Here is a 72089-nt window from a genome sequence, read left to right on the forward strand (position 1 = left end):
GCTATACGGTTGAGTTGGTGCTGGTCAGATGTCCGATGAGCAGCAGGCAGAGCTGGACCCCTTCTCGGTCGGGAAGGAATGATGTAGGCCATAACCTCACTCTCCCTGCATGGAGAGATCCCTCACGCACAATAAGGGACAACCCTGGCGGGTACTATTGTGGATTGGGAAAGCAGGGGTAAGGGATCCATTAACTCTAATCTAATAGCTGATGGAGTCCAATACATGGACATGATTTGAGAGTTCATGCGGGGGTGACAGGAAAGGTAATTTTTAATAACATTCAGTTACATTATGACCTGAGTCACAATTGTATATGCTAAATTATGTTATTTTTTTTATTTGATATTTTTTTCCCACAAAAGTGGAGTTACAATTTAAAGTTGTACATATAAAAAGTGAAAAAGATAAGGATAAAACATACAAATAAATTTTCCTAAACATCAATGTCAATGTATATTTTATAATGTATTTTTCCCCATCTGGTTTCCCTGGTAAGTTGTCTTCTCATCTGCCATTTCCCAGTGTTTGAAATGTAACCTTTTGTTCCAATGACAGAAGTTTCTTAGGCAAACAAAGCTTATACTGAGAAGGTAATGGCAGAAATAACGACATTCTATGCATTTCTTCACTCATTTCAGGTTCTACTGACAAATGATTAAAGACTAGAGGAACTTAAGTCATTTTTCATCTTTCTATCTAATAAATCCTCTGCCCTTGTTGTTTTAACTTTGGATAGCAAAACATTTTTCTCTGCCAGTAAATACCTTATACAGCCCACTTCCTGTTTTATGTCTGGAAAAAATCCTAGGCATATGACATCATACACAGCTCTCTCTCTCACTCTTGTGAAAGTTTACCAGGAAGGGGGGGGGTGAGACATAAGAGGGCCAATGAGAGCTGCAGAGCTGGAGGTGTGCCTCTGTGGGTCTGTGTAAATCCAGGAAGTGAGCAGGCAGCAGCTTTAGCTGCCCACAGTTAAAATGATTGCAGCCAGACTCAGTGGAGGGAGATTTTTGCAGCATATTTGGCAAGTACAGAATGACAGTATATATAAAATAATATGCAATGTGGTTGGAGGGAAGCTTCAGAATGGCAAAGATGTTTTTATTTCAAATTATGTGAGCAGACTGCAGTTCATCTTTAAGTATTTTAGCCTTAAAGCTCAGTCCAGTGTTATACAACTTCTGCTGATATTAGTGACTTGATACTTTGCTAGCTGACAGAAAGTGCAACAAGCTAGGGAACCTTAAAGTGAACCTATGCTTTGCCTATGTAGGCAAAAGCAACAGATTATATATCTTTTCTGTTGCATACTGTATTTATTTTTAAATTGGGTGAAATGCAACAGGAGAGGTAGACATTGCAACATAATGCAGTTTACAATAAAGCATATCTTCAACATAAAAAATATGTGAGAAATGGGATTTTAAAGGTACCCCTGATATAGGAAAAAACACTATCAACTAAAAATATACCAAATATTTATTAATGCAGTTTTACAAAAAAATGCGGTAAAATGTGAGAACAGTTTTACATTCACAGTCAAAGGTATACATCCTCAACCTAATATTGACAATGAAGGAACTGTGGTCACAAAGGGTTCAGGACATAACCACGTCCACAAAATTTCAACATGTTTCACCCGGAAGGCTTCATCAGGAAAATGGACGAGGCTTTTCAATTATTCAATAACAATATTCACAATAAAAACAACCTCTGTATAGTGTTCTGGGGAAGTCGCAGGATACGAGGCGTCAACTGAGAGAAGAGGGGAGGAGGGGTACCCCCAGAGTTGACTCCCCCCTGTAGTCCAGATGGATGCCTGATCACCCGTAGGGAGGGATGTATATTCTTATGGATGAAGACCATCACAGGCAAAAAAGATGATTACAGTATCAACCCCCCCGAAGAGTAGAAGAGTATTTATATTGGGAGCTCATGAGGACTGAATGGCACAATATCAATTGTGAAAGAGCACCTGTGCAAGAGAAGACAGAGCTGCTCCACAGTTTCTTGAAAAAGTATCACGTCGTTATGTAAAAAGCTACGTCACGTTTCTATTGGTGCTGCTGAAGGGGCACCCTAAGGTGATGGGCCACAAAAGGTAATCACTTCCTGGTGCCGGCGTCCATGTTTAGCATGAGCTCCCAGACTGGAATCACCAGGAAGTGATTACCTTTTGTGGCCCATCACCTTAGGGTGCCCCTTCAGCAGCATCAATAGAAACGTGACATAACTTTTTACAGTGAGTGAGAGGTCTGTAGTCCTGAGATTAATTGTTTGTATTAACTGGTGAAAGTAAAATCCAGCTGATAGAAGAAAGTGCTTCTAAATTTGGTGTTTAGGCCTTTGATCAAACTGATCAAGTCTTCCATCAACCTGATATCCTCAACACGATGCAACTACTGTGCTATTGTTGGAGGAGTGCAAGACTTTCAGAGCACAGGGATACAAGAATGAGCTTCATTGACTAAGCAGATTATTGTTGATTTTTTATAGATTTGCAAATTAAGAACGATCTGTAAACTTTACAAGCAAAGAGAACATTGTCAGGGGATTCTACAACTGTACGTGTACCACTTTGTGGAGCTCCCATTGCCCTGAAAATTCCTGACACCCTCATGTCCTTTCCAACCATTTGTTTTGACTTCAATTTGTCACTAGGACTCCTCAAACCTTAGCATTCTGATGATGAAAAAGAATGACGACCTTATCATATCTGGGCATTGGAAAAGCTCTATTGACTTACCTAGACATTTCTCCCAAAATGGCATAGAGACCATACCAGGAAAAACACAGACCACTGAAATCAAAGCCTGAAAGACCCCTTCAATAACTCCAAAAGCCATGCTTATGGCTTACATTCCCACTATCTTCTACCAGCGTGAAAACCTATTTCAAAATTAGAGCTACCACTGGAGCTCTAGTTAACAACATATAAGCCATCCCTCTCAATTTTGTGGCTGTGCAGATATGTCAGGCTTCCCTTACCAGGCTGACAAAGTTTAGATACTCATACAATTTAAAAGAGAATGAGAGTAACTGTTCTATAGCAGTTGAGAAACACATAGGTATTTTAGAAGATATGGTTCAACTACATCTCTCATCAACCATGCTTTTTTAAATAATAAATTAAATTAAATATTATCCATCAATGTCAATATAATGTAGTAAAAAAAGAATTACTCTTTCCTGTAGACTGTAAAATTTTACTGTAGTCATCAAGAAATATTTAAAAATGAAAATCTTAGAGGATCAGTAAGATTTCTATGATTATGTGTTAAACTACTATATACAGTATATGGTTAGTTGAAAAATACTGTAAATTTAATGAGACTGAAAGCCAAACATAAAGACTATTATTAAAAAATATTGAGAATTTTTTTTCACTTTCAAATGTACTTTGAGACTCCTAAGCCAGGCCTTGTCAATCTGTTTTTCTCATATATTTGTCAATCTATATCATGATCTATATCAGTTTACTAGGGATGAGCTCGATGTTCGAGTCGAACGTAAGTTTGACTCGAACATTGGGTGTTCGCCTGTTCAGGACATGAACATGAAAAACCAAAAGTGCTCATTCCAAAGGCTTATTCGCAATTTATTGCCATAAAAAGTGTTTGGGGACCTGGGTCTTGCCCCAGGGAACATGTATCAATGCAAAAAAAGTTTTAAAAATGGACACTTTTTCAGGGGCAGTGATTTTAGTAATGCTTAAAGTGAAACAATAAAAATGAAATATTCCTTTAAATATCATGCCTGGGGGGTGTCTATAGTATGGTTGTAAAGTAGCACATTTTTCCCATGTTTAGAACAGTACCACAACAAAATTACATTTCTAAAGGAAAAAAAGTAATTTAAACTGATTTCGGCTGTAATGAATTTCAATATAGATAAAACTCATTGAAAAATACAGCATGGGTCCCCCCCGACCATTACCAGGCCCTTTGGGTCTGGTATGAATATTAAGGGGAAACCCAAACCAAAAATGTAAAAAAAAAATTGCGTGGGGGTTCCCCCCAAAATCCATACCAGGTCCTTCAGGTCTGGTATGAATTTTAAGGGGAATCCTGCATCAAAATTAAAAAAAAGTCTTAGGGGTCCCCCAAAATCCATACCAGACCCTTATCCGAGCATGCAACCTGGCAGGCCACAGGAAAAGAGGGGGGCAAGAGAGCACACCTCCTCCTGAACCATACCAGGCCACATGCCCTCAACATGGGGAGGGTGCTTTGGGGTCTGATTCCTCATCCCCACAACCCTTGCCTGGTGGTTGTGGGGGTCTGCGGGCGGGAAACTTATTGGAATCTGGAAATCCCCTTTAACAAGGGGCCCCCCAGATCCCGGCCTCCCCCCATGTGAATTGGTAACGGGTACATTGTACCCCTACCATTTCACAAAAAAAATGTCAAAAATAATAAAAAAGACAGGAGACACTTTGGGACAAGACCTTTATTAAAAAATAAAAAAATAAAAATGTCCCACGATGTAAATCCATCTCACGCCGCAGACGAGCAGAAGAAAGAAAAAAAAAGCAGCAACAGCTCCTCCTCCATGGGAGGCTCCCACCGAATGAAGCTTCTTCTCAGTGACAGCTGTTATATAGCTGAGGGCAGGGTCACCCGTTTATGTCACCGAGTGGGCCCGCTCTCAGCTATATAACAGCTGTCATCGAGAAGAGGCGTCACTCGGTGGGTGCCCATACACATAAAAGTCATTGAAAAAAACGGCATGGGATTCCCCCACAGTCCATTACCAGGCCCTTTGGGTCTGGTATGAATATTAAGGGGAACCCCCGAACCCAAATTAAAAAAAAAAAAAATGCGGGGGGAATTCAATGCCATTTTATTCAATGACTATTGTTTCACTTTAAGCATTATTAAAATCACTGCTCCCGAAAAAACAGCCGTTTTAAAACTTTTTTTTGCATTGATACATGTCCCCTGGGGCAGGACCCAGGTCCCCAAACACTTTTTATGACATTAACCTGCATATTAACCCTTTCATGACTAAACCTATTTTTGAAATTTGGTGTTTACAAGTTAAAATCCGTATTTTTTGCTAGAAAATTACTTAGAACCCCCAAACATTATATATATTTTTTTAGCAGAGAATCTAGAGAATAAAATGGCGATTGTTGCAATATTTTTTATCACACGGTATTTGTGCAGCGGTGTTTTAAATGCAAATTTTTGGAAAAGTGACAATTTCATGAATTTTAAAAAATCCAAACAGTAAAGTTACCCCAATTTTTTTGTATAATGTGAAAGATGATGTTATGCCGAGTAAATAGATACCAAACATGTCACCCTTTATAATTGCACGCACTCGTGGAATGGCGACGAACTACGGTACCTATGAATTTCCATAGGCGACGCTTTAAAAATTTTTTACGGTTACCAGGTTTGAGCTACAGAGGAGGTCTAGGGCTAGAATTATTGCTCTCGCTCTGACGATCGCGGCGATACCTCACATGTGTGGTTTGAACACCGTTTTCATATGCGGGTGCGACTTCCGTATGCGTTTTCTTCGCTGTGCGAGACAGGGGCACTTTAAAAAATTTTTTTTTTTTTATTTATTTTATTTATTTTTTTACTTTATAAATTGTGTTTAAAATTTTTTTTTTTTTTACTTTTATTGCTGTCACAAGCAATGTAAGCATCCCTTGTGACAGTAATAGGTGGTGACAGGTACTCTTTATGAAGGGATCGGGGGTCTAAAAAAGCTCCTTTACACTTCAAAGTATTCAGATTGCCAAAAACGGCGATTCTGAATACTGTGTACTTTTTTAAATTCGGCGCCATTGGCAGCCGAGTAAACGGGAAGTGACGTCATGACGTCGCTTCCGCGTTTACAACGAGAAGGCTGGAACAAAGCCGCTCGCAGCTTCGTTCCAGCCCGCCCCCAGCCGCCGAAGGCAGCCGAATGGACACCGGGCCTCCCGATCGCACGGGAGGCCCGGTAACAGCGGCGGGAGGCGGCGGGAGGGGGGATGTCCCCTCCCGCTCCTCCGGTATAACAGCCGAGCGGCTTTTAGCCGCATCGGTTGTTATACACGGGTAGCTGATCGCCCGCTGTAAACAACGGTACCGGGATGATGCCTGCAGCTGTGGGCATCATCCCGGTATAACCCCGGAAATCCGAGTACGCATATCTGCGTACGGTCGGCGGGAAGGGGTTAACCTTTAAAATGAGCACTTTTGATTTCTCCCATAGACTTTTTTGAAGGGTGTTCCGCGGCTTTCGAATTTGTCGTGAACACCCCAAATTGTTCGCTATTCGGCGAATGGGCGAACAGGCAATGTTCGAGTCGAACTCATGTTCGACCCGAACAAAAAGCCCATCCCTAGCCCTCAGTAGCATATACTGACGTATGACCACTACTGTTGGAAATACCACAGACTTCGACATCTGTATTTGGACATGACCTAATATTTTTTGTCCTTTTTTAGGAACCCTTTTTTTTTTTTGAATAGATCCTAGTATTCTTTTAATTCACCTGTAAACCTAAGCTTACTTTTTACAAATTGCAGTGACTTACTACGATTTCATGCGTGACCACTAAAAACAGAGTCTTTCCATGATCATTTTCAGGTCACATACAGGTGTACAATTTTACCACTGAACATATGACTGTTTTGATACATACTTGTTATACATCTAACCTTGATAGCTTTATTTATATATTACTCCTGAATGTTTAGGATAATTCTTCTGTTTATCACCCCACTATTTAATCAATTTTTTGTTTTAACAGGTATTTAACAAGCCTTTTTCCCGTTCAGGTTTTGCTATGTTGAACTAGATTCGTTCTGTTGGCATTTAAGTTATATTTTCATACAATTTAATTGCAGTATTCTGTGGTTCTCCGGTGTTGTTCCTCCCTTAGGAACGTCTTGCTACCCCCTTTACCACCCTCAGACTCCTGTTATTGATATGCGGGTTTCTGATGGTGGCACTGGAACCTCTCGGGGTCCTTTGAATGTTCCCTTGAGACGTTCCTACACCCTATTGTCATGTTATTACCTGTTGACATTTTTGACACATACTAGGGTTGTTCAATTAAATGTTGTTTTCTTTTTTCTCGTTTCCTCCCCTTCTCCTCTTTCTCCCCTGGTGGTGGCTGTGTCTCTTGTTACAGGTTATGCTTTTCTATTCATGGTGTCTATCCCAGACATGTTATGGCCCCCATAAACATTTTATCCTTAAATGTACAAGGCTACAACATTCCTCATAAACGGACCAAAAAAACAATGCGTTTTTTTTTTCATCTAAAAAGGCCCACATAATCTGTTTACAGGAAACTCACTTTAATGACAAAACCTCTCCTAAATTCCTTTCTCCCTCCTACCCTCAATTTTACACAGCTTCAGCCACTGTCAAACAACAAAGCACTCTAATAGGCTTTTATCGATCCGTGCCATTTACCCTCACCTCACAACTGAGTGATCCCGAAGGTAGATATCTCATGGGCCATAACTCAGACATTGCAATCACTATTTTAACTTATTATGCCCCTAATAAACGCCCGGCGGCTTTTCTATCACATCTACTCCAGGTGGTAGAAACACACAAATTCGGAACAGTTATCTTGTGCGGAGATTTCAACGCGACTATTTTTCCTTTTCTAGACAAATCCCCATCAGTCCCAATTACCAGTCCTAACCAGACAACGATAAACTAGTAGACACATGGTGTGAACTTAATCCCACTAGTAGAGGCTTCACATACTACTCATACCCACATAACTCCTTTTCACGCATTGATCACATATTTGTCTCTTCTGGCATGATCCCGGAGATTCTTTCCTCTAAAATCATTCCTTCCCTGTGGGCAGACCATTGCGCAGTATATACCTCACTAGCCTCCGCTATACCCAGGTCACAAGATAGGACTTGGTATATAAACGACTCTACACTAACCCACCCCTCTTATAGTCTTGAGATTGAAATAGCACTCACATAATACTTTTCAACCAATAACACAGAAGATATTTCTGCCCTTACACTATGGGAAGCTCATAAAACTGTTCTCCATGGTAAACTTATACAACAAGCTGTAACCCTTAAAAGAATACGCAAAGCCCTATTCGCTAAGTTGGAGACTGACTTCAACGCATGTCACATAGCCTTTCAATCCTCCCCAAATGCCATCACTAATGCAAAATTAGATAAAGCCCGTCTAGATCTAGACATGTTCTTAACAGACTCAGCGGATAAACTCATACATAAGCGCCAGCATATCCAATATCCCAAAGCTAATAAACCTGATACCTCTATGGCACATAGTTTAAAGGCAATTAATCACACACAGACACCTATAAGATTGAAAACATCCCGTGACTTATGTACTAGTAATCCCATTAAAATATTAAAAGTATTCCATTCTAATCTAGCTAAATTATATTGCTCTACTCAAGATATTGATAAGACCAAAGCAGATGTATTGCTTGCTAATATCACTTTTCCTACCCTAGAAAGTGAACAGTATACTGACCTTTAGAGCCCCATAACAGCAATTGTAGTCCAGAATTCCATGAAAGCTTTAAAACCTCATAAAAGACCAGGCCTGGATGGGTTTCCAGCTTCTTATTATAAACACTTTGTGCACAATTTTGACACCTGTATTACTAGAGCTTTCAATTGTATACTTAATGGACATTTGTTCAGAACTGAAACACTAACCTCCATCATAACCATGCTTCCTAAATCTAAATCAGAGTCTATTTCCTGGACAAATTACCGCCCCATATCCTTACTGAATCTGAACATTAAATTATTAGCCAAAATGATAGCAAACTGACTTAATACTATCATAGGCTGACTAATACATTGTGACCAAATGGGATTCATGCCCACACGCCAAGCGGATGATATTGTCAGATGTGCCCTCTTACTCACACATGCAGCTAAAGTTCGACACATTCCGACCTGTCTCTTATCTTTGGATATTAGAAAGGCATTTGACTCAGTCACTTGGCCTTACATGCGGTACATACTCCAAAAATGGGGCTTTGGGAAACATTTAATGACATGGGTCTCTTCTCTATACGATAATCCATGGGCATATGTTCAGTACGCTGACTACAAATCAGCGATGATAGACATCAAGAGGGGAATGAGACAAGGCTGCCCCCTCTCCCCATTAATTTTTGCCCTACTTATAGAACCTTTGGCAATATTAATTAGATCTAATCATGACATCAAAGGCATAGAATTGGGAGGGCACTAACATAAAATCTATCTTTTCGCAGATGACATTCTTGTTTTCTTAACCCATCCTCATGTGTGCGCCCCAAATCTAATAGCTCTTTTGGAAAAATATGCACATATTGCCGGACTATATGTCAACCCCACAAAATCGAACGTGCTAAATGTTTCGTTGACACAAACCGAAGTTCCTCAGGCCCAATCCTGCCTACCATTTCATTGGGTTTCTCACCAAATTTCATATTTAGGAGTACAAATCATGACCTCTTTATCTGACATCTTCGCAGCCAATTATCTTCCATTATTAAAACAAGTCACTAACTTAATGATACAGTGGTCTTCCCTTCCCTTGTCCTGGCTAGGCCGAAATAATGCCATAAAGATGACGATATTACCAAAATGTTTGTACCCATTTAGAGTGCTTCCTATTTCATTACCGTCTTATTTCTTACAGCTTTTACAACGCAGGGTTCTGTCGTTTATATGGGGAAATATCAAACCTCGCATACCTGTACAAACACTCTATCTACCTAAACTTAAAGGGGGATTGGGCTTGCCGAACTTTTCTTTCTACTACTACGCAGCTCAATTATCACTGCTCCCTAAGTATCATGCCACCGTGGAAATCCCTCTATGGGTTGTTATCGAATCTGTTGACATTGACCCCATATCAGCGGCCAACTTATTATGGCTCCAACCCAAAGACAGAGCCAACCTCTCTAATCCCATTACTAAACACTCCCTGTCTGTTTGGGACAAATTTAGGACTTTCCATAGCCTCCAATCCCCACATAATCCCCTTCTTTCATTCCTTAGAAACCCTGCTTTTTATCCTGCCTGGAAATTTCCATCAACTTTTTCAAATTGTTCTTCTACTGGTTTAACCCAACTACATAAACTAGTCTCCTCTAATTCTATCCATACATCCCCATCACTTTGTGAAACCTGTGGAACTCCTAAAACTGAACTTTTCCAATACTTACAAATTAAGAATTTTTATACACCCTTTATTAGCACGGTTCATTACTTCACCAAATGTCACAATTTGAATGTATATGCAAGAGTGACCCACACATCAGAGGACCGATTTCATCCCTATACCAACATCTCACTTTTTTTTTATAAATATATTTATTCAGTTTTCATATGAAAGTACAAGATTTTTTGATGCAGGAATAGCCTGCCAGAAAAGGTAATAAAGTAATAAACAAAATATGACATAGTGAGCAGGATAAAGGAGGTTTTTTCCAAAGCAGTGGAAGCATGTGAACATTCACCTTGAAAATGGGTAGAGAGATCAATACCATTATGAAGAAATATCAGATATTTCACGTCAAATAAAGTACAACCTAAACAGATAGATTAGGTGGAATGCCTGGGGGGGAGGGGGGATATGTGGAGTTAAGGCATTAGAGGTGACCTGGAGCCTAAGTTTGCCCAGTGTATTAGCAAGATCTGCCCGCGGGTACCAGTCCATGTAGCGGAAGGGAGTCATATGGGAAGAGATTTCTTCCAGAGAGAAAGAGTGTTCCATGAAGTGACACCATCTTGCAATGAAGCGTTTCAGTGATGTAGAATGTTGGGTGATAGTGTCCAATTTCTCAATGTGAAATAGTGTTAAGAGTGCTTGTTTAACCGAGGCAATTTGAGGCGGGGAAGGATTGATCCAAGCTTGCATTATTGCCCTGTGGGCTGCCAGAAGGCAGATATGGACCCATTGAGGAAGAGAGGCACAGGTAGGAAGCTTGCGGGGTGTCGCAGTTGAAAAGGCATATCAGTGAGTCCTTAGGCAGACGTAAATGCTGAGATCTATCAATATAGTCCAACACCTGGTCCCAAAACGTGGAGACTGCTTGACAGGTCCATAATCTGTGGAACAGGGATGGTCTTGGAGTAGAGCACCAAGGACATGCAGAGATGGATGAGTCATTTTTGCTGCGGCGGAACGGAAGATACGCCCAATGGGCGATTTTAAACGGAGCTTCTCGCCACGTTTCGCATGTTACTTAAGAGCAGATCTTTTGATATCCTGTAAGAATCTTCTCTGGTGCATCTTGCTCATTCAGAATAGAGATCCAGGGTTTGAAGGGAACAATGTGGTATTTTGTAGCCTGATGGGTGAAGAGGTTGGAGTATATATCTGATATGGAGTATTGGTCCCGATCTATTAGGGCATCAATGAAAGAACGTTGACAAGGGTTTTGGCTCGTGCTGAAGCAGGATCTGAGGTAGCTGGTTAGCTGATGATAGTGAAACAGCTGCGATGGCGTGAGGGAGTACTGTTTAGTTAGTTCCGAAAAGGGTCTAAAAGTACCTTGGGCAGGATCAATGAATTTAGAGATGGTTGTTATGCCTGAGGTTGACCATTGAGTAAAGGCCTTGTGATCCATAGAAGGGGGGAACATTGGGTTGCCAAGTATGGGAAGGTGATTTGAGATGGTGAAAGGTGACTTGAGATGGTGAAGGGTAAGCCCAGGAGTCTCCGTATTTCTTTCCAGGCAATCACAGTGTCTCTAATCAAGGGGTTAGATCTCAGGGGCTGGGGAAGGGCACGTAGCCTAGAGTGAAGGACGGCCTGGAGATTAAAAGGAGACACAAGGGCGTCCTCCAGCATGTAGTTGGAGTAACAAGAGTTTTTGGACAACCAGTCAATACCTTGTCTCAATAGTCAGGAGACATTATAGAATCTAATACTGGGCAAGCCCGCTCCACCTTCACACTTCGGGAGACAGAGTTTTTGAAGCACGATATAAGATTTTCTGCCACGTCAAATGAACGCAAGCAGTGCCGTGTGTATGATGTCAGTTTGTTTCAATAATAGAGGTAAGGTCTGTAATGGATACAACAATCTAGCGAATGAGACCATTTTAAAGAGGTGGCATCTCCCAAATAGTGAAAGGGGTAGGTCTGCCCATGCTTCCAACTCCTGTACATTCTTGGCTATCACCGGGTGGTAGTTCAGGCTATATAGAGAGGAGGTTTCCCTGCCAATGCGAATGGCCAGGTAGATGATATTATGTTTCGCTACTATGAACGGGGATGAGCCCATCCAAACTCAAGCCCGCTGTGGGTTAAGAGGTAAAATTTTGCTCTTGTCAAAACTAATCCGGAGCCTTGAACAGGCCTGGAAAGTTGCAAATAGGTCTGGGAGGAGTGAAATATCCGCGGAGGGGTTGGTTGAGAAAAAGAGGACGTCATCGGCGAATAGAGCCGAGCGTAGGACTTGGTTGCCTACCGTGACACCACTGACCACTGACGGTGAGTTTAAAAGTCTGAAGAGTGGTTCGATGTCTATGTTAAAAAGAAGAGGGGATAGGGGGCAGCCTTGTTGTGTGCCTTTAGTGAGTGGTATGTTAGGGGAGATGAAATTAGGAGTGACAAGGCGGGCCATTGGTGAGGAGTACATTTTTTGGACAAATTGTAGTAAGGGGCCAGTCAGTCTGATTGCTCTCATGACCATGAAGAGCCAAGAAAAGCTGATGTTATCGAAAGCCTTCTCGGCATCTAGCGAAACAATGGCTGTGTCAAGGTCAGGATGCGTCTTAGCAAATTCAAGGGCTACGAGGACCTTACAAATGTTGAGGGTGGCAGACCTCCCTGGGACAAAACCTGATTGGGCCGGATGGAGGATTGATGGAAGGATGTGCGCTAGACAGGATGAAACGATTTTGGAAGAATTTTCATGTCTATGTTGATTAAGGATATAGGCCTATGCAAACCCGGTAGGAGGGGATTTTTTCCCTTTTTGGCGATAAGTTTAATGTGAGCTTAAGCACCCGAAGGAAGATATGGGCCCTCAGCCCACATTGCTTTATAGACATGGGATAGGGTCTCAGGAATGAATTCGGATGTCAATTTAAAGAATTCTGCCGTAAAGACGTCTGGGCCAGGGGCTTTTTCCATTAGAGAGAGATTTAGTAGTAGAGCAGATGTCCTCATGGGAAATGGGGGCGTTTAGAGTGTCCAACTGGTTAGGAGACAGGGTAGGTAGTTTAATTGTCGTGAGCAATTTGTTTGCCGCCTCTACGTCGATGGGGTCTTCCGAGTAAAGATTGGTATAGTACTGAGTGAGGATGGCACTCAGAGGGTGCATTAGTATAATCTCCGTTAGAGGAGCGTAAAGCTCCAATATGAGTCGGCAGGTGGCGTTCCGAGCACAGCTTCGCTAAGAGCTTACCTGCCTTATTTCCGTATCTATGGAATTGGAGAGCGGAGTAAGATTCCCTAATGGTCTCCTGCTGCGCAGACCAGTGGTCAAAGGAGTGCTTGGCTGCTTGCCATGCAAGTGAGTTGGCTATAGTGTAGTTTAGCGTTAAGGCACAGTGTGCCAGGCGTAGGGACTCACTGGCCTTTAAATATTGGAGATGGGTTTGTTTCTTAAATTGAGCTGTATAGGAGATAATGCATCCTCTAAGAAAAGCTTTTCCTGTCTCCCAGAACAAATTTGGGGTAGATAGATGGGCCCCGTTGCTTTCTACAAATTCAGCCCAGGCAGTGCAGAGGGTGTGTAATGTTGCGTACACACGAGCGGACTTTCCAGCAGACTTGGTCCGGCGGACCGGACTCAGTCAGACAATTCGATCATGTGTGGGCTCCAGCGGACTTTTTTTCCCAAAAGTCCGACGGACCTAGAAATAAAACATGTTTCAAATCTTTCCGACGGACTCGAGTCCAAGTTCGTTCCTTTGAAAGTCCGGCAGACTTACGCTGTAAAGTCCGCCGGAAAGACTGTCAGACCTAGTCGCGGCATAAGAGATCATTGTTGTTAGCCAAAAAAGATGGGAAGCGCCAGGTGCCTGCATTGCGGGGGGGTGAGAACCCAGACAACTGGACACTAATAGGGGAGTGGTCAGAGATGACCATGTCTTGGATGGTTGATGAGGAGATGAAGGGGAGTATACCCGGCGAGCAGAGAAGGTAGTCTATGCGGGAAAAGGACTTATGGGGAGGGGAGAAAAAGGTGAATTCACGATCAGGGGGTGGGAGACGCACCAAATATCTGTAAGGTGAAGTGAGGAAGCCGTTTAAGCTAAAATGGTGGGAGTGTCGCCCATGTGACCTCGACTTGCAGGGCCCAGGGTACGGTCTTGAGCCGTATGCATGACAGTATTGAAGTCCCCCCCAATAAGATGAAAGTGTTCAGGGATTTGTAAGGTCCAGGTGGTAAAATCACGAAAAAAGGGCTGCCAAGGGGAATTAGGGGCATATATGTTAGATATAGCAATGTCACGTGAGGCAATCATCAGGTGGAGGGTGATTCTGAGGCCCTCCGAATCCGTCTCAAAGGAGCTAACAATATGATGGGGATTTTTGTGGAGCAAAATTTCTCCCCCAGCTTTATGCCCCACAGCTAGCGAGCCATAAACTTCACCTACCCATAATTTGTACAGGCGAGAAAAGTCGTCTGCGGCCAGATGGGTGTCCTGTAAAAGAGCGACATCTGCTTGCAGGCGCTTAAGGTGTCTTAAAATCTGCATACGCTTATGAGGGGAGCATAGCCCCTTGACATTCCATGAGATTACCTTTAGGTGATTCCCATCATCCGAAGAAGCCATGGCTGAGGCAGTAGTAGGTAGATGTGGAATGGCCCGAATAGGGGTAGTGCCACCTCAGTTATCGCCCCGTTGGATCCGGAACCATTGGAGCCCCAGCAGAATCCTAGAGGTAAGTTGAGAGATAGAAGAGTGAATGACCAGATACATAAAACAATAACAAACAAGAGAGTAGGCCTCCTAAAACATTCCATGAACTTCACTTTTTTTTCCCCATGGAGCCACCACTTAAAGCGCCCCCGCCAAGGAGCGCCTCCTCCACTTATGCCGGCATGTGGTAGCTCTGAGGAGGGGGGTCCAAGGGGGTGTGGGGGAGAGGGAAGGGAAGGTGGAAGGAGATCAGGAGAGGAGGGAGATAGAAGGGGGAAGAATGAGGGGGAAGAAGAAAAAAAAAGGGGGGAGAAGGAAAAGGGGAACCTGAGATCAATCAGGGATGACCCATATAAAGCAAGTTAGGAGTAGCCAGATGTAACAAACATTGTTATTAATATTAATATTAGGGCCCACCGGATGAGGTAAGTCTGAAATGGTGGGCTGGGACCACTAGGTCAGAGAGGGCTTAAACCAACAGTCTCAAATAGAGAAGTGGCAAACCGTGTGGGTTAGCAGGAGCGTGCAGTCAGCAGTGTTCCAAGCGGCCCCCTGAAAGGCAGACTAGCATACAGACGAGCGGATTTTTCGACCGGACTCGAGTCTGTCAGAAAGATTTGAAGCATGTTTCAAATCTAAAGTCCGTCAGATTTTCGACTGGAAAAGTCCGCTAAAGGTCCAATGAAGCCCACACATGATCGGATTGTCCGCCGAACTCGGTCCGTTGGACCAGTCCGGTCGAAAGGTCTGCTCATGTGTACGCTGCATAAGATTCAGGGAGACCTATGATGCACAGATTGTTGCACCTGGAATGAATTTTGAGATCATCCACTTTGTCCTGGAGTTCATGTTGGATTGAGGAGAGCTTGGCTACGGTAGCAGATGTTGCAGCGGCTTTGTCTTCTATGGAGGAAATCCGGTCCTCAGCCTGGTCAATTTTAAGAGTTTGCAGTTGAATTTCCTTATGCAGGTGCTCTAGCCCTTTAAGAACGGCCTGGTCCACTGCCTCGGTGACCATTGGGATGAGGAGTGTTACCACAGCCTGGGCTATGCTGGCAGGAGAGGCAGGGTCCATTTGTGTGAGTGTGGAGGTCTCCAGAGGGAGAGCAGGCACTCGTGCGGTATTCACAGCACTAAAATCCTCAGGCGCCATGTTGGCTGCAGCATGTGCTGTGTCCCCTGATTGCAGGGGGGGAGCGGGGGCCGTTTGTGCCGTGGATCGCTCCACAAAGTGATCCATGGTGTTGCCCCAGGAGAGAGGGGGTATAGAGAGGGGGTACTTTGGGGCTAGCAGGCTTTACAGCAGGATTTGGAGGAGGGCGATGGGACCTCTCCATGCGATGCTGGAACCGGAAGTCAAATATCTCACTTCTAATCCCAATGAAACATTACCCTCCTATGCTATTAATGGTCGCTAGATATGAACCGTATAATCAATAAAGATGACTGGTCCAATATTAGTTAGCCACCAAAACCTCTTCTCCTAATTGTTTTGCATTGAAAACTAATTTTAAAGTTCTGGCGCAATGGTATTTAGTACCAGCCAGAATAGCAAAATTTAGCCCATCATATCAAGAAAATAATTTCAGAGTTTGTACCACACCAGGTACCCATTTTTATATTTGGTAGCAATGTCCAGTGGCCCAAGAATTTTGGAAAAAAATCTTTGATATGGCCTCTAAAGCCTTGGAAATATCTATCCTTCCAGATCCAGCAGTGGCCCTTCTGAATCTTAAGCCTATTATGCTTAACCGACATAAATTTCAGCTCCTCATTAATCTTACAACTGCAGCCAAACAAACCATAGCCAAGGCTTGGAATTTGGCAACTTTGATCGTGGCTGAAGCTAAACATAGGATGCATAAGACCCTTATTTATGCCAAAATGTCAGTTATTGAGGATGATAACATAGTGACATTCCAAAAGATCTTGAAACCCTGGGTAAAACACTTCCTGCCTTCAGATTTTGGTTATTCTTTGTTGTTGCCTCAATAACTCTTCTATCTATTTAATTATTGATCATAGCATTTCCTGGACGTGGGCCACGCTACCATCAGGGGAGGTTTTCCCACTACCTTCTCCCTCTTTCTCTCGATGATTTTATCCCTACTTTCCTATTTCATACTGTTCTATTAGTGGCGGGTATTTTAGATTGGCATCACTATTTCAGTCATCATTGAATTATATTGTCCTGCATCTCTTCTGTATCTATCCCTTTCCTCTCCAACTACTTCCCTTACTTCCTTTCAGATAACCTATATTTATTGGATACTTCTTCTTCTTTCATACTCATAATTATAAGATCAGAGAAAGTTCCATATTGTATATTTTCTGTTATGCTGTGTACACACGACCGGACTTTACGGCATATTTGGTTCGGCGGACCAGAGTCCACCGGACAATTCGATCATGTGTGGGCTCCAGCTGACTTTTTTTCCCCAAAAGTTTGACGGACCTAGAAATGAAACATGTTTCAAATTTTTCCGACGGACTCGACTCAAGTCGAAAAGTCCGCTCCTCTGTATGCTAGTCCGGCGGTCAAAAACCGACGCTAGGGCAGCTATTGGCTTCTGGCTATGAACTTCCTTGTTTTACTCCGGTTGTACGTCATCACGTACGAAACCGCTGGACTTTGGTTGATCGTGTGTAGGCAAGTCCGTTCATTCGGAAAGTCCTTCGTAAAGTCCGTCGAAAAGTCCGCTCATGTGTACGCGGCATTATTCTGATCTTTATCTTTCATCTCTTTATTCGAAAACGTATGACCATCTAAGATCTATAAAATGAGAATCTTCACCCTTTCACATCTCTTTCAATTTACCTAGATACTTGAATGAATACACTCTTATCAGTATATAATATGCCCCCATTTATCCACAGTTTGTGCCCATTTGGGTTGGATGTGTGGTCTGGAGGCATGACTTATTAGATTTAATGACTACTAAGAATCTTTTACTACAGTCCCATTAATACTTGTTATTTGAATTGCCCAAGAAAAAATTACATTAATTAACTCAACTTCATACATACGTAATAAATCTATAAATGCCCACATATGCAGGAAATATTTCATACATACATGTTTGTATAAACAATATCATAGGTCGTCTGAGGAAAAAATGTTACCCTGAATGTGGACACAGTTTCTTAGGAGATGGAAGCACCTATTACAATGCTATGTTGAACATTAGTGAGCCATAGAAGCAATAATGCCCATTAATGGAACCTAGAGGATTTACAACAAAACCAACCATGGAAGGAGTAGAGAGATGGGGGAATATAAGAGTATTTATATTCCCTAGAAATACCTCTAATATGTATGCTATTTGGTACTGGTACCCACCATATCAAAAAGGAGCTTTTGAAAGAGGTTGAGGTTTTTTAGGATCCGATAGTCGCAAATACCCACTTTTTACAAGTCAGGCTTTCAAGAACCAAGTACTTGATAGATGACAATTGCCTGCATAGAAACATATCCAGTAGTACCAAGGTGAGAGAGCAGCATGAGGGGTCTTAATGTGAGCTGTGGTGGTTGTCCCTTAGGGTATCTTAAGTATATTGTTGTAGTTGTATATATATGTTTCATATATGTTTCTATGCAGGCAATTGTCATCTATCAAGTACTTGGTTCTTGAAAGGTTGTCTTATAAAAAGTGGGTCTATGCGACTATGGGATCCCAAAAAACCTCAACCTCATGCATACATGTATTCACCAGTGTTTTACTTTCTGACTTATTTACACAATAACATAGCTTTAATAGATGTATATTTTTTAGCCTTGAAAAAGGGATGCAAAAGTCTTAAAATGTATTGGCCTGTTACTAATGTAGCACCCTCTACTTAGGTAGGTGCTAGAGTTAGGGTTTTTTTGTGAGTGCAGGTAAATTTAGACAGACCTAGATAGAAGCTAGGCCTGTTTGTTTTTTTGTTTTTTTTTTTAAGAAATTTTTATTCGGGTTACCACAGTACATCAGTGTTCAGGAGAAATAGCATAACAGGCTAACATGTATCTAAACCAAATGAAGTAGAGTACAGACTTAGGGGGTAGGGGTAACTCCATCAAATACCGCTGTATGTTAGTGCTGAATATAACTATACACACCTTATAAGGGCTCATACCTGGAGCCTGTTTGTTTTGATCTATGTGGGCTGAGAGTGGCTCAGAGTAGGCTGGTGACTCACAGACAGCATCACTTTTTGGTTACCTCCCTCTGGCTTCTAGAGGATTCTAGAAGAGAGGAGGGAAAGAGAGGTGGAGTTGCCTGGGGTGTTCTAAGGAGCCCTCACCAGTCCCCAACTTGGATTGGCAGGGGGCAGGCCTCCTTAAATACCTAGAGTCAGGCCAGCTGGGGAGTTGGTATTGGGTGGAAGAACTGAGGATGGAGTGTTAGGCTGTTGGGGCCTTTGAGGCTGCTCCCCAATCTGGGGGAACCTTGGGCCTGGGACTCAGGTGCAGGAAGGATCCCTTTAAAAAGCATGGAGGATCTGGACAGGAGGCACAGAGAGGAGTAAGAGATGACAGCTGGATCTAGCACTGCGGGGCAAGTTTTCAGGAGGGAACCACAAATGAATGTGTGACAGGGAGGGTCGTTGAGTTACAGGTACAGTCGGAAGGACTGGGGAGGCATGCTGGAGAGGACTGAAAGTGTGAAGTCTGGGATAGGTGCAGAGCCAGCAGTAAGGACTGTGATGTCATGGGCAGTAGAGTTGGCAGCTGCAGCTAGGAGGGCTGGCAGGGCCTGAAGAGGGCTTACTGGGTGCAGTAGTCCACCATAGGACGGCTAGCACTAAAGACTTTCTATTCTATTTGTGCTACACTAAAAAGGGACCCATGGTCTCTGCCTACAAATGGCAATTTCTAGGGCCTGACTGAGCCAGTGTTGAGCCTAACCATGTGCTAGCTGTGCCTGGAGTTAAGTGTTTTGCAGGAGAGAGAGAGAGAGTAACAGTCTACAAGCAAGAGATGTGCTGGAGGAGACTGTTGCTGTAAAGTATATATAGCTGTCCCGACTGATTGATATCCAATCAACCAATTGTTCGGTCTACTGGGTATCCCATATATTCCCATCCCTATCCAAGTTCAAATCCCTCAATAAAAATACAAAAACAAGCACATGGACTGTTCATTGTCTCCAAGGTGATTGGGAAGTGAATGCCGGGCTGGGCAGGGTGACAGGTGGACCACAACTTTCAACAGCCCCCAGGGGGGTACTGCTACATTTGGGGGCTTGTCCAGGATCATCTGATCACGTGTGACTCTCAGCCATTGCCCCAAGCATCCGAGGAAATGAGCCGAGGAACTGTATTTGTTCCAACCGTATTGAGGAATTGAACCCTGGGGAGGACTTGTGTGTTTTGCCTGCTATTCAGAACTGTAAAAATAGGTGTCATTGCCCATAGCAACCATCTGGAGTCATTGTTAATTATTACCCCCTGCTACCCAGTGGCCTCAACCAGTGCTGGGGCGGACACTTATACTAAATCCTGCAATTCAGTGACTTTTCACCATGTGCTATCACCCGTGGCAACCACGGCAGGCTATCGCACCCATGGATTAAAAATATGTCCAGCGTTCTACTAATCCTGGACATTTCTCACTGGATTACAAATATGCCCAGTGCTCTGCAAATGCTGGGCATTTTGAACTTTTGCTCCACATTCCTGCTATAGACAGTAAAGTGTGCCTGGAAGTGTCTACTGTTGCCCGGGGTGATCAGGGTAAACCTGTGGGTGGGACTGTGCTATGATAGTGCCCTTCAGTGAGACATTGGTTACAAACTTTATTGTTGCTACCGGCAACCACCGGAAAAGTCAGAGGTCATCAGTTACCAGTTGCTCAGACACAGTCTGTGCCGAGCGACATCCTTGGACATTTTCAAACAGGTAGAGCTGTAAGGAGTACTGCTGTCTAATAAATATGGTCTGGTTTGTCCACTAAGGAGAGTTTCATACTTAAAGAAGTGAAAAGTAAACATGTGAAAAGAAAAAGTATTATTATAGGAAGTGATGTTTGAAAGTCAAAAGGGTGGGTTAAAATAACAAATGGAATAAGTGTTATAACAGGACCAGTGGTGGCCCATCCATTAGGGGCACCCGGGCACCTCCCCCTTTATCCATGTCAGCCCCTATATGTATAATAGATAGATTCATGCATAGCATGAATCTATCAACGACCACCCCTATTCATGCATCCGGCCCCTTTTAGGACACCGGGCACCTAAATTACAGCGGTGGGGGTTGTTTTTTGAAGCACCTTATTAGAGCCAAAGGCTCTATGAGGCTACAAAATAGGGTGGGCAGAGCATTGCACCATGAGCCCACCCAGGTGTTACAACAGCGAATGAATATTCGCTGTTAAAACGCTGATCCTCAATCCGGCCAATCAGAAGCGGGTCTGATACCTGTTTTCAGATTGGCTGAAAAGAAAAGACTTCCGATTGGCCACCAAAGAGGAGGGAGGAACCAGAAGCTGCCACCGCCGTATTACCCTGTGGAGAGCAGGGGAACAGGAGGCCGCTGTCATGATGACCCATGGAAAGCAGGAGAACGGGAGGATGCCGCTGAGCAGGGGAAGCCGCTGGTGAAGCAATGGGGTAAGTGCTACTGACCGGTGGTAATAAAATTACCACCACTCGCCACTGAACAGGACATGGGTACTTAGTCAACTTGCTGATTAACCTATCCATCAATCAGTCAACTAAGCAGTCAACTCAGTGATAGAGCAATTAATCAGCCAACCAGTTAGTGAGGAGGACAGGAAAGCAGTGCACTGAATATTAGACTATATAAGGCCTCAATCGGTAGTTGCAATTTTTTATGTTGCGTAGTATTTGAGCAGTTATTTATCAAAAGCATATTTTTAGAAAAAAATACACTAAGATTCATTTCAATGCAAACAAACAGAATATTTTACCCGATTTTTGTTAAAGTATAAAAGATTGGATTGCATGGAGTAAATCGATATAAACCATTTTAAGCAAGCATGTGGAGTTGGAAAAAACTATAGTACACAAAACTCTCCACAGGTGATGCTTTAAACACCTTTACAAGCCATCAGTTTAGCATTAACCGTGAACTATGGCCTTAGTATTATTGCTCTCATTTGGCTGTTTGCAAGAATACCTCACATGTGTGGTGGTATTAATGGTTACACATCACACACACATACTCAACCTATACTGCAGTTTTTATATGGGGTGCGTGCGGGAGTGACAGAAGTGCTTTACATTTTTTAAATTATGTTTATTTATTTTATACATTTTTTTTTTTTACTTTATTGCCATCACAAGGGGGCTAACAAGCCTCTTATGTGATAGCATGGGCAGGTGATATGTGATAGCATTGGTTAGGTGATAGGTACTCTTTTTGGAGACATGTGGGGTCTACCCCCTATGTCTCCCTTTCCCTCCAATGCAACTATTCCAGCATTGATTGTGCTGAAATAGCTGCATCCTTAGCTACACCAGCCAAGGGATGACAGCTGTTACTCTTCTGAGATTACTAGTCACAGAAAAGAATGGAGAAAAGACACCATCAGTGGGTGACCACTAAGGAAAGTGAGCCATTTCCCTTAGCAATGCTGTCAGGGGAAACAGATGTGTCCTTAGAAATGCCTAATGCCGTGTATACATGACCAGTTTTGCCATCGGAATAAATTCCGAAGGTTTCTCCGATGGAACTCTGACGGAATTCCATTCAAGCAGTCTTGCCTACACATGGTCAACCCAAAGTCTGACCAAAGTCCGACTGTCCAGAACGCAGTGACGTACAACACTTACGATGGGACTAGAAAAAGGAAGTTCAATAGCCAGTAGCCAATAGCTTTCGTCTTGTACTTGCTTCACAGCATGCATCGTTTTTGGTCTGTCGGGACAGCATACAGATGATCGTTTTTTCCCGATAGGAATTGGTTCTGTCGGAAATATTTAGAACATATTACATTTCTAGGTCTGTCAGAATTTTCAAAAAAAGAAGTCCTATGAGGCCTACACACGATCGGGATAGACGATGAAAAGCTTCCGTTAGACTTTTTCTGTCAGACATTCCGCTCGTGTGTACAAGGCTTTAGAGGCCATGAGGGCTGGAGCGAAAGGTTTCTCAAGACAATTCTGGTGCAGTCCTGGTGGGCAAAATTGTTCTTCTAAAGGTATAAGAGGATATTCTTGTGTTAAACAAAGATCCACAGGCTCACTTTATTGAAAATATGTTAGCAAAGGATTTCCCAGCACACTTACTAGACAGCCTGCAAAACAACCAAATTGGCCATGTCTAACAGTCTATGTTAAAAACAAAGTGTTTGCACACATTTGCAAATATATGCATAAGCCACAGTGCCCACGCCAAGGTACCTCTGTATATACTACAGTCCTAACTCTAAATTTCCAGGGCCTCCATAGTAGGGGCACATTAACGAATGGATAGCAAAAGGGCAAATAGAAGAAAAGTGATGTAGAGGAAGAAAATTAGAAACATTAGAGTGGGTTTCTTCAAGCTAACAAGCTTACCCTCTGTCAGATGGGTCTCCTGCAAAATACAGATATGGGGGGGAGTCATTTTTCAAAAACTGGAAGTGATCTCTTGATTTTCGAATTGAGACCCCTGGTATTCCAGGACACTATCTTGCAATTAGTCATAACCCTTTAACAATAGAGCATAAAGGCAGGAGGAAATTGAAACAAAAAAGGCCTGGAGATGGTCTTGGGCTGCTACACATTTGCAAGTAAAACAGTAAGCACATAAGAACCACATTGCTGAATACATGCTAACAAACCAAGTGTATATAAAAACAAAGAAACCCACAACCCCCCCCCAACCTGGGGTGGCCTGACACCCAACCAAATAAGGGCAAAGTTGCAGGTCACTGTGTTGTTTAGAGAGAGAGAAACAGCCTATGTTGCTATGTGATGTGCTATGAACCCCTGCCAAAAAAAATCTCTTGCTTAAATGAACCTTTGCTGATGATTAAAAGTGGACAAGAGTCCTCAAATGCATGGTTCAGGATATACAGAGTCCCTGAAAACTCTACACTTGAAACTAAATTCCCACAATATATAGTAAAATTCCTTTTCGTCCCCTTTCCTTTTCAGGCCACAGTAGTCAATCCCAGGGTTTAGTAATGGGACCTAGGCTGTTCATCTGAAAAGAATAGTTAATGTATGCCAACCCCCCCCCCCCCCCCCCCCCCATTCTGGAATGTAGGATGAGGGATGAAAACTAGAAGATGAAGAGAGAACAAGAGTCAGGCAAATAAAAAGGAATATGTGGGGGAGTTGCCATTTACAGTAACAATTATTGAGTTGTGCTATCTTATAAATTGAGAGAACTGAACCTCCACAAGAAAAAAACTGATCTACTACCCTGCCTGGAATGGATATTCTGTGGATTAAGAAGTGCTGGAGCAGTTGTCTTTATTTATTTTATGTGTGCATTTTTCCTCCACTAGACCACCAAGGACTATTACTATGGGGTATGAGGACAGGATACTTCAATGTGAACTGAATACAGTCTCATTTTCTGCCTTGGCATTGTTCCATATTGGGGCTTTATATTATACTTGGACACTATATAATATATTCTGGTCATGTTCAACACTTCATTAAGTTATATTGTGGGCATCAAAGAGTATTGCACAATCATGGTCTCTATTATATTAGAATGTCATCTCTAGAGTACATGTGCAGTAGATAAACTATATTACTTATCATAGACTTCTGTATTGCGAAAGGGACATTTTTAAAATATCTTGTGGGCATGGTCCTTTTTTCCCAATCGTATCAGTCTTTTTTTTTTGTATTGTCACATCAGTTTTTTTTATCCTTTGTATTGCTTTACCATATAGTCCTATATCAAAGCCTGCATAATGATTTGGTTCCTCATTCTCTAAAAAGGAGTTGAGGAGTGGTACTTGGAAGGTGGGACAGGAGAGTACTTTCACCACTACTGAGACCAAAAAAAGCCATACATAGTTGGAATGAAGGGAAAAACAGGCCTTTGCAAAACAGTTCTATACATTTAAAACCCACTTTTCCTTCAGAATCAGTACAAACAGAACATACACTGTAACAGCTTCCTTATAGTCTGGAAACTTTAAACACAGCAGGATATGTGCTTTGATTCAGTCCAGTTCAGCACAGAGGGCTCACAACCATAAGAGAGAATCCTAGACAAGTCCTTCAGACAACCCACTATGTCAGCTTTTCACTGTGATCCAGGCTAAAAACAATTCCCTCCGCACCCTTTCTCTACAAACTCACCTAGGCTGCAGGGGAAACATCTGCCCTTACAAATTATCCCTTTCTTTGCCCTGAGGAAAAAAAAAAATACCATGCATATATACACTTTATTTTCAAAAGTATTAGGACACCTACCTTTAAACGCACATGAACTTTAATGGCATCCTAGTCCGTAGGGTTCAATATTCAGTTGGCCCACCCTTTGCAACTATAACAGCTTCAACTTTTCAGGGAAGGCTGTCCACAATGTTTAGGAGTGTGTCTATGGGAATGTTTGGCCATTCTTCCAAAAGCGCATTTGTGAGGTCAGGCACTGATATTGGACGAGAAGGCCTGGCTTGCTGTCTACACTCTAATTCATCCCAAAGGTGTTCTGTTGGGTTGAGGTCAGGACTCTGTGCAGGCCAGCCAAGTTCATTCACCCCAAACTCGCTCATCCATGTCTTTATGGACCTTAAGTTAATTCAATTAATATCTATATAATCCTTTTGACATTGACGGCTGCCCACTTGCTAAGAAGCTCAATAGAAGGCATAATGCGTAGAAGTGGGACGAGCCATGGTTCAGGATTTTTTTTCCCTTGTGTGTCAGCATAGAGAGCTGAAGATGATGTACAGGTTTCACACATATTTATGTGAGTATTTTGAATCCCTGTTCATAGTTTTACAATAAATTTTCAAGCAGCGAGCACTAAGGTTTCCCCTTATTATTTTTTTGGTTATACATGAGTGATTGAGATCCCAAGAGGAGGTCAGTGTTGTCCAGGCACGTCTGTTGAAGTACCCTTGTGATATTCTTGGAGACATACTTAAAGGCAATTGGGACTCTGTTATGGGGGTCATAGTTTGGAGGTGAGCAGACATTTCAGCCACAGGTGGTGGTCACTGAAGTCACTGGATTTATGAACTATCAATTTAAATATTCACTTTGAGTCACACTGAGGTGGAAATTTTACAAAAAATTGGGACTTTATATTTTATTTAATGTGTTGTGGCATTTATTGGTTGCCCTATACTGGTTTTGTTATATTGAATTATATGGGGGTAATGTCAGGTTTTGATTTTCTTTATCGTTGTAATGCAAGAACCAGTGCTCATATTTGTTTTACAGTTTATTTTATGTAAACCTCAAGGTTATGTCTTCTTTTCTCCTTTTGAGTGGCTATTTAGGTAAGTAGTAATTTGCTGAGTATGCAGTTCAAGTGGATGAACACAGTCTCTAATAATAAAGGACACATCCAGGTTATCAGATGTTTCTTTTGGGCAAATCTATTTTCTCTGTTGGCTACAATTTGAACATGACTATTTAATGTATTAAATACATTTTAGAGAAGAATATACCTACTATGCAAAAAAAAAAAAAAATGCATTTCCTTATATTTTATATTGGAAACGTATAATTTTATTCTGTTTCTGTTTTCCAAATGATATGCAAAGATCTTGCAAAACTGTCAGGCTAAGAAATAATAAAAGAAAAAAGGGTTCTATAAATGTGACTACTAATTACCAAAAATGTGATCATCATTTCAAAGAATTTCTGGATTTTGATTAAAATGTGGCTCAGGCTCTGGACAGCTGCTTTGCCCTGTTGGCAAAAACATTATAGTGTCAGATAAGTAGCAACTTATACATATTACGTGCTTAGCACAAACAGAGGAACATCTGCATATCAGAAGATTCATGCAAAAGGAATTCATATAACCTGATGCTGAAACAGCAAGATGCTATGACCTTAGCTGGGTAGCAGGAGACATAATGTAATACTGTAATACTATGGAATAATGTAATACTAACAAGTACAATTATAGGGCTAGGGATAAAATAGTAATATGTACTATAAGTTACATTATAACACTCAGTAATCAATACAGGATGTTATTAGATATAATGGTATTTTATTCTTTTCAAGCAAATCTAAAAAAGAATCTCTGCGTGTCACTTAACAATGTAAAATTATCAGTTAAAAAAGCCTGAACATCTGAAAAATGGATTATTTAAAATATGTAATACACTTACGTTTTTCTACAATCCATTTTTATATTATTGAACTATTTTTAAATGTGCATGATTGTATAGATCACTCAATATTTCCTAGATAGATTTTAAGCCTTTCTTTTAAAAAAGTTCCCCATTATGTCTGCTCATTAATTATATTTAAGCGCTGGTTTACACTGGTGAAAACTCTGATGCAATTTGAGTCGCACAAAATCACATGACAGGGAAATATCATTATTTCACATCAATGTGACTCTGTGTGGTGCAATTTTGGAAAAGTTTCCTGTGCTACTTTGGAGCAATCTCAGTGCAATATGGCTCCATAGAATATGTAAGCGCTTGCTTACATTTCCTAAAACCATATTTTTCTAATTGTTTTTTGTAAATATAAAAGCCATCTTTTTGGTGTAAAGTGATGCACAAACTGTTGGCGCTATGTAAATCCTGTATAATAATAATAATGTTATTCTTTTGTAAAACATTAGGCATTGTCCCTTTAAAAAAAGTTGCAAAAACATAATTAACTTCCTGAAAAACAACTCTAGAACTATACAGGCATACCCCACGTTTAAGTACTCAACAGGGTTTATTTACTAAAGCTGGAAAGTGCAAAATCAGGCTCACTTCTGAATAGAAACCAATGAGCTTCTAACCCCAGCTTGTTCAATTAAGCTTTTGTAATAAAACGTGGAAGCTCATTGGTTTCTATGCAGAAGTGAGCCTGATTTAGCACTTTCTAGCTTTAGTAAATAAACCCAATTGTGTACTTAAAAGTGGGGTATGCCTGTAGTTCATCAATCTCTCAAAACCCTGTGTCTTATTTTTTTTTTAATTTACATCACTAGGGTCAATTTGTTTTTTAGGTACTTTACAATTTCAAAAAAGCAAAGCAACATACAGTATATATATTGCACTTTGTAATATAACCACACTGTCCTCTGTTCTTGCAATAACTAAACCACAAAAAGAAAATTAAACAACAAAACCAGCAGCATACAACTTGAAATTTCCTCACAAAGGTAACTTTTTCAAGGGCTCAGGCGTCAAACTGTGTGCTGCTGGTTCATTGTTTTATATTGTGATTTTGTTTTCTGCTCAATAAATAGATTGTTTTTAAAATACTATTTCCTTTCATTTTTATTGGATGGCAAATACAACCTGTGGACTGCACAGGCATATCAACCGACTGCTGAGACCAGTGTTACCGAGTAAACTGGAAGACCACAAGACCACATCAGTTTAGCAGTAGAAATATTACAGGAGAAAAAAAAAGTTTTTTGAAAGTGTATTTTGTTAGAGCTTGCCATCAGTAAGCAACATACTGTACATTTAAGTCTGCATATTTAAGGCATAAGAAGATACACTGGCTTTGTACAGCGAACATGTCCCTCAATATTTTTTTTCGGTAATTTTGAGATAATTTCCCAAAATAATGAACAATGTTCAATGAGCCGAAGTCTAGGTGCTATAAGGAAAATTAGAACCTTAGATCGAAGCAGCTAATGAAGGGAAAAATCTGTGGCAAAAGTTAGCCAAAAAGGTGACCACATGTTGAAGAAATAAAATTTCAGCAAACAAAATCCTCTTAGGGAGCCTGGCTGGGGTGGTACTGAAGTCAAGGAAAGAAGGTGCAGGGCAAAGACCAAGAAAAAGGGGGAAGGAATAGTACTGGTACTGAGGGGGGAGGAAAGGGAGAGACAAAAAAGGAAGGGGGGGGGAGGAGCTCCTTGCTTTTCTATGAGAGGTATAAAATGAAGGGGAGCTAAAATAAATTATATTGGGCAGGGCCTAATATAATTATGTGGTGGGGCTAACCAGCTTCCCTTAACTCCCTTATGCCCTTGCTCCCTATAATAAATAAGGCATCTACCCAGGTACATGTGCTAGTGGTTGAAGGATGAGGGATGTAAAGTACGTCCCAATGAAAATGGTATAGCAGTTAAAGGGGAGTTACCCATAAGCCGGACATATTCTGCAGTGATTTGAAAGTGAAGCTAGCAAGACTAGATGTCTAGTGATGTAGAGATTAATGCCTCCATCTCTGCTATTTTGCAAAGTCTCAGGAATTAGTCTGGGACAGTAGCGGCTTGAATTGGAATCCCAAAGCATTGGAATACAAAGCTTGGATGCGTTCCCCACATGCATCGCCAGTGACTTTAAGTATTCTCTCCTTGAGAGAGAAGTGTTTTGCAGAAGGAATTGGGGCAGAGTGAAGTGTAGGGTGAAGGTGGTGACCAAAGAAATTATTTAGTGAACTACAGACCAGAAAGACTGGAGGGTTGGACACGCCCACCAAATATGTATTAGTCAGCCTAATTCTGAACCGCATCTCGAGCATAAGTTGGACGTGGAAGACAGGAACTTATGGATCTGCATCAGGGTTTTGTAGCAATCCGATTGTATCTTGTATCTTGTAACTATTTTTCTGGATGGCCACATTTACTGAGCCTTTGTGGATAGAAGTATGGATGCATTCCCAGTCTTCCTTGGGTAAATCTAGAGTCAGATCTTTTTCCCAAGATAGGCAGGTTTTGCTTGTTTTTGGTGATTGAGCGCTGAATAGGAGCGAGTATATAGTAGAAACCAAATGTTGTTGTGTATTTCTAGAGCACAGAGATTTAGAGAGTAGGAGGATGGGCCCAGAGGTTCAGGTTGTCTAGGCTTCTGAGGAAGTGGTGCAGTTGACCATAGGTCCAGTAACCTTGGTGACCTTTTGGTCCATTCTGAGTACACTCGGACCACTCAGAAAAACTGGTTAAGTGGCTTTAGAATTTCCCCAGGCATGTACAAATGTGGACATTGCAATATTTGCAAGTATGTCCACCAGACAAATGTGTTCCCGAACCCCCGTGGAGGAGCTGATTTTAAGATCAAACAGTTTATAAACTGTTCCACTACTCGAATAGTTTATACACTTGTTTGCCCATGCAATAAAATCTATGTGGGGAAAACAAAAAGAGCCCTAAGAGTAAGGATTCGTGAACACATTGCTGGTATCAAAAAACTAAATGATGAACGCCCCATCTCACAACATTTTGCTCAATTTCATAATCGTGACCCAAGGGGCTTAATGGTTAAGGGAATCTATAGGTTAAATGTACCTACAAGACGTGGCGACTTCGATACCATTCTCCTCCAGAAGGAAAAGATGTGGACATATTATTTGGAGGCGATGGCCCCTAATGGGTTAAATATCGAATGTAGCCTTCAGTCTTTTTTGGAGAAATAAGCTATCTATTTTCTCCGTCTTTTTGGTTCACTATTCTTATTGCTTTAGGCTTTTGGGTCTCTTAGTACTAACTTTAGGGTGCTAAACCCTGGTGGTTTTTGTTTTTTGTTTTTCCTGTTTGTTCTCTGAGCATATATATACCTACTCCCACCTTCATCAAATATTTCTCTAATTGTAATCCTGCTTATCTGAGGTGCGGTTTTCTGCACTATAGATCGCAGCTTCTCATATATAGCCAATTGCGAGACATTGCCTTGCTGAAATGTCTGTGATGAGTGGTAACCGTGTGCGACATCTGGTGGTCATTTGATGTATCTACGCCTTCTATTATCTAGTCTATTTAATCTCCGCTCACGGATCCCCCCCTTGCTCTGAGGAAACCAGCGGTGATTGGCTGGTGAAACGCGTCAGCACGTGACGTCAGCACGTCACCTCGGAGCCACGAGTTCATGGTATTTTGAATGGATGATCGGGAATCTACAGCTGACGGCCGGCCTCCATCTTCTTACTGAAGGAGCCGACAGAACGGGACACTTTCTACCTGACGGCAAAGGCATATGCAGTTTGGTTTGACACCTACAAGTCATCATCGGGGGTAGAGCGTACGACTACATGACCTGCTGATTCACTTGGTGAGAGAAGTATCACTCCAATATATAAGTTTATATAGTCTGAGTCGTTTGTGCTCCCCCTACCTGCTTTCTACAAATACAACTGCTTTGCCTGCATACCCTTGGCTCTAATCACTTTCAGTGGTCACTGCCGACCAATTCAACTGCTTACCCATGTTTTGGTATGAGTTCCCGGACTGCTAATAGCTTTCATGCAATGCTGAATATGCTCTAATAATTTTCTACTTACATCCATTCATCCACCCTTACGCCCATACCACCTCACTACCTACACTTGGATTGATTTGAGGTCTTCTTGTATACGTTATTAGCCAATGTAGTAGGAATTGTTGCTGTGATTGGTGTATGTATGGGGTATGCTTGGCCGCGGCTCCGGTGTTTTTAATGATAACGTTATCAGTTTTAATTTGGTCATTTGACATATTCCCTATATTGCTCAATTTTTGTAATATTGTGTGGTGTTTTGTAGCTTAATAAACATATTGTTTTTTGGCAGATTGTGTTTGGACTACTTGCCTTCTTTGGGGGAATTCCTTTTCCTTGTTGTTTCATAGGTCCAGTAAGGGAAAGCTTGTCCTAGCATTAGGAAGGCCAAGGATTCATGAGTTAAAGTGGAGGTCCACCCTGAAAAAAAAAATGGCACAAAAAAATACCTAAAAAAATGGAGGAAAAAAAAATTTACTTACGTGAAATGGCTGTTGCTAGGCACACACATCGCGTCCCATTCACAAAGAATTGTTCGCGCGTGCGCAGTAGGAAACTCGCAGTGAAGCAGCAAGGCTCCACTGCCTGTTTCCCTTACTTAGGATGGCGGTGCTGGGTCCCAAGAGCCGAGGAACAGGTTGGCCTCGGGCGGCCGACATCGCAGACACCCAGGACAGGTAAGTCTACTTATTTAAAGTCAGCAGCTACAGTGTTTGTAGCTGCTGACTTAAAAAAAAAAATTAGCTGGCCGGAATCCAGCTTTAACAGTTTGCCCATGTGAAAGAAGAGTTTGGCTAAGATTCATTAGTGGGGCCAAATACCAGAAAGGAACTGTCTAGACATCTAGGAAGGGAGTCTGAGAGCCCAGGAATGATAAAAACATGGGTGCCTTGCAAACCTCTTGGAAGCACTTCATGGTGGGGCCTATTAAGGTAGGAGGGACATGTTTGGGAGTAAGCCAAGATGCTGGAGGCATATGGGCAAAATTATGCTCATTTATACCCCCTTTCTGCCCAAGCCAATTTTCAGCTTTCAGCGTTGTCGCTGTTTAAATGACAATTTGCACAGTCATGCTACACTGTACACAAACAGAATTTTTATCATTTTGTTCCCACAAATAGAGCTTTCTTTTGGTGGTATTTGATCACCTCTGCGTTTTTTATTTTTTGCTAAATAAAAAAGACCTAAAATTAAAAAAAAAAAAAGTTTTTCCTTTGTTTCTGTTATAAAATTTTGTAAATAAGTAATTTTTCTCCTTCACTGATGGGCACTGATAAGGCGGCACTGACGGGCACTTATAAGGTGGCACTGATGAGGTGGCACCAATGAGGTGGCACTGATGGGCACTGATGATGGACACTGATAGGCGGCACTGATGGCACTGGTAGGCGGCACAGATGGGTGGCACTGATATGCAGCACTGATGGGCATTGATAGGCAGCACTGATGGGCACTCATGGGTGGCACTGGTGGGCACTGATGGGCACTGATAGGTGACACTGATGGGCACTGAAAGGCTGCACTGATGAGTACTTATGGGTGGCACTGATAGGTGGCACTGATGGGCACTGATATGCGGCACTGATAGATGGCATTAATAGTCTTCATTGATGGCACTGGCAGGCATTGGGGATGGGCACTGATTGCCAGCTGCCTTGGCACTGATAGGCATTTCCCTGGTGGTCTAGGGTGGCATACCTAGTGGTCCAGTGGGGTGGCATCCCTGGTGGTCTTGGCGGCATCCTGGTGGTCCTGGGTGGGCATCCAAGGGGGGGCTGTACTGATAAACAATCAGCACAGACCCCCCTCGTCAGGAGAGCAGCCGATCGTCTCTCCTCTACTGTCAGATGCAAGTGAGGAGAAGCCAATAACGGCTCTTCCTGTTTACATAGTGATTAGCAGTGATTGGACACGGCTGATCACATGGTAAAGAGCCTCTGTCAGAACTTCTTGGAGGGGGGAAGGGCAGGGCTGCTGGTTGTTGTAGTACAGAACAGTGATTTGCTGCAGATCTTTTGGGGGCTGCTGTATGTTGAGTGTTGTAGTACAGGGCAGTCATTGGCTGTTGCTGCAGAACATCTTGGAGGGGAGGGGGGCTGCTGGATGTTCTAGTGCAGGGCAGTGATTGGCTGCTGCTGCAGAACGTCTTGGAGGGAAGGGCTGCTGGGTATTGTAGTGTAGGACAGTGATTGGCTGCTGCTGCAGAACTTCTTGGAGGGGGGCAGGGCTGCTGGGTGTTGTAGTGCAGGATAATGATTGGCTGTTGCTGCAGAACTTCTTGGAGGGTGGAGGGCAGGGCTGCTGGGTGTTGTAGTGCAGGGAAGTAATTGACAGCGGTGTGCTCAGTAATAATCCCCCTCCCTGCCTCTCCACACTCAATAACCTCCTCCCTGCTTCTTCACCCTCAACAATAACCCCCCCTCCCCACTTCTCCATCCTCAACAATAACCCCCTCCCCGCTTCTCTACCCTCAACAATAACCCCCCTCCCTGCTTCTCCACCCTCAACAATAATCCCCCTCCCCGCTTCTCCACCTTCAACAATAACCCCCTCCTTGCTTCTCCACCTTCAACAATAACCCCCCTCCCTGCTTCTCCACCCTTAAAAATAACCTCCTCCCTGCCTCTCCACCCTCAACAATAACCCCTCTCACCGCCTCTCCACCCTCAACAATAACCCCCTCTCCTGCTTCTCCACCCTCAACAATAATCCCACTCCCCATTTCTTCACCTTCAACAATAACCCCCTCCCTGCCTCTCCACCCTCAACAATAACCCTTCTCCCCGCCTCTCCACCCTTAACAATAACCCCCTCCCTGCTTCTCCACCCACAACAATAAACCCCCTCCCCACCTCTCTACCCTCAATTATAACCCCCCTCCCTGCTTCTCCATCCTCAACAATAACCCCAATCCCTGCCTCCCCACCCTCAACAATAACCCCAATCCCTGCCACTCAACCCCCAATAACCCCCCTCCCTGCTTCTGCACCCTCAATAATAACCCCAATCCCTGCCTCTCCACCATAAAAATAACCCAAATCTCTGCCTCTCCACCCCCAATAACCCCCCTCCCTGCTTCTCCACTCACAACAATAACTCCCTCCCCACTTTTCCACCCTCAACAATAACCCCTTCCCGCTTCTCCACCCTCAACAATAACCCCCCTCTCCACTTCTTCACCCTCAACAATAACCCCCACCCTGCTTCTCCACCCTCAACAATAACCCCCTCGCCGCTTCTCCACTCTCAACAATAATCCCCCTCCCCGCTTCTCCACCTTCAACAATAACCCACTTCCTGCTTCTCGACCCTCAACAATAACCCCCCTCCCTACCCCTCAATAATAACCCCCTCCCTGCTTTTCCACCTGCAACAAAAACTCCCCCTCCCCACTTCTCCACCCTCAACAATAACCCCCCTCCCTGCTTCTCCACCTTCAACAATAACCCCCTCCGATTTTATTATTACACAAAGATAACCCGTGTAAATACAAAATGCAGTTTTTAAATGATTGTTTCATTTATTAATGCAAAAATCTGTCCAAACCTGCCTGGCTTTATGTGAAAAAGTAATTGCCCCCTAAACCTAATAACTGGCTGTGCCACCCATGGCGGCAACAACTGCAATCAATCGTTTGCAATAACTGGCAAGGAGTCTTTCACCTTGCTGTGGAGCAATTTTGTCCCACTCTTCTTTGCAGAAATGTTTTAATTCAGCCACATTGGAGGGTTTTCCAGCATGAACGGCCTGTGTAAGGTCATGTTACAGCATCTCAATTGGATTTAAGTCCGGGCTTTGACTAGGCCGCCATTGTTCTGCTGCATAACCCAAGTGCATTTGATCTTGAGGTCACAAACTGATGGCCGAAGATTCTCCTTTAGGATTTTCTGGTAGAGCTCAGAATTTATGGTTCCATCAATTATGGTCAGTCGTCCAGGTCCTGAAGCTGCAAAGCAGCCCCAGACCATCACGCTACCACCACCATGTCTGACTGTTGGTATGATGTTCTTGTTATGAAATGCTGTATTAGTTTTATGCCAGATGTAACGGGATTCACACCTTCCAAAAAGTCAAATGTTTGTCTCATCAGTCCACAGAATATTTTACTAAAAGTCTTGGGGATAATCAAGATGTTTTTGGTAAATGTGAGCCTTTGTGTTCTTTTTGGTTAGCAGTGGCTTTGGCCTTGGAACTCTCCCATGGATGCCGTTTTTGCCCAGTCTCTTTCTTATTGTTGAATCATGAACACTGATCTTACCTGAGGCAAAGGAGGCCTGCAGTTCTTTAGATGTTGTTCTGGGTTTCTGTTACGACCTCCTGGATAAGTCATCATGCTCTTGGAGTAATTTTTGTAGGCCGGCCACAAAAGGTGGGAAGGTTGATCACTGTTCCAAGTTATCTCCATTTGTGGATAATGGCTCTCCCCATGGTTCACTGGTTCACTGGAGTTCCAAAGTCTTAGAAATGGCTTTGAAACCCTTCCTAGACCGATACATGCACATTACTTTGTTTCTAATCTGTTCTTGAATTTTTTTAAATTGTGGCATGATGTGTGGCTTTTCATGATCTGTTAGCATGCTTCACTTTGTCAGACAGTTTCTATTTATGTAATGTCTTGATTCAACAGTTCTAGCAGTAATCAGACCTGGGTGTGGCAAGTGAAATTTATCTCAGTTCTCCTAAAAATTGTGATTAATCGCAGTTCATTCATGATTCAGCATCGGAGGGGGCAATTACTTTTTCACACAGGATCAGGCAGGTTTAACAGATTTTTTCCCTTAATAAATTTAATAATAATTTAAAAGCTGCAGCTTAGATTTACTTGGGTTATCGTTGTGTAATATTAAAATTTGTTTGATGATCTGAATCATTTAAGTGTGAGAAATACGCAAAAAAAAAATCAGGAAGTGGCAAATACATTTTCACAGTATTGTAGGTCTTAAACAATGCATATTGCAATGAAAAACAAAACTGTCCTTGTACATCTGGTTGTCCAGCAAACATAGGCCTCAGAAAAACCTGTTCAGTGAATAAGTTATAATCATATAAAATGCTTGTTCACAAAAAAATGTATCCAGATGATGCCCATTTGTAAACGCCACAAAGTTAACAAATGTTGAATTTTTTAACAAATCTGGTTACAAATATTTTCAATGCAGGGTACTTGTATATATTTAAACACTCTAGATGTACTTGGTAGGGAATTGCATATCTCAGCAGTAGGCAGTAGGGATGAGCTTCGAGTTCGAGTCGAACTCATGTTCGACTCGAACATCGGCTGTTCGCCAGTTCGCCGAACAGCAAACAATTTGGGGTGTTCGCGGCAAATTCGAAAGCCCCGGAACACCCTTTAAAAGTCTATGGGAGAAATCAAAAGTGCTAATTTTAAAGGCTTATATGCATGGTATTGTCATAAAAAGTGTTTGGGGACCTGGGTCCTGCCCCAGGGGACATGGATCAATGCAAAAAAAAGTTTTAAAAAAGGCCGTTTTTACGGGAGCAGTGATTTTAATAATGCTTAAAGTGAAACAATAAAAGTGTAATATTCCTTTAAATTTTGTACCTGGGGGGTGTCTATAGTATACCTGTAAAGGGGCGCAGGTTTCCTGTGTTTACAACCGTCTGACAGCAAAATTACATTTCAAAGGAAAAAAGGTCATTTAAAACTACTCGCGGCTATTAATGAATTGCCGGTCTGACAATACACATAAAAGTTCATTGATAAAAACGGCATGGGAATTCCCCACAGGGGAACCCTGAAACAAAATTAAAAAAAATGACATGGGCGGTCCCCCTAAATTCCATACCAGGCCCTTCAGGTCTGGCATGGATATTAAGGGGAATCCCGGCCAAAATTTAAAAAAAAAAATGGCGTGGGGTCCCCCTCAAAATCTATACCACCAGACCCTTCAGGTCTGGTATAGATTTTAAGGGGAACCCGTGCCAAAATAAAAAAAAATTGCGTTGGGTCCCCCCAAAAATCCATACCAGACCCTTACCTGAGCACGCAACCTGGCAGGCAGCAGGAAAAGAGGGGGGTCAAGAGGGTGCCTCCCCTCCTGAACCGTACCAGGCCACATGCCCTCAACATTGGGAGGGTGCTTTGGGGTAGCCCCCCAAAGCACCTTGTCCCCATGTTGATGGGGACAAGGGCCTCATCCCCACAACCCTTGCCCAGTGGTTGTGGGGGTCTGTGGGCGGTGGGCTTATCATAATTTGGAAGCCCCCTTTAACAAGGGGACCCCCAGATCCCAGCCCTCCCCCCTGTGTGAAATGGTAAGGGTGTACCCCTACCATTTCACAAAAAAGTGTCAAAAATGTTAAAAATGACAAGAGACAGTTTTTGACAATTTTGACAATTCCTTTATTTAACTGCTTCTTCTGTCTTCTATCTTCTATCTTCCTTTGGTTTCTACCTCCATCTTCTTCTTCTTCTGGTTCTTCTGGTTCTTCCTCCGGTGTTCTCGTCCGGCATCTTCCTCCATGGCGTCTTCTTCCCTTCTTCTTCTCGGGCCCATCCACATCCATGATAGGAGGCTCCTGCTGTGTGACGCTTCTCGTCTTCTGATGATTCTTAAATAATGGAGGGCGGGGCCACCTGCCGGTGACCCCGCCCCCTCTGGCGCACGGGGACTTGACGGGGACTTCCCTGTAGCATTCCCCGTGACATCAGAGGGGGGCGGGGTCACGGAGCGGCACGGAGCAGACCGAGAAGAAGAAGGGAAGAAGACACCATGGAGGAAGATGCCGGACGAGAACACCGGAGGAAGAACCAGAAGAATCAGAAGAACCAGAAGAAAAAGAAAATGGAGGAAGTAACCAAAGGAAGATAGAGGATAGAAGATAGAAGAAAGAAGATAGAAGATAGAAGAAAGAAGAAGCATTTAAATAAAGGAATTGTCAAAAACTGTCTCTTGTCATTTTTAACATTTTTGACACTTTTTTTGTGAAATGGTAGAGGTACCCCCTTACCATTTCACACAGGGGGGAGGGCCGGGATCTGGGGGTCCCTTTGTTAAAGGGGGCTTCCAGATTCTGATAAGTCCCCCGCCTGCAGACCCCCACAACCACCGGGCAAGGGTTGTGGGGATGAGGCCCTTGTCCCCATCAACATGGGGACAAGGTGCTTTGGGGGGCTACCCCAAAGCACCCACCCAATGTTGAGGGCATGTGGCCTGGTACGGTTCAGGGGGGGGCGCTCTCTCATCCCCCCTCTTTTCCTGTGGTCTGCCAGGTTGCGTGCTCGGATAAGGGTCTGGTATGGATTTTTGGGGGGACCCCACACCATTTTTTTTTTTTTATTTTGGCGCGGGGTTCCCCTTAATATCCATACCAGACCTGAAGGGCATGGTATGGAATTTAGGGAGACCCCCCCACGCCATTTTTTTTAAATTTTGGTTCGGGGTTCCCCTGTGGGGAATTCCCATGCCGTTTTTATCAATGAACTTTTATGTGTATTGTCGGACTGGCGATTCATTAATAGCCGCGAGTAGTTTTAAATGACTTTTTTCCTTTGAAATGTCATTTTGCTGTCAGACTGTTGTACACACGGGAAACATGCGCCCCTTTACAGGCATACTATAGACACCGTTATGTGAAGAGAAGTGCAGCGCTAACAAATAAAAACATAATAAATACCATTATTCATATCTTACAATGAATGATGTAGATCAGTGCATAAAGTCCATAGGTATATAAAATTATATAATAAACTTTCTAAATCATACAAATTGTGTCCGTGATACAAGAGATGTTTTGTGACACACTTGTAATTAATGTTATGAATAAATTAATCCATAAAGAGTGAAAGTCCTGAGAGGTGTATAACACCAGAAAGTGAAGGAAATTTAAAAGTGTTGATAGAAGATCCACCACCGCTCAAATTGGGGGCTTACCGGAAAGATTGGACTCAGATGGGTGTACACCCACTGAGTCAATCAAGCTTGTAAACGTGGGGATCCACGGTGGTGTCTGTATAACATAAACGCTAATCCAGGTGACCCAGGTGCTTGTAAAGATATATATGGCAAAGGGGACAACTCCACTCAGGCATCCAGAATATATATGGAAAAAACGTGAGAGTACATAGCGTAATACTGCATTAAAGGCTTAAAGCTCATTTATTGAAGATAAAAACACTCACATTTCTGGAGAAAAAACAGCGCTTTAAAATGTAGAAGATATGGCAGTGTCAGTGGTGTCAGCAGTCTGTCCCGATGCGTTTCGTCCTAAGGGACATCATCTGGGGTACCGCACCACTCTGTACACTGCCTATTTATATAATAAGGGACCCCCATGTTAAGCTGTGGCTCCAATCCGCTACCTCATTCAATGAGAGCGACTTCCGGGTACACAAAAGATGGCGTCGGCTGCGTGCGCTGCAAGCCTCGCTATCGAATAGATGAAATGGAACGCATGGATATACAGCTTCATGCGCTCCAAGACTCGTTTTCAAGGCGCAGGTGTAAACCGCATCCTTGTATAGTTAGCAGCATATAGGCAGAGGAATCAACGTCGTGACATCACGGCATTGTCCCTCAAGCCTCGTAATGAACAGGGAACAGATGGAACGCATAGAGGGGATGGCTCAAAACTAGCAACAAGACACTTAACTGGAAATTAAGAAATACAGAGAGTCTTGTTGAATAAGGTGAATGTATAAAAATATATGGAAACATATGTACAAAATCATATGTACAGAGTGGACAGCACGTAAAGCCCGTCCCTTCTATACTGGCTCGTAAATAGCGTATATGTTAATAGGCCATATATATATATCTAGTTTTCCATAACGGGACATACATATTAGCATAAGTAGCATTAGAAAGGTGTTGATCCAGGAAAAATATAAAGATAATAAAAAAATTGTAAAAAAAAAGAAAAATAGGTAAAAAGTATAAAAAAATAATATATGCGGAGCCACGGTCCAGGCGTTAATGTCCCACACGACATTGAGCCCCAATGGCGAGTGGGACTGGAGCTCATATATCCAGTAAGTTTCTAACTGTGATACACCATGGGTTATAGCCCCTCCACGCCAAGGGGGAACATATCTATCAATAATAAGGAATTGTGATCCAGACGGATCCCGATTGTGATACTGTCTGTAGTGTCTAGGGACAGTATGTTTGGTGTCTCCCCCAATTATGTTTGCCACATGTTCGCCTACCCGAGTGGAAAAGGTCCGAGTGGTACGGCCCACATAATGTTTCCCACATGGGCAGGTAATAAGGTATACAATGTACCTCGTTGTGCACGTACAAAACATTTTTATTGGGTAAGTTGTATTAGTCACATTTGATCGGAATTCAAGTGTTTTGTATCTACCATTGGTGTTATATTGACACACTGTGCATTTTTTGCATGGGAAATAGCCTAATAAATCATGAAAAAAGGTAGGACGTATAGGGGGATCAATTATATTGGGAGCAATTTTATTCTGTATAGAGGGAGCCCCTCTATAAATGATTTGGGGTTTTTCAGGTAGAATATTGCCCAAGACACAATCACTTCTCAGCACCTCCCAATGGCGTTCTATAATAGTTTTAATATCTCTATGCTGGGTTGAAAAAGAAGTCATCATAGAGAATTTATAGGTGTCATTGGGTGTGCGAGGAGTTCTAGGGGTCAATAGTGATCTCCTATCCAATTCTATAGCATGTTGTATTTCTGATTCAAGTGTGACTGAATCATACCCTTTATCTAAGAACCTTTGCTTCAAAGATAATACCTGCATTTGGAACACATCAGTATTACTGCAATTCCTTTGCAGCCTTAGGAATTGGCTGCGAGGGACTGATCTCAGCCAGGACTTATGGTGGCAACTATCAATGGGTATGAAGCTGTTGCGATCAGATGTCTTGAAGTGAGTTTGGAACTTGAATTGTCGATAACTGATCTCTATATCCAGATCCAAAAAATGTATTTTGGTAGAACTATATTCAAGAGTTAAGGAAATTCCCCTATCATTGCAATTAAGAAATGAAAAGAAGTCCTCAAGGGATTTGGGAGGGCCATCCCATAGGAGGAGGATGTCGTCTATATATCTGGCCCAAAAGATCAGACAAGGTCTATGTTCTGAATAGACGACATCCTCCTCCCACTTGGCTATAAAAAGATTTGCGAGACTGGGGGCAAATTTAGCCCCCATTGCTACGCCCTTATGTTGCAAAAAAAACTTGTTATTAAACCAAAAATAGTTGTGTGTTTTGGCAAACTCTAATAACTCAACAATGTAATGTCTTTGAGTATCGGTGAGTGATGGATCCTTATTCAAAAAGTGCGTAACTGCCTCGATACCCAGATTGTGTGGAATACATGTATAGAGTGATGCCACGTCTGCCGTGGCTAGTAGATAGTCTCCTTTTAACTGAATGCCCTCCAACCGTCTGATAGTGTCTATTGTATCTTTTAGATATGATGGTGTTTTTTTAACTAGTGGTTGTAAGTAAAAATCGACATAACGGCCGATACGAGATGTTATTGAGTTAATACCACTTACGATGGGTCTCCCTGGTGGATGCAAGGGGTCCTTATGGATTTTTGGTAAGTGATAAATTATGGGAATCCTAGGTGCCGTGGGTATCAGATAGGCCTTCTCTTTTTTGTTTAATATCTGTCTGTCATATCCCTTATTGACCAGTGTAACTAAGTCTTTCTTGTACCGATTAGTAGGGTTCAGGGGTAATTCTGTACATGTATCCCGATCGCTCAGGATCCTGTACATTTCTGCAAAGTAATCAGATTTATCCATTACAATAATTCCACCCCCTCAAATCTTTCTGATCGCATAATGATTTGAAACCCTTCATGTTCATAGACTGATTGTAGCTTTTTTTAATAGGTAGTTTGGCTAGATCCCTAAGTATTAAATCCTTGAAAATAGTGACTGCAGGGGCAGTTGGTACAGGAGGGCTGAACAAAGAGGGGTTCGCTAGGCCTAAATGTACTGTCCCTGAAGTCACAGCCCTTTCCATGGGGGGGCTGTGTTGGAAGTAAGATAACGCTGGATGTTGATCTTTCTAATGAACTTGTGAATATCGATGAACTGTTGAATTTGTCCAGTTTTTTGGGGGGGCAAACTTAAGGCCTTTGTCAAGAATGGCCAGCTCCTCCTTGGTTAGTTGTTTGGTACTCAAATTAAATACTCCTTGGCCTGTTACACTCTTTTTCTTTTTCCCCTGGATTCTCCTCCCCCCTCTGGACCCTCTCTTGGGTCTATGGGCCTTTGAGGTCCTTGTCTGACCGGATGAAAATCCTTATTGGAAAAATCATGGCCATATTGATCTTGGCCATAGTAAGTTCCTATGTATTCATCTCAATAGTCGTCATAATTGTCATAGAGGGGAGCGAACCTATTCTGAGTGTTAATGGGGGGACGATTATAGTAATGGAAATCATGCGTAAATGGTGTACCTTGATGGTTAAACCTCCTGGGAGAGTCTGTATATACCCTATTACCCTGTTCGTAGGGTGTCCTGGACACATATTGGTTGCCTTTGGGTATTCCTCTTTGTTCTTTTGTGTTATAATTACTCATACCACCTCTAGATGTGTGGGTGGGGTATAATGTTGGGATGTCCTCCCCTTTGGGGGGTGGACCCTCCCTGTTACTATGAGGATTTATCATGGGTCTAGATGGAAGTCTAGGCCGCCCAGTGTTAACTGGGTTAGTATTTCCCTGGTTTTCACTAGGTCGTATGTCTGATTGGTTAGTTACAATGGGAGGATCAGGGGCAGGTGTGATGATTGTCTGCCACCTAAAAACTGTCCCTGATTTGTAATCCCCAACATCCCTGGAGTACTTTTTATGCTTTTTGTTTTTTTGGTCTCTGTCTTCTTTCTCCAGGTGTAGCTGCAGGTTAGAGGAGAGAGAACCGTACTCCGAGGAACTCTTGATTAAAGTTTATCTTTCAGTTCCTTGATCTCCTTATCTAGAATTTGATGTCTGTTGGTTTTTCTCATGATAAGGAAACCGAGCAGTTTAATGCCCATCTCGTTAAAATAGTTATACCAGGATAATAAGTCAGGATCACCCTGTTGTGGGTGTACCTCCCACCGTAGACTTCTGGGAACCATGTTTTCTGATACATATTGTTCAAGGAAGGCTACATCCCATTGAAGATGTAATTCAGAAGTCATGGTATTTTTTCCTTGTCAAAAGAAGTTTATTGAGTATACAATGTTATAAAGATACATAAAGTAAGTTTACAAGGATCTATAAAGTAAGATCATTGTTTTTACAGGTTTATATAGGTAAATATCATGAAATTTCAAATATTAAACATTGGGTTCACGTAAACCTAAATTAAAGATATATATCATTTCCTTAGTTACTTTTGTAGGTATTTAAATGATTTATACCTACTATACATATTGTTTACAAGTAGAGTGTATATAGGTCAAATAAATTCTGATAATGAGCTTTAATCGTAAGGTGGAGAAAAGGAAAGAGAAAGAAGAAAAAGGGTTGAAAGGTAGAGGTATGGTCCACAAGGTTGTCCCGCTCGTCAGTTTATTATTCTTTTTAGTTCTCTTTGAAGCCTTAGAATGGGAGTCTCTGTAAGTCATTTAATCTGTTACCATGGCAACAGGACAGAGTCATTGAAGTTTGACAGGAACTGTTGTTTTATCCAAGGATGCCAAAGTTTTTCAAATTTTGGAATTTGATTTTGATCGATGGCTACCATCTTAGCATGGGACATTGTATTATTCATTCCGTGAATTGTTTCTGCTAGTACCAATGTAGGAGATTTCCATGCCTTGGCCACTATTTGTTTTGCAGCCGTTATTAGTTGGATCATAAGTTTGAATTGAGAGAGTGTTAACCATTCCGGTTTTAGATTAAGTAAAGTTAAATATGGATCTGGTTGTATTATTTTTTTAAATATTTTAGATGCAATCACGAAGACTTCCTTCCAGAAGGTTTGGATTACTGGGCACGTCCACCATATGTGTAAATATGTGCCTATTTCTGGGCATCCTCGAAAACAAAGAGCTGAGGTATTAGGTGAATATTTTGCCACTCTAGCGGGTACAAGGTACCAGCGAGTTAGGACTTTATAATTTGTCTCCAGTGCTAAGATGTTGGGTGAAGATGACTTAGATGTGAGCCATATGTTAGACCATTCCGTGTCTTCTAAAGTTCGTCCCAGGTCCTCCTCCCACCTCTGAACGTAAGAGGGTCTATTAAGATTTGCTACTCCATATAATTGATTATAAAGTGATGAAATTGTACCTTTAGCAAATGGATCTTTTGTACAGATTGATTCAAAAATGGATAATTGGGATAATGGTGTATCCCCCTTTAGGAATGGTGTATAGAAATTTTTGATTTGGAGATATCTAAATATCTCAGAGTTTGGTAGATGATATTTTTCTCTAAGCGATGGGAATGAAAGGAATGATTTAGATGCTATGAAGTCATTTAGTGTCTGAATGCCTGATGTTGTCCAAGCTTTAAAAGAATTTGGGTAGATCCATGCCGGATAAAAGGCTGGATTTCTGATAAAAGAAAAGAGAGGATTGTGTGGAGATTGTAACTGATATTTGGTTTTTAGTTTATCCCAGAGAGATAAGAAGTGTTTAGTTATGGGATTATGAATTTTAAAGCGGTCTTTAGGATCAAGCCATAATAAATTTGATATTAATAGAGGGTCATTTTCTGAAGCCTCTATAAATACCCATAATGGGATTTCCTGTTTTGCATGGTATTTGGACAGACTGGCCAAATGTGCTGCTCTGTAGTAGTTAGTAAAATTAGGGTATCCCAGGCCTCCTTTATTTTTGGGAAGATGTAGTGTGTGTATAGGTATACGTGGTTTAGAAGAGCCCCATATAAACGAAGTTGCTCTTTTTTGTACTATTCTCAAAAAATAGGAAGGAATTGGAATAGGGAGGACTCTGAATAGATAAAGCAATTTGGGTAGAATAGTCATTTTGATTGCATTAATCTTCCCTATCCAGGATAAAGGAAGTTGCGACCATTGTTTTATTAGATTTGTGATCTGTCTTAATACAGGAGGATAATTGGTTGAGAATAAGTCAGAATGAGATGCTGTTAAATGAATTCCAAGATATGGGATTGATTTTTCTGCCCATGTGAATGGGAGTGCAGCCCTAGCCGGGATCAATTCCATGTTTGTGAGTGAAATATTAAGCACTAGGCATTTCTTAGGATTAATCATTAGACATGTGCACACTAAAATATTTCGTTTCGGAATTTCGTTTTCGTCCGAAAAATAAATGTATTTAGTTACTCCCGAAATTCGTTTTTCGTTAAAAATTGCATTCGTCCGAAAATCCAAATTAAGGTCGAATCTGTCATTGAAGGCTTATGGTGTCTGTCGAATGTGCAAAGAAGATTCGACGGAGCAGCTAAACTGTACAACGCCGTATAGTTTACCTGCTCCGTCGAATCTTCTTAGAACTTTCAACAGACACCATAAGCCAAAGTACATGTGTACTTAGTTCTAGCTATTTTACTGCTCCTCCTCTTTGGTTACAATCAGCCAATAACATTCATCATCATCATTATTTTTATTTATCTTTTCTCCCCTACGTCGAATCTTTTCTCCCCTACGTCAAATCTTTTCTCCCCTACGTCAAATCTTTTCTCCCCTACGTCAAATCTTTTCTCCCCTACGTCGAATCTTTCCTCCCCTACGTCGAATCTTTCCTCCCCTACGTCGAATCTTTCCTCCCCTACGTCGAATCTTTCCTCCCCTACGTCGAATCTTTTCTCTCTATGTAGAATAATCTTGGACTAATAGAGCTAAGCTTAGGCACATTCGACCACAGGTTTGATGGACACAGACTGTTATTGTCATCATCATGTCGAATCTCCTATCTATATCGAACTGTTGTAGCAACGAAAACGAAAATAAAGCATTTGTTTATGTCGGATCTTTTTCGTTTTTCGGACTCTGCACTTTCGTTATCGTTTGTTAAAACGATAACGAAAATACCTGAAATTCGGACGAAAATGCATTCGGACAAAAACGAATGCACATGTCTATTAATCATAAGGCCGGATAGGGCTGCAAATCCATCAAGAGCTGGTATTAAGTTAGGACCAGAGACCTGTGGTGATGATAGAAAAAGTAATATATCGTCTGCAAATATACATAATTTGTGTGTATTACCTCCTACTTCAATGCCAGTTATAGTTTGGTTTGTTCTGATGTATTGGGCCATGGGTTCGAGTATAAGGGCAAATAATAAGGGAGATAATGGGCAACCCTGTCGGGTACCTCTTTCGATATTAAAGGCTTCAGATTTGTATCCAGCATATTTTATATAGGCTTTGGGTTTATTATATAATGCTTTGATCCATGTTAAAAAGTGGGGTCCAAAACCCCATTTTTGTAATGAATATTGCATATATTGCCAGGATACTGTGTCAAATGCCCTCTTAATATCGAGAGATAGAAAACATAAAGGGATTTTCCGTTTTTTAGCAATATGTGCCAATTAGGGATGAGCTTCGTGTTCGAGTCGAACCCATGTTCGACTCGAACATCGGCTGTTCGATCGTTCGCCGAATTGCGAACGTTATGGGCCGTTCGCGCTAAATTCGTGTGGCGCGTCACGGCCCATAATTCACTGCGGCATCGCAGTGCATTGCTGGCTGATGATTGGCCAAGCATGCACTATGACCCGCATGCTTGGCCAATCACAGCGCTGTCAGTAGAGAGAGCTGTAATTGGCCAAAGCCAGGGTGGCTTTGGCCAATTACGGCTCAGGGCATTTAGTACACACCCCACACTATATAAGGCCGCCTGCACGGCGGCCCTGTGTAGTGTGTGTTCCGGTGTGCTGAGAGATAGAGAGAGAGAGAGACAGTGTCATTTGATTTGAGTTAGATAGATTAGGCAGAACAGTCAGTCAGTTAGCTGCACTTACAGTGTATTGTGTATATATATGCATCCCAGGTGTTGCATATATATATATACACTGTATTCAGTTTAGCTAGATCCGTTCCTGTTATCTTCTATCTAGACTATTTACATTTAATGCAGTGCGTCCTGCTCACAGTGTTCAGCTAGATCCGTTCCTGTTAAATTCCTACTGACCGGCAGGCTTGTCTGGTTACAGTATATAAAGCTACCTGAAGAAAATTACAGGTGTTCTATTTGATCCTATTAGTACCACGGTCAGGCAGCTAGACTATTTACATTTAGTACAGTGTGTCCTGCTCACAGTGTTCAGCTAGATCCGTTCCTGTTATCTTCCTACTGACAGGCAGGCTTGTCTGGTTACAGTATATAAAGCTACCTGAAGAAAATTACAGGTGTTCTATTTGATCCTATTAGTACCACGGTCAGGCAGCTAGACTATTTACATTTAGTACAGTGTGTCCTGCTCACAGTGTTCAGCTAGATCCGTTCCTGTTATCTTCCTACTGACAGGCAGGCTTGTCTGGTTACAGTATATAAAGCTACCTGAAGAAAATTACAGGTGTTCTATTTGATCCTATTAGTACCACGGTCAGGCAGCTAGACTATTTACATTTAGTACAGTGCGTCCTGCTCACAGTGTACAGCTAGATCCGTTCCTGTTATCTTCCTACTGACAGGCAGGCTTGTCTGGTTACAGTATATAAAGCTACCTGAAGAAAATTACAGGTGTTCTATTTGATCCTATTAGTACCACGGTCAGGCAGCTAGACTATTTACATTTAGTACAGTGCGTCCTGCTCACAGTGTACAGCTAGATCCGTTCCTGTTATCTTCCTACTGACAGGCAGGCTTGTCTGGTTACAGTATATAAAGCTACCTGAAGAAAATTACAGGTGTTCTATTTGATCCTATTAGTACCACGGTCAGGCAGCTAGACTATTTACATTTAGTACAGTGCGTCCTGCTCACAGTGTTCAGCTAGATCCGTTCCTGTTATCTTCCTACTGACAGGCAGGCTTGTCTGGTTACAGTATATAAAGCTACTTGAAGAAAATTACAGGTGTTCTATCCCAGCTTAGTGCAGCTACAGGCCATTAGTATGTCTGGAAGGCCAAGAAGGAGAGGCAGACAGTCACAAGCCAATAAGAGAGGGCAAGCAGGCTCTGTGTCTAGTGCTGGTCGTGGAGACGGTGCATCCTCATCAGCACGTGGCCATGGGACACGCTTGGCCTTTTTTTCGGCAGCTGGCCATGTTGAGCCGCAACATGCGGAAGACTTGGTCGAGTGGATGACCAAGCCGTCCTCATCCTCCTCATCCTCTCTCACCCATGCCCAGGGTGCTTTGTCTGGCAAAGCAGCGGCCTCTTCCCTCAGCTCAATGTCATCAGTGACTCCTTCCCTAGCTCCACCATGTCCTCATGAGGATTCCCTCGAACTGTTTGACCACAGTGTTGGGTACATGCTCCAGGAGGATGCCCAGCGTTTGGAAGGCTCTGATGACGATACTGAGCTCGATGAAGGCAGTAACATGAGCGCGGACAGAGGGGGTGCCCAAGAAGGACAGCAATCTGGCAGTCATGCTCCCCCTGCTGCAGCATACTGCCAGGTTTGCTCCAGTGATGAGGAGGGAGGGGATGATGAGGTCACTGACTCAACGTGGGTGCCTGATAGGAGAGAGGAGGAGGAGGAGGAGGAGGAGGAGGAGGAGGAGGAGGAGGCGGCAGCACATCACCAACGAGGCAGGATGCCCTCCAGGGGCCAGCCTAAGGGCAGCACATTGACTGCATCACACCCCAAAGCTCCACATGTGCAGGGCGCTGCAGTCTCTGCGCGTTATTCAAAAAGTTCTTTGGTGTGGGCCTTTTTTGAGACGAGTGCATCAGATCGCACCGCTGCTATTTGCAACATATGTCTCAAGCGTATCTCGCGTGGCCAAAATATCTCCCGCTTGGGTACCACATGCTTGACCAGACATATGTTGACCTGCCATGCAGTTCGTTGGCAAGCGTATCTAAAAGACCCACACCAAAGAACAAAGAGGATCTCTCCTTGCTCCTCATCAGCTGAGATTTCCAACCCCACTAGACCTTCAGTCCTCTCTGAGACCTACAGTGAGAGGAATGAAGGTGTAGAATTAGGTGTGTCACAGCCAAGTACTTGTGGGCAATCTGCTTTTGGTACACCGACGTCAGATTGTACCAGGCAAATTTCCCTGCCCCAGCTGCTGCACCGCCGAAAGAAGTTTGCTCCCAGCCATCCACATGCCCAGCGGTTGAATGCTAGCTTGGCAAAATTGCTAGCACTTCAACTGCTGCCTTTTCAGTTGGTAGACTCTGCCCCCTTCCGTGAGTTTGTGGAATGTGCGGTTCCTCAGTGGCAGGTACCCAAACGCCACTTTTTCTCACGGAAGGCGATTCCGGCTCTCTACCGGCATGTGGAAGGCAATGTCCATGCCTCGCTGGACAGGGCGGTCAGCGGTAAGGTGCATATTACCGCTGACTCATGGTCCAGCAGGCATGGACAGGGACGTTACCTAAGTTTCACGGCGCATTGGGTGACTCTGCTGGCAGCTGGGAAGGATGCAGGACAAGGTGCAGTAGTGTTGGAGGTTGTTCCGCCACCACGCCTCCAAAATGCTGATTGTGACACACCTCTCTCCTCCACCCCCTCCTCTTCTTCTTCCTCCATGGCCTCTTCCTCGGAACCAGCGGTGCTCCGTAGGCGTTCAAGGGGCTACGCAAGTACGCAGGCCAAAAGATGCCATGCGGTGCTTGAGCTGGTGTGCTTGGGGGACAGGAGCCACACTGGGGCAGAGGTTCTGTCAGCTCTGCAGGGGCAGGTTCAGAGGTGGTTGACGCCACGCCAACTTAAGGCAGGAATGGTGGTTTGCGACAATGGCACCAACCTCCTCTCTGCCCTCCGACAGGGACAAATGACCCATGTGCCCTGTTTGGCTCACGTCCTTAACTTGGTGGTGCAGCGGTTCTTGGGCAGGTACCCGGGCTTACAGGATGTCCTGAGGCAGGCCAGGAAAGTCTGTGTGCATTTCCGCCGGTCATATAATGCCAGTGCTCGGCTGACGGACCTCCAAAAGGAGTTTAACCTGCCCAAGAACCGCCTAATCTGTGACATGCCCACCAGGTGGAACTCAACGTTGGCCATGCTGCAGCGGCTGCACACGCAGCAGAGGGCCATCAATGAGTACCTGTGCGACTATGGCACCAGGACAGGGTCAGGGGAGCTTGGTTTTTTTTCCCCACGCCAGTGGGCCATGATCAGGGATGCATGCACTGTCCTGTCACCATTCGAGGAGGCCACGAGGATGGTGAGCAGTGACAGTGCATGCATCAGTGACACTGTCCCCCTTGTCCACCTGTTGGAGCACACGCTGCGTGGAATAATGGACAGGGCACTTGAGGCAGAACAGAGGCAGGAAGAGGAGGACTTCCTTAGCTCTCAAGGCCCCCTTTATCCAGACAGTGTTCCTGCGTGCCCGCCGATCACACAGGAAGAGGACGAGGAGGAAGAGGAGGAGGAGGAAGATTGTGTCAGTATGGAGGTGGAGCCTGGCACTCAGCATCAGCAGCAGTCTTTAAGGGATCAGTCCCAAGAAACACATGGACTTGTACGTGGCTGGGAGGAGGTGGCTGCGGACCATGTCGTTCTTAGTGACCCAGAGGACTCCGGACCGAATGCCTCAGCAAACCTACGCTGCATGGCCTCCCTGATCCTGCAAAGCCTGCGTAAGGATCCTCGTATTCGTGGTATCAAGGAGAAGGACCAATACTGGCTGGCAACCCTCCTTGATCCACGTTACAAGGGTAAGGTTGCGGACCTTATCTTGCCATCGCAGAGGGAGCAGAGGATGAAACATCTTCGGGAGGCCTTGCAGAAAGGTCTGTGCAACGCGTTCCCAGAGACTGGGAGGTTACAAACTCCTGTTTCTGGACAACGTGTTGCTGAGGCTTCGGTCAGTCAAAGAAGGAGCGGTGGAGAAGGTGGCCGTCTGACCGATGCGTTCAGACAATTTTTTGGTCCGCAGCCCCAAGGTATGATCGGTTCCAGCAACCATCGCCAGCGTCTGTTTTACATGGTGCAGGAATACCTAGGGGCAAGATCAGACTTGGACACCTTTCCCACCGAAAATCCTCTGGGTTACTGGGTCTTGAGGATGGATCACTGGCCAGAGCTTGCACAGTATGCAATTGAGCTACTGGCCTGTCCTGCATCCAGCGTTCTTTCGGAACGCACATTCAGTGCTGCTGGAGGCGTGGTAACCGATCACAGGGTGCGTCTGTCCACCGACTCGGTCGATCGGCTGACCTTCATAAAAATGAATGAGTCTTGGATCACCACCAGCTACCAAGCACCTGATGCTGATGTAACCGAATAATTTTTTTTGAAATCTCAGATCCCTTCAAAGACTGCCTATGCTGATGCTGAGTGACTATCCCTGAGTAATTATCCTCTTCCTCCTCAATCATCACGCTGATAGCTTGTAAGAACATTTTTGGTTCTGGGCGCCACCACCAGTGCCTAAGGCACAATTTTTCAGCCCCTGTTTAACAGGGGCGTGTAATTACAATTTTTGATGTAATACTTTGCAGCAGGGCTCGTTCCTGCATTCCAACTAGAGTGTCTGTGAGGGGTTGCAGTGTTGTGGCACCAGCACCAGTGCCTAGGGCCCAATTTTTCTGCCCCTGTCTAACAGGGGCGTGTAATTACAATTTTTGATGCAATACTTTGCAGCAGGGCTCGTTCCTGCGTTCCAACTAGAGTGTCTGTGAGGGGTTGCAGTGTTGTGGCACCAGCACCAGTGCCTAAGGCCCAATTTTTCTGCCCCTGTCTAACAGGGGCGTGTAATTACAATTTTTGAAGCAATCATTTGCAGCAGGGCTCGTTCCTGCGTTCCAACTAGAGTGTCTGTGAGGGGTTGCAGTGTTGTGGCACCAGCACCAGTGCCTAAGGCCCAATTTTTCTGCCCCTGTCTAACAGGGGCGTGTAATTACAATTTTTGAAGCAATAATTTGCAGCAGGGCTCGTTCCTGCGTTCCAACTAGAGTGTCTGTGAGGGGTTGCAGTGTTGTGGCACCAGCACCAGTGCCTAAGGCCTAATTTTTCAGCTGCTGTTCAACAGGGGCATGTAATTACAATTCTTGATCTAATATTTCACAGCAGGGCCCTGTGAGGGCTTACAGTGTTGTGGCCACAGCAACACCTAAGGCCCAAATTTCTGCTGAGTATATAGGGCAGGACCCTACTTTCAAACATCTAACTTACAAACGACTCCTACTTGCAAACGGAAGGAGACAACAGGAAGTGAGATGAAATCTACCCCTAGGAAGGGAAATTCTCTCCTGTAAGAGTTAATATGGGAAAACAAGTTCTCCTTTCCACTGATGCTTTCCAATCCTTGTTCCACAAAAAAACCCAAATTTTCAAAAAACATTTTTCATTGGGACAAAAAAGTGAGGTGAAATCTTCTGAAGAGGAGGAAAGACAGCAAAACAAATGTCACAGGGGTGATAACCCTTCCCTATGTTTTCCAAAAAGCTTAGAAAAGATTTTTTGGCTGGAGCTAAACACGTTAAAAATGTTCAAAATTACAAACAGATTCTACTTAACAACAAACCTACAGTCCCTGTCTTGTTTGCACCGCCTGTATACTGCTGTTCAGAGTATATAGGGCCTGGTGGCCCCACACCTTTCCTTATTTTAATTTGGGTGCGGGGTTCCCCTTAATATCCATACAAGACCCAAAGGGACTGGTAATGGACTGGGGGGTACCCATGCCGTTTGTCTCACTGATTTTCATCCATATTGCCATGACCCGACATGACATTAAACCCGCAAGCAGTTTTAAATGAGATTTTTTCCTTTAAAAATGACATTTGGTGCAGGGACTGTTCTAAACATGGGAAACACGCGTCACTTTACAGGCATACTATAGACACCCCCCAGGTACGATATTTAAAGGAATATTTCACTTTTTTTTTTTTACTTTAAGCATCATTAAAATCACTGCTCCCGAAAAAACGGCCGTTTTTAAAAGTTTTTTTTGCATTGATACATGTCCCCTGGGGTAGGACCCGGGTCCCCAAACCCTTTTTAGGACAATACCATGCAAATTAGCCTTTAAAATGAGCACTTTTGATTTCGAACGTTCGAGTCCCATAGACGTCAATGGGGTTCTAACGTTCGTGCGAACTTTCGGTCCGTTCGCGGGTTCTGGTGCGAACCGAACCGGGGGGTGTTCGGCTCATCCCTAGTGCCAATAACACTGCCCTGCGTATATTATCGCCTGCCTGTCTATTTGGCATGAAGCCTACTTGATCTCTATGTATTAATTTTCCTATAATGCTATTGAGGCGTTTTGCTATTATTTTTGCTAATAATTTAATATTGAGGTTTAACAGAGAGATAGGCCGATAATTCACACAGGAAGTATAATCAGAAAGGGGTTTTGGGATCATACAAACAATTGCCATTAGTGTTTCTTGCCGAAAAGAATGTCCATCTAGAAGTTTGTTAAAAGTTTCAGCGAGAATGGGAGAGAGTATTTCTGAGAATGTTTTATAGTATAAAGCCGAGTAGCCGTCTGGGCCTGGTCTTTTGTTAAGTTTTAGGTCTTTTATGGCGTTAGCAACTTCATCTATAGTTATAGGCTCATCCAAACTGCTTTTTTGATTCTGAGATAACTCAGGTAAGGTTATTTTTGAGAAGAAGGATTCAGCCTCTGTAGGATTAAATTCATTGTTTGTCTTGTATAAAGTTGCGAGATGTGAGTGAAATTTATGGACTATTTTAACTGGATTACAAGTGTAAACATTTTTTGATAATTTCAAACGTATTGGTTTGAAAGATTTGTTAGTTGAATTTAATGCCCGAGCCAAATATGTACCTGGTTTGTTTGTATTCATATAGAAATTGTGTTTGGAGCGTTTGAGGGATTTATCAACTGACTCAGTGAGAAATAGATCGTATTCCAATCTAGATTTTTCCAGATGAGATTTTGTACTCTGAGATGGATTATCTTGAAATGATATGTAGGCTGCATTAAAATTGAGTTCTAGTTTTTTTGCTAGATTTTTGCGTTCCCGTTTAAATAGTGCCATTTATCTTTGTATTGTACCACGCAAGACAGGCTTATGAGCTTCCCACAGTGTTATTGGGGAGATGTCTGTTGTATTATTAATTGATATGTATTCCTTTAAAGCTTGTTCAATGGCCATCTGATGTAGTGGGTGTTTGAGCATTATGTCCGGTAAGTACCACGTTGGGTCATGCGCTTTTGGTATGGCTGAGGCTATAGTAGTGTATACTGCATTATGGTCAGACCACGGAATCGGAATTATATCTGATGCAATAATTTCTGGTATCATTCCTATTGTTAGAAAAATATGATCTATTCTGGTGAAGGTTTGATGAGGGTGCGAGAAATAAGTGAATTTCTTTTTCATTGGGTTACTTTCTCTCCATGAATCTACCAGATTGTATTTGGAAAGAAGTTGAGAAAAAGGTAATCTAGAGGTTATTTTGGATGGTGTAAAAGGTGATTTATCTAGAAATGGGAGAAGGACCTGGTTCGAATCCCCACACATTATCACTGTTCCTATTTTGTGTGTATTAATCACTTGTAATATATGTGAGAGGAATGGTGTAGGTTGTTTGTTAGGAGCGTAGTAGGAAATCACCGTGATTGCTGTATCCATTATATAACCCATGAGTATCAGGTATCTACCTTCTGGGTCTTTAATTTCTGATGATAAGGTGAATGGTGTGGATCGGTGAAATGCAATCAGAGTTCCCCTTTGCTTGGTACAGGCAGAAGCCGTGTAAATTTGTTGATAAAAAGGAGAAATATATTTTGGAGTAGAATCTTTGGTGAAGTGTGTTTCTTGGAGGCATACTATGTGAGCCTTCTTGTTATGGAAAGTACGGAAGGCTTTGGTCCTTTTTTGAGGGACATTTATTCCCTGAACATTCAGGGAAAGTATATTCAGTGGTGCCATGGCAATAGATCAAATAGTTTTGACTTACTTTTTGCTATGCAGAGCTGACTGCGCAGATCAACCTGTGTGGACTGAAGAGATGAATAGATAGAAAAGAAACCAGTGAATTCTGGAGTAAAGAGTAAACAAAAAACCTATGAGATTAGATGATACATTGTATAAATTATTTTTTGCAAGTAATCACAATTTACCCGTGAAAGAGAATAAATATCTCTCACAGGGGAATAAGTGCCTTCATCACACTCCCACATAATATGGTTGGGAGAATGAGGAGGGCTAATGGGGGTACATGGATCTTCCGCTTACAGGAGAGAAGTGCTATGTCAAAAGACATCAAAATGATGTTTCATTAATTGGAGTGCAGAATATAGTTTTTGTTGAAATTATTTATTCCAGGGTGGTTGTATATGGTTGGTCTTGCCCTAGGCTAAATAATTCAGTTAGAAAGGTACTGTTAATAACTTTGATATTGATGAAGATAGTTTGAATTATTTTGGGATTTTAACCCTTTTAGAGTAAACAATTACATATTTTATTCATATGTAACTGTTTAGATATGTTAACTCATAAAATTGAGGTTGTATTGCTTCAGATTAGAATAAACAAAAACATAATTCTAGGAACTAGTTAGGTAATAATATATTTGTTTTAAGAAAAGAAAGAAAAAGCTTCCATTACTTCTGGATTATTGAACATATTTGTCCTAAAAAGTAATAAATCTATTGTTATTACCTGATAATATATAACTGAACAAGAATTTCCTTATTTCACTTATATATTCTAAGGCTATATGAATCAGAAGTAATAAGAAATATAACTAGAATGTAACATGATCCCACACAGTGTGTGACTATCAGAATGCAGTTACATTCAGTTATAAATATAGGTTTTTTATAGAGAACCATCTCTTAGTATAATAAATGAAGAGATATCAGGAATTAGGATGTCAGTCCATTGAATCTTCTTGGTCCATGGATGATGTGGCATAACGGCCTCTTTTGTGAGAATGATGATTCCCATTTTGTTCTGAAATTTTCTGGGTGCTGCCTGAAGGTGAAGATGATGCCATTTTTCTGCGTGTGGGAGTGTTGCTGCTTGTGGGTTCTGTCAGATTTAATTTTAAAAGGGTTTGTTGTAGTTCATCTGCTGATCTGCTTCTGTAAATTGTACCTTGGTAGTTAAATCTGACTGAAAAGGGGAAGCCCCATTGATACATAATGTTGTGGCGTTGCAGTTCCATTAGTTGGGGTTTCATGGATCGTCTTTTAGTAATAGTAAGTTGGGATAGGTCAGCAAAAATTTGATAATTGTGTCCTTGAAAATTAAGTTCCTTTTTCTCTCTTGCAGCAATTAGTATTTGTTCTTTCGTTCTGTAATAATGAAATTTTGTGATTATATCACGTGGGGGTCCATCTTTCTTTTTGGCTGTGAGGGCTCTGTGTACTCTGTCCAGTTCTAAACGTTCAATAGGGATATCTGGCTTTAGTTCTTGTAATAGAGCAGTAATAGTAGATTGCAGGTCTGTCACAGTTTCAGGTATTCCCCTTACGCGCAAGTTTGAACGTCTGGCTCTATTTTCGTAATCTTCGAGCTTAGTTTGAAGTATTAAATTCTCTTTTTTTAATTGTTCCAATGCTGTTATATTTTCTTGGGTTGTAATTTCAATTTCATCCATTTTTATTTCTAAGGCTGCGGTGCGGTTTCCCAGCTCTCTTATTTCTTTGGTTAGGCTTTTTGTTATTTGGTCTGAGGTTTGTTTTAAAGCCTTATGAAGCATCTTTTCAAATTGTAATAATATTACTGGGGATACTGAGGAGGCTTGTGGAAAAGTTTGTGAGAGGATTTGTTCTGTATCTGACTCAAATGGAGAGTCTTGCTGTGACATTTTCTGTCTGTGAGAGCGCCCTGATGCTGTATCTTGTGAGGTGACTGGAGCTGCTTCAGCTACAGTGAGTGCCTGTGAGCTCTTTGTGAGGTGATTTTTATTTCTGCCACGGTTTCCTCCCAGTACCATATTTCCTGCCCAAACTTTCACAGTTTGTTCCCTGGGGCAAAAAGGTTCAAATGGATACCTTTTGAGCCTGCAGGCTCTGCTTTGTCCTTCTCTTCTCTCCTCAGCGGTGTGGAGCTCTAACAATGCATGTCTGCTCAGCTAGGCTCCGCCTCCTGCCCCCGTCATGGTATTTTTTAACCGTAAAAAAAGGCCTCCTATTTCTGTATCATGATTGGTTATTATGAAAATACCCTCAGTGTTAACTTTGCCGTACCACTCGGACCTTTTCCACTCGGGTAGGCGAACATGTGGCAAAAATAATTGGGGGAGACACCAAACATACTGTCCCTAGACACTACAGACAGTATCACAATCGGGATCCATCTGGATCACAATTCTTTATTATTGATAGATATGTTCCCCCTTAGCGTGGAGGGGCTCTAACCCGTGGTGTATCACAGTTAGAAACTTACTGGATATATGAGCTCCAATCCCACTCGCCATTGGGGCTCATTGTCGAGTGGGACATTAACGCCTTCATTAAAAAATATTAAAATACTATTGCCTTCTCATATCTGCCTCTCCCCCCCTGTTTTCTTGAACCGTTAATGCTCTAATTTTCAGTCTGATCTGAACATCATCTATTATTCATACTATCGATGTAATGATTATATAATATGCATCTGTCATCCTGGTCTATATAATCTGTTATGCTAGACCTCCATGTTGGACCGTGGCTCCGCATATATATTTTTTATATACTTTTTACCTATTTTTCATATTTTTTACAATTTTTATTATCTTTATATTTTTCCTGGATCAACATCTTTCTAATGCTACTTATGCTAATATGTATATCCCGTTATGGAAACTAGATATATATATGGCCTATTAATATATACGCTATTTACAAGCCAGTATAGAAGGGACGGGCTTTGCGTGCTGTCCACTCTGTACATACGATTTTGTACATATGTTTCCATATATTTTTATACATTCACCTTATTCAGCAAGACTCTCTGTATTGCTTAATTTCCAGTTAAGTGTCTTGTTGCTAGTTTTGAGCCATCCCCTCTGTGCGTTCCATCTGTTCCCCGTTCATTACGAGGCTTGAGGGACAACGCCGTGATGTCACGACGTTGATTCCTCTGCCTATACGCCGCTAACTATACCAGGATGCGGTTTACACCTGCGCCTTGAAAACGAGTCTTGGAGCGCATGAAGCTGTAAATCAATGCGTTCCATTTCATCTATTCGATAGCGAGGCTTGCAGCGCACGTGGCCGGCGCCATCTTTTGTGTACCCGGAAGTCGCTCACAGTGAACGAGGTAGCGGATTGGAGCCACAGCTTAACATGGGGGTCCCTTATTATATAAATAGGCAGTGTACAGAGTGGTGCGGTACCCCAGATGATGTCCCTTAGGACGAAACGCATCGGGACAGACTGCTGACACCACTGACACTGCCATATCTTCTACATTTTAAAGCGCTGTTTTTTCTCCAGAAATGTGAGTGTTTTTATCTTCAATAAATGAGCTTTAAGCCTTTAATGCAGTATTACGCACGTTTTTTCCATATATACTCTGGATGCCTGAGTGGAGTTGTCCCCTTTGCCATATATATCTTTACAAGCACCTGGGTCACCTGGATTAGTGTTTATGTTATACAGACACCACCGTGGATCCCCACGTTTACAAGCTTGATTGACTCAGTGGGTGTACACCCAGTGGGTGCAATTCTTTTTCCTTTTTTACATTGTGATTATCATGGATCTGCATTGCTGGATGGCATGACTGACAGTGGATTTACATCTTGAGGTTTTCTTAATTAAAGAAATTGTCCAAAAAGTGTGTGTGTTTAATTACCATTGGCTTTTTTTTTGTGAAAGCGTAGGGCTACTACCCCTTACTTAATCATGTGGGGGGGGTGATATCTGAGGGCCACCTTATTTTTAACTGGGATCTACATTCTAATAAACCCCACTGCCAGCAGACCCCCAAAACCACAGGGCCCTATCAATATGAGAACAAGGTGCTTTTCCAGGGGTTCCTCCCTGGCAAGGTACCCCCTCCCCATGTTGAGGGCATGTTGCCTGGTGTTGTTCAGGGGGTTACAGTTTTGTCTGCCCTTTTTGGGCCACCCAGGCTGCATATTCAAGTAAGGGTCTGGTATGGATTTTGGGAGGGACCTCATGTTTTATTTTCTTGTTTTATTACGTGAGGTTCTCCCTTAAAATGAATACCAGGCTTGAAGGGTCTAGTATGGAATTTGGGGGCTTTTTTGTTGTTTTATGGGTTCCATTTAAAACCTAAAACAAACATTAAGGGACTGGTATAAAATGTCGGTGGGCTTAATTCTTTTGAATCTATGAATGGAGGACTGGCAGATGTTTGGTAGCTTCAGCCCCTCCACCCCCTCCATTGAAAGATTGTGTTTTGTTCATAGAAGCTGTATTACAGCTTTTAAAAATTGAGCAGCTGGGTGAAAAGAGGAGGCATAGTCAGGCTTGTTTGATAAAAGCCTGTGATAGCCCATTAGTTGTGTCATCCCCTGCTGCTTCAGAAGATTACTGCTGTGGGTTTTGTTTATTTTATTTATTTCAGTTACTTATATAGTGCCGTCAATTTATGCAGCGCTTTACATATACATTGTACATGTACATTTGGCGGAAAATCCGACAAATGTCTGTTGTTGGATTTTCCGAGCGTGTGTACACAAGTCCATCGGGCAAAAGTCCAAAGTACAAACACGCATGCTCGGAAGCAAGAATGAGCCAGAAGCTGCCGGTCTTGTAAACTAGCATTCGTAATGGAGAATTAACATTCGTGACGTGGCAAATTATGAAGTCTCAAAATGCAGAGCACATTCTCCTCTTCCTTAATGGGATAATAATGAAGCTGCTTTGCTGGTGATACTGATGGAGTTATTGCAAACAAATTTTCAAAGGCTTTTTTCTTTCTAGTGATATCAAGAATAATATTATTATGTTTTTTTTTTTTCTTTTTTTTTTTTTTTTTTTTTTGGGCAAGTTACCACAACACTATTATCCCATAGTTTTTCAGATCAAAGATACAACTATGTTCGTGTCCCTTGTCAATTTGACATTGTATTTTTTTAAATGTAACTGCCTACTCCCAAACTGTCATTTGATGCAAAACACATAGCCAAGTATTATTCTCCACAATTTTTTTATTGTGCATTATAAAAAGAAAACAAATACAATTAGACATGCTATCTGCCAATAGAACTTAACCAAAAAGTGCATGCTATGCATCCAAAAATATGGAAAATATAACAAATCAAATCATTATTATTCAACCAAAAAATAAAATAAAAGCCTCACGCATGTGTCCTGTTTCTTAATATAGGGGTCAACAATGCCAAGAGTTGGTGAAAGCAGGGGTCTGTCATCCGGAGATAATTCCAAAAATCATCTGGATTATTCTCCCGGAGCTCCTGCCGCAAAGGCATATGACTTAATTGGTCACGATTAATAAAGCAACCAATTTTCTGTCCAAGATCTCCTCCTCCTCCTGTTCCTGGACTGGACTTGGGTCAAACCAATAACTCCAAGGCCAATAATAAATAAAACGTTATCTCTTCCGATTCCGCAACATGTCTGGTTGACAAACGGCCCTTCAGAAACGAACTGAAAAGCATGAAATGAAAAGCGCAAACTGAAAAGCACTAAATGAAAAGCGCAAAATGAAAAGTGTGAATCAACACTCGCCAATCTTCTACTAACACAAAATTAGCAGAAGGAGCCCAAAGTGTGGCGCGGATGAGCTGAAAAACCACATAGTACGTCATTACGTTCATGTTTGTTGGCCAACAATTCCTTGCTGTTTGTATGCAAGACAAAATCCAGGCACATGCCTTCAGACAAAAGTCCGAGGTTTTGTCGGCGGAAAATCCGACCGTGTGTACAAGGCTTAACAAAGCCACCTTTTTTTTAAAAAAAAAGCTGTAAAATTTTATTTTTTAAATTTTTACTTTAAAACCCCGGACAAAAGTCTGAGGTTTTTGTTGGCGGAAAATCTGACCGTGTGTATGAGGATTAACAAAGCCACCTTTTTTTTTTTTAAAGCTGTAAAATTGTATTTTTTAAATTTTTACTTTAAAATCAGCTTAAAGCAAAATACATTAATGGTAGAGTTTATAGAAAGGTTACAACAGTAAGTATCACTTTTACAAGGGATATCAGGTATAGTATTAGATAGTTAAAAAAAAAAAAAAGATCAACAGCTATAGTGCTGAAAGTACTTGCTAATATATATATATATATATATATATATATATATATATATATATATATATATATATATATATATATATATGTATAATAAATCGTACTAAATAATAAATATATGTATAATAAATCTTTCTCCATTAAATATGATTGACCCGCACATGTGAAAGAAAATATTATCAACGAATGGAAAAAAAAAATTTGTGTACTTTCTGTCCATTTTTTCACAAGCGTGTCTATGGATACTTATCAAAATCATTCTTTCAGGACATTCTGGTCCTCTGCATGGCATGGAGTTCATGCTATGCTTGCAATTTACTTTTATGAGTTATTCCTCAGTAATGTAGGGGATGAAAGTGGAACAAGCCCTTGCCTGTGAAACATTCACAGTTGGCGATCTCTACTAAAGTTTCATATCCTAAACTTCCTAACTTCCACATTGGCATTGCTTCCTTGTATTTCCATGATCCATATTGTGTTGTCTTGTTAAGTTTGATTTGTTTTTCTGCCAAAGTACTACATATGTATGTAGCAGGTGTTATTATATTTTTGCTATGACACTAAAATGCTCAAAAAATATAAATGTTTGTAGGAGACATTTTACATATTGCAAAATCTTAGTCATACAAGTTTGCACAGAACTGTTTGCATCGTGTCACAGCTGGCAGGTGCAAGGATTCTGCCCTAACGTGTGTTGCTTTGTGAAGCACAGTTTTATTTCGTTACTATTCAGCTCCTGTTATTTTGTAAGGTCGAAGTTATTGGTTGAACTAGATGGGATTGTTTTTTCAGCCTCACTAACTATGCAATAAAAAACATTTTCAAGACTTGTGAACATATGAAATAAGTGGTGTTACTTTTGTCAATCAATTGTGTTTTTGTTGTTTATTTGCAGATAATGCAGATCTGCAGGGTATTAATGAGGCATAATGTTTCAGAGCATTTTTTTTATTAAACCATTTTATATAAAAATTATTGAAAACACTTTTAATCTAAGCTTTGATTACATGAGCAGTGGATGGGAGTGTGATCTTATATTTGAAGATTGCTCTTTTCCCTACGGGTGGTCTTCCTGCGGATTGAAGTTTACTAGAAAAGATTAGTTTATTGCCTACTGAGAGCAGATGAGGGAAAAAGTAAATAGATTTTAAAAAATATGATACGTGTGAACTGTAAACCATAAATGTGATGTGAGTTCATAGATTCAAAATTATGTGGATTGTGTAACCAAATACAAAAATGTTTGTGGTAAAACATAAAAATGATTTTTTTTGGGCCTGGAATCTGACCCTTACTTTGTAACCGCTGACATATATCCTTTCTCTTTCATATTTAACAGTTATATTATTATTTAAAAAATGGTTTACCAAATAAATAAATAAAGGTAAATAGTGGCGCTAGAAACTCAAATCATAAAACACCCAGTGTTAAGTGTTGAAACTAACAGAATAATGATACATGAGCATGAATATAATCATATTCCATGTCTAGAAAGTCCATAAATGAGACATGCTGTTTAGTCACTTAAGCCCCAGACCATTTGGCTGGCCAAAGACCAGAGCACTTTCTGCGATTGGGCACTGCGTCGCTTTAACTGACAATTCCGCGGTCGTGCGAGGTGGCTCCCAAACAAAATTGACGTCCTTTTTTTTCCACAAATAGAGCTTTCTTTTGGTGGTATTTGATCACCTCTGTTGTTTTTATTTTTTTGCACTATAAACAAAAAAATAGCGAAAATTTTGAAAAAAAAACGCATTATTTTTTACTTTTTGCTATAATAAATATCCCCCAAAAATATATAATTTTTTTTCCTCAGTTTAGGCCGGTACGTATTCTTCTACATATTTTTGGTAAAAAAAAAAATCGCAAACAGCATTTATTGATTGGTTTGCACAAAAGTTATACAAAATAGGGGATAGTTTTATGGCATTTTTAATTAATATTTTTTTTTACTAGTAATGGCAGCGATCTGCGATTTTTATCGTGACTGCGACAGATGGGACACTTTTGGTGCTATTTTGGGACCATTCACATTTATATAGCGATCAGTGCAATTAAAAATGCATTGATTACTGTGTAAATGTGGCTGGCAGTGAAGGGGTTAACACTAGGTGGTGCTGTAGGGGTTAAGTGTGTCCTAGGGAGTGATTCTAATTGCAGGGGGGATGGGCTACGTGTGACATGACACTGATCACTGTTCCTGATTACAGAGAGCTGTGATCGGTGCCCTCTCACTAGGCAGAACGGGGAAATGCTTGTTTACATCAGCATTTCCCCATTCTTCCGCTCCGTGAGATGATCGCGGGTATCCCCGCGGACATAAAATCTGCTGGACCCGCAATCACACTCATGGAGCTTGCGGCAAGCATGCACGTGGCAAATTTAAAGGGACGTACCTGTACGCCCATTTGCCTGTCCGTGCCATTGTGTCGACGTATATCTACATGCGGCGGTCAGCAAGCGGTTAAACAGTCTTATGCAAAATCTTGATTTCTTCCACCACACCACATGCACTTAGTGCTTCCACTCCCTTCTGGATACGCACTCACCAGATGAATATGCCTTGCACTCTCATGCTCCGCAAAAACAGCATCAACCCTCACAAGGTTAAACATCCACCTATTTCCAATCGTGAACCAGATGTCATTGGACTCTGTGCTGATATTTTCAAGCTACAGGACCATTGGTATCTTTATTTTATTCGGACTTCATGAAAGGAACCTTCTAAGCCTTACTTTCCAGCCATCCTCCACAGTCAATATAATCATTTCAATAAGCCATATAAACTTTGTACGTAGACCCCCAGCCTGGCATATAGCTCTCCTTTCCTTATACACACAAGCAGCCCAACTCTAAAGCTAAAGAACCTTATTAAGATCAATCAAATATTTGTGTGTGATCTGCTGGAAAAAAGATGGAGCACTGGTGTCACCATCAGGGATGTTTATTTAAAGTGGCAGCTCTCTACAGTTTTAGTTAGTGTGTCCTTGGTGCAGTGGTGGGACCTCAAGTGTGGGTGTAAAGGTCTTGTTGAATGATTACTTTTTATATTATTATTTAGTCCTTTGAGCATCAGTACATAGATAGTGGACATGTCAAGTGCCAAAGATATGACTTCAGTGAGAAAAAAACTACAGCTAGAGAGGCTTCTCTAGTAAAATAAAAGAACTTCTGCCCAGGAGAGGCTGAACCTGGCTGGGGTGAATGTGTAAGGAGTATCACACGATCCATCCAGTCCCAATCAGGAGAGGACAAAAAGGAGAGTACTGTGGGGGGGTCTAGCTGAAAACTTATAGAAGACCAGTCCATGAGGCTTTGAGTGGCTCAGGATAAACAAAATTATGCAAACAATATTCATCCAAAGGAGGTGATGAAAAAGGGCCCGCCAATTCCCCTAAAGATACTTCCTTGCTGAGCTTTGCCGACACTATCTCAGGATTCTGTTTTGCTGAAGTTAAATTATCAGGCATTGGGGGAACAGCCGTCATACAGCAGGGTATTCGAAAGCCTTTGGAAAAACCTTGTAACAACAGCCCTGCAGCCTCCTTATCTGGATACTTACTTAGGAATGATGCCAGTTTTTCACTTTCATGACATCTTCCCTCTTACCAGTGTTGGTCACTTTTCCTTTTTTAAAACAACGCGACAGGGATTGTGAACCTCCCCAACCGGAGCATTCATGGCGAAATCGGCAGGAACTGGTGAATCTGCAATTTCCATCATTAAATTGCCAACAGACCCCTTTTTGTTTAGCGGTCATTGGTGTTAAGGTTGTACCATCTCCGGCCTTCCTGTGAAAGGGAAAGTTACCCCCTCTCGACTGAGTCATTAGCTTCATCCAAAGGCTAATATCTTTGTGATCCCACCTCAATGATGGCTGCACTGCCTTCCTCTGACAAAATTGTTTGTCGTATCGGAGCCACGCAACCCCTCCATACACACTCTGTGCCTGACTTATTGAATCCACATAACAGAAAAGCATAGAGCAATGCTTTGGCATTTTCTCCCCAATCACACTGGCCAAAATATTAAAAGCCTGAAGCCAGTTTGAAAAAGTTCCAGGGAATAAGCAATAACGACGCTTCTCTTCCTCTTCTTTCTAACTTTCATCTGCCTTCAGCTTGTCAAGGTTACATTTTTCTAGGGGCAATAATGAAAAAACCAACATTCTCACCCTTTCATATCTTTTCCTTAGTTTCCATCTTGAGGTGAACACCCAAAGGGCCTTCGAAACAAACATATACTTCACACTTGGCAGAATCTGCCAACCTTACCCCATCCAAAACATTACTGGAAACAGTGTGCCCAGGTGCAGTCTTGTTCCCACTTACCGAAGTCTTCTTTTCTGCAGGCTGCTCTACCACAGCCCCTCCCTCGCCGTCTGCTGAACCAGCTGGTGTGGCAGAAGCAGGCCTGACCGGAACACTACTGCCAAAAACACCTTGAGCAGCAGTAAAGGCAGCCTGTGACGATGCCCAGGCCACTGCTGGGGAGCTAGAAGATGCGGCTCCAGTACACACATCACACCATGCTAACATTTCTAGAAAGCCAGACAGCAATGAGCAGACCACCTCAATCAATGACCCTGCCTGCCCTGTGGCCAACTCAGAGGGAACCCCTGCGACCCCCCTGAACAGTCTTTCTCCTGAAGGACCAGATCTGTAAGAATATCACCGCCCCCCCCCCACAGACAGCATCCCCCCTATCAACCCCCACATTACACCCAATACATAAGACAGTTTCACTTGTGGACTTACCCAGCTTTCTTGGCGTGTCCACTAGCCCTGCTGTCTCTCCAGATCCCAGGTGCGCTGTCGCCACTGCTGGAGACACCTTGCTCCCAGGCATCACCGTGTCCTCCTGAGACTCTGAAAGTGCTCTTTCTGACCTGTCCTCCAGTCCCCCAGCAGGTCCTGCATTACAGCAGCCGAATCACAGATCCTGGGGCCTGAGGCGCCGGTCAATGATGTCATCATCAGCGGCTGCCTTTCTCTCACTCCGGACTCCCTGGCCATCCTTCCCCCACTGCGCACTCTGCTTAGACTGACTGACAGATGCTGCAATCCAGTCCAGTATTTGAGATGTGCCGCCGGTCTCGGATCTTCTCTGACCTCTGCTTCTTTCTGCAGCAATCTTGGCCACCCCAGGTGACAGGCCATCAATGGTAGCCATACTTCTCCCACACTGGGCTGCTCTCACAGCTGGGGTAGCAGCCACCGAGCCGGCCGCCAGGTCCTGCCTTGATGTAGTTTGGGCTCAGGAGTTTGTGGCAGAAATTGATCTCCCACCCTGGTCCCACCTAAGTCGGGGATTCCTCCCAGCTCCAACAGCAACCAAAGAATGCTGTCCTGGTGCGAATGAAGCTAAAGGGGCTCCCATTGCGGCGGCTGACCTTTGGGGTCGTTTCAGGACTAAGGTGCTCAGGAGGCCTTGACCTCCTATCCCATGGATGCACAAGGGCAGATGAGGCTGGTGCCTGCCCAGACCCCAGGAGCATACCTGTGACCTGGGTCTGTAACCATTGAGGGCCATTACCCACCATTGCAGCTCTAATTTGCACCAGCATGCTCTCCAGGTCACTCATTCTCCTTTTTCTCCTGGGTCGTTAGAGGGAAGCATGTCAGAAGCTCTTCTGTCCCAATTCCTATTCGAACTGACCATGAAGTAAGTGAACACACCTTCTAAGACCACCGTGGCCCCACCCAGCCATACCTCTGCTCTATCAAATCAGGCAAGACTCCCTGTAACTTTGAAACACATCAACTTATTAACCCTATTTGTCCCCAGCCTAACTGCAAACCTAGTCATGTCGGCCTTCCTCTTAAAGTGGTAGTAAACCGCAGGGAAAAAAAAACAAAAAAAATGCAAGACAATGGCATAAGGTGCTAGTATGCATTGCATACTAACACACTATGAAATACTTACCTTAGAACGAAGCCCCCGCAGTGGCGCCCGGTTACCGCTGAGGGGACTGGCATGTTCCCCCTCGGCATTTCTTCTGGATTCACAGGCTCCACCTCTCTGAGCAGCCAGAGCCATGATGAAGCAAGTCCTGCGCATGTGCAGGGTATACAACCGCCTTAATCTGCGCTTTGGCTCCAGGCTGATCTCTTTCTGAAAAAAAAAAAATATATATATATATATATACATATATATATATATATATATATATATATATATATATATATATATATATATATATATATATATATATATACACACATATACACTGTATATATGTATATATTGATTTGAACTGCAAACATCTCCTCATCGCCATTACGTATATGGTAGTTCTCGTGTAGTTTACTAAAACAGCTGGGAAAGCTGATAACATTGTGTTAGATTTTGTTTTAGTGCACAGGAAGTTACAAGGACCCATTACTTCTAGCAGGTTTAACAGGAGTGTTTCTGTATTTTGTATAAAACATACCTAGCCTGAAAAACAAAACTAATACAACAATCACAACTAGAGATAAGCTGAACAAACGCATGTTCTGCTGCGGTTTGGTTCGCAGCAGAACATGCAAACAGGCAAAACATTTGTTTGAACACGCGAACACCATTAAAGGCTATGGAACACGAACATGAATAAACAAAAGTGCTCATTTTAAAGGCTTATATGCAAGTTATTGTCATAAAAAGTGTTTGTGGACCTGGGTCCTGCCCCAGGGGACATGAATTAATGCAAAAAAAGTTTTAAAAACAGCTGTTTTTTCGGGAGCAGTGATTTTAATAATGCTTAAAGTGAAACAATAAAATGAAATATTCCTTTAAATTTCGTACCTGGGGGCTGTATATAGTATGTCTGTAAATTGACGCATGTTTCCCGTGTTTAGAACAGTCCCTGCTCAAAATGACATTTATAAAGGAAAAAAAGTCATTTAAAAGTACTCGCATGAATTGTCGGTAAAAGATAGTCATTGAATTAAAGAAGATAAAAGAAGTCATTGAAAAAAATGGCATGGGATACCCCCTGTCCATTACCAGTCCCTTTGGGTCTGGTAGGAATATTATGGGGAACCCTAAACCAAAATTAAAAAAAAATGATGTGGGGGTCCCCCCAAATTCCATACCAGGCCCTTCAGGTCTGGTATGGATATTAAGGGGAACCCCGCATCAAAATTAAAAAGAAAATGGCGTGGGGGTCCCCCTCAAAATCCATACCAGACCCTTATCCGAGCACGCAACCTGGCAGCCGCAGGAAAAGAGGGGGGATGAGGGAGCACCCCCCTCCAGGCCACATGCCCTCAACATGGGAAGGGTGCTTTGGGGTAGCCCCCCAAAGCACCTTGTCCCCATGTTGATGGGGACAAGGGCCTCACCCCCACAACCTTTGCTCAGTAGTTGTGGGGGTCTGCGGGGTCCCGCCGTATGATGTGTCTTCGCTTTGACAGTTCTTTTATAACTGAGGGCGGGGCCACACTGTGATGTTCCCGGGTGACCCTGCCCCCCTGACACCCCTGGAATGCCACAGGAAAGTCCCCGTGCATCAGAGGGAGGCATGGTCACCCAGGAACATCACGGTGTGGCCCCGCCCTCAGTTATAAAAGAACTGTCAAAGTGAAGACACATCATACGGTGAGAGCCTCCCATGGAGGCGGGTTGGTTGCGGCTTTTTTTTTTCTTTTTTTTTCGGTCTGTCGGCGGAACAAGAGAAGATGAATAGCCTTCATGGGACATTTTTATTTTTTAATTTTTTTAATAAAGGACTTGTCCCAAGCCGTGTCTTGTCATTTTTACCATTTTGAAATATTTTTTGTGAAATGGTAGGGGTACATTTGTTACCATTTCACACGGGGGGGGAGGCCAGGATCTGGGGGTCCCCTTGTTAAAGGGAGCTTCCAGATTCCAATAATCCATTCGTCTGCAGTCCCACAAAACCACCAGGCAAGGGTTGTGGGGATGAGGCCCTTGTCCCCATCAACATGGGGACAAGGTGCTTTGGGGGGCTACCCCAAATCACCCTCCCCATGTTGAGGGCATGTGGCCTGGTACGGTTCAGGAGGGGGGGATGCTCTCTCGGCCCCCCCTCTTTTCCTGTGGCCTGCCAGGTTGCGTGCTCAGATAAGGGTCTGGTATGTATTTTAGGGGGGACCCCCACGCCATTTTTTTTTTAATTTTGGCGCGGGGTTCCTCTTAATATCCATACCAGACCTGAAGGGCCTGGTATAGAATTTGGGGGGACCGCCACGCAATTTTTCTTTTTAAATTTTGGTTCGGGGTTCCCCTTAAAATTTCATACCAGACCCAAAGGGTAATGGACTAGGGGGATCTCATGCTTTTTTTTTTCAATTACTTCTTTTATCTGTATTGCTGGGACTGACAATTCATTATAGCCGCGAGTACTTTTAAATGACTTTTTTTCCTTTAGAAATGTCATTTTGTGCTGTTCTAAACACAAGAAACATGCGCCACTTTACAGGTCTCAGCTCAGTCAAGTGCCGATCCTCAGCCATGGTGAGCAAGGCGCTCTTAATTCTGCACTGGCATTGCTCATGATCAGCTTCTCTGTGGTACGAAATTTAAAGGAATATTTCACTTTTATTGTTTCAGCATTATTAAAATCACTGTTCCCGAAAAAACGTCCGTTTTTAAAACTTTTTTGCATTGAAACATGTCCTCTGGGGCAGGACCCAGGTCCCCAAAAACTTCTTATGACAATACCATGCATATAAGCCTTTAAAACTAGCACTTTTGATTCTTCCCATTGACTTTTAAAGGGTGTTCCGCAGCTTTTGAATTTGCTGCGAACACCCCAAATTGTTCGCTATTCGGCGAACAGGCGAACACCGAATGTTTGAGTCGAATTTACGTTTGACTCGAACATTGGGCCCATCCCTAATCACAGCCAAGAACTGCAAGCTGCAGTTCTTAGGTTTGACTGTGTTTAAAGTAGAACAGTGGCCTCCCATTTAAAAGCAATTAATAGTAAGTGCATCTTCAATTACAGTTTGCCTTCCCTGCATAGTCTCATATATACTTATTGATACTGCCTGAAAAGCCCACCCTATGTAGTTTTCTCTACTAGGATAACAATGCTACTGAATGTGGACCAGTTTTGTTGCCCTCCTATAGATTGTGAAAACAAACAAGGATGACTGAGCTCAAGAGCTGGGATAGGAAATAGTGAATGGTGGATGTAATAAACTACAATGTATCTTCAATAAGCTTGCTGGCGATTTATTCAAAAAGTGATAAAAAAAAGTGCATAGTTCATTAAACATGTGGTTGCAGTATTGCCATGTTGACTGTGAGGCTGTCTCGGGTAGTGATGGATTACTGTATCCAGACCAGGGAAATCCATGGGGGGGCGCCGACCATCATTGCCGCAAGGTGGAACAAGCAGTGTGTTCCATGCTGGACCTGCCGGCGTGTGTGAATGATGTCACTGGAGCGACTGTCACTTTATCAAGTGACTTGATAAGCGCATGTGTGCAAAATGCGTTGTCACGACAACAGGGATGCATGCATTTCATGATGACCGTGGCTGCTTCCTCTTCCGGACACCGTAGTTCCATCCAGGGCTCCAGTGACACCAACCTCACATGCCAGCCATGCCAGCTTTCCCTACCGTGCTTCTGCCCAAAGCTCCAGTGACGTCATTCACACACACCAGCGGGTCCGGCATGGAACACACTGTCTGCCTGTTCCACCTTGTGGCGATGATGGTCGGCGCCTCCCCATGGATTTACCAGACCCCCCTCGTTCCCCTGGCTGGCTGCTGCGGGGATCTGTTAGGAGGGAGAATGAGGAATGGGGCGGGAAATGTGCCATTTTTCTGCCCCTTCTTTTTCTGAATGGAGAGTCAGTAATCTGTCCCAATCACTGATTCTGTTCATTCAAAACTGTGGCATAGTAAACCGTGCTTTATTTACAGTAAAAAAATTTAAATAAATATTTTTAATTATTTGAAAAAAAATGTAAAAATAATTGTAAAAAAGACTACTGAGATTAGTGGTGGAACTACAGGGCTCACAAAGGGAGGTCTCAGCTCAGTCAAGTGCCGATCCTCAGCCATGGTGAGCAAGGCGCTCTTAATTCTGCACTGGCATTGCTCATGATCATCTTCTCTGTGGCTATCTCCCACCAGAAGCTCTTCCCCTATGTGGAGTCCCAGGGGACCTATTGCTGCCCGACGGGCATGATGAGACCTCCGCAGTGATGAAACTTGCACAGCCCATTCTCTTCAATGAGGCTGAGTTCAAGGAGCTCCATGTAAGTACAGCACTGATAAAAACATAGCACTGACACCAACACTGAGATAGAGGACACTGACACCAGCACTAAGGGAGTGTGCACTGACACCAGCACTGAGAGAGACAGAGCACTGACACCCACTGAGATAGAGGACACTGACTCCAGCATCGAGATAGAGAGCATTGAGATTCTCCGAGGTAGGGAGACCTTTTGCCATGGGGGCCCACATCAGAGAGGAATTATTTGCAAGGATCTGATCACGAGAACTGAGCTTTCGGGTAAGCCTGACCACCAAGCATATTGGACCGGATCCGTTACATACCTTGAGTGGTGATCGGAATTACCAAGCTTAATTGCTTACTGCCCACAGTTAACAAGTGAGATTGCCCTTTACGTAACAGCTCATCAGCCATCCTTTGTGTACAGTCTTAAAGGGACAGCTTCAAGTTCACCACCTTACAGATGGGCCCCAAAATGCACCAGGTTAAATCTGCTAGTTAATATGTCAGGTATTTTACAGCCATTCCCAGATGGGGTACCCCTCTCAGGAACATGTACACCCACCCATTCTTAGGGATATATGCATAGAGTGCA

Source organism: Aquarana catesbeiana, linkage group LG02 (genome assembly GCF_042186555.1).
Source record: "Aquarana catesbeiana isolate 2022-GZ linkage group LG02, ASM4218655v1, whole genome shotgun sequence".
Taxonomy (NCBI): Eukaryota; Metazoa; Chordata; class Amphibia; order Anura; family Ranidae; genus Aquarana; species Aquarana catesbeiana.